General features: G+C 39.9%; 10 protein-coding genes across 10 annotated transcripts in view; 4 read left to right on the top strand and 6 right to left on the bottom strand.

The window, feature by feature from the left end:
* The window catches only part of LOC116206676, a 1,613-nt gene extending 1,103 nt beyond the window's left edge, over window positions 1-510 (top strand). The window contains exon 1 of the mRNA XM_031539472.1: window positions 1-510. This exon is cut by the window's left edge and continues 1,103 nt beyond it. Within this exon, the coding sequence (XP_031395332.1) occupies window positions 1-326 (326 nt within the window). The 3' untranslated portion in view covers window positions 327-510.
* A 3,420-nt stretch (window positions 511-3,930) lies between these two features.
* LOC116208886 (fructose-bisphosphate aldolase 6, cytosolic-like) lies at window positions 3,931-6,082 on the top strand. Its single transcript, XM_031542451.1, has 3 exons — window positions 3,931-4,165; window positions 4,759-4,986; window positions 5,072-6,082. The coding sequence occupies exons 1-3, from the start codon at window positions 4,138-4,140 to the stop codon at window positions 5,890-5,892; spliced, it is 1,077 nt and encodes a 358-aa protein (XP_031398311.1). The 5' UTR covers window positions 3,931-4,137; the 3' UTR covers window positions 5,893-6,082.
* Window positions 6,083-8,314: 2,232 nt separating this feature from the next.
* LOC116208887 (ethylene-responsive transcription factor ERF024-like) lies at window positions 8,315-9,564 on the top strand. The gene has a single exon (XM_031542453.1). The coding sequence runs from the start codon at window positions 8,674-8,676 to the stop codon at window positions 9,226-9,228; it is 555 nt and encodes a 184-aa protein (XP_031398313.1). The 5' UTR covers window positions 8,315-8,673; the 3' UTR covers window positions 9,229-9,564.
* Window positions 9,565-10,943: 1,379 nt separating this feature from the next.
* Window positions 10,944-15,116, bottom strand: LOC116207848. The gene is made up of 4 exons (XM_031540954.1): window positions 14,975-15,116; window positions 14,676-14,741; window positions 12,785-14,078; window positions 10,944-11,223 (listed from the first exon to the last, which is right to left on the bottom strand). The coding sequence occupies exons 1-3, from the start codon at window positions 15,114-15,116 to the stop codon at window positions 13,123-13,125; spliced, it is 1,164 nt and encodes a 387-aa protein (XP_031396814.1). The 3' UTR covers window positions 10,944-11,223; window positions 12,785-13,122.
* Window positions 15,117-16,396: 1,280 nt separating this feature from the next.
* Window positions 16,397-20,844, bottom strand: LOC116209205. The gene is made up of 3 exons (XM_031542784.1): window positions 19,870-20,844; window positions 18,321-18,522; window positions 16,397-17,306 (listed from the first exon to the last, which is right to left on the bottom strand). The coding sequence occupies exons 1-3, from the start codon at window positions 20,620-20,622 to the stop codon at window positions 16,825-16,827; spliced, it is 1,437 nt and encodes a 478-aa protein (XP_031398644.1). The 5' UTR covers window positions 20,623-20,844; the 3' UTR covers window positions 16,397-16,824.
* Window positions 20,845-28,072: 7,228 nt separating this feature from the next.
* On the bottom strand, window positions 28,073-29,934 carry LOC116209429. Its single transcript, XM_031543061.1, has 4 exons — window positions 29,429-29,934; window positions 28,800-28,910; window positions 28,598-28,678; window positions 28,073-28,480 (listed from the first exon to the last, which is right to left on the bottom strand). The coding sequence occupies exons 1-4, from the start codon at window positions 29,711-29,713 to the stop codon at window positions 28,406-28,408; spliced, it is 552 nt and encodes a 183-aa protein (XP_031398921.1). The 5' UTR covers window positions 29,714-29,934; the 3' UTR covers window positions 28,073-28,405.
* Window positions 29,935-45,545: 15,611 nt separating this feature from the next.
* Window positions 45,546-48,123, top strand: LOC116208340 (growth-regulating factor 3). Its single transcript, XM_031541719.1, has 4 exons — window positions 45,546-46,046; window positions 46,172-46,381; window positions 46,762-47,110; window positions 47,547-48,123. Exons 1-4 carry the CDS (start codon window positions 45,647-45,649, stop codon window positions 47,968-47,970), a joined length of 1,383 nt encoding a protein of 460 aa, XP_031397579.1. The 5' UTR covers window positions 45,546-45,646; the 3' UTR covers window positions 47,971-48,123.
* Window positions 48,124-48,186: 63 nt separating this feature from the next.
* LOC116208339 (1,4-alpha-glucan-branching enzyme 2-2, chloroplastic/amyloplastic-like) lies at window positions 48,187-61,824 on the bottom strand. Its single transcript, XM_031541718.1, is given in 24 exon segments — window positions 48,187-48,743; window positions 48,831-48,905; window positions 49,030-49,185; window positions 49,288-49,365; window positions 49,631-49,731; window positions 49,849-49,996; window positions 50,242-50,386; window positions 51,045-51,148; window positions 51,708-51,836; window positions 52,281-52,391; window positions 52,534-52,663; window positions 52,924-53,043; window positions 53,202-53,323; window positions 53,901-53,984; window positions 54,314-54,430; window positions 55,090-55,170; window positions 55,490-55,549; window positions 55,840-55,882; window positions 56,126-56,224; window positions 56,515-56,756; window positions 57,097-57,254; window positions 60,596-60,760; window positions 61,163-61,315; window positions 61,318-61,824. Coding segments are annotated over 24 exon segments (3,198 nt in total). The 5' UTR covers window positions 61,673-61,824; the 3' UTR covers window positions 48,187-48,521.
* An 838-nt stretch (window positions 61,825-62,662) lies between these two features.
* LOC116208341 (tyrosine-protein phosphatase RLPH2-like) lies at window positions 62,663-64,762 on the bottom strand. The gene is made up of 4 exons (XM_031541720.1): window positions 64,190-64,762; window positions 63,687-63,754; window positions 63,416-63,595; window positions 62,663-63,236 (listed from the first exon to the last, which is right to left on the bottom strand). The coding sequence occupies exons 1-4, from the start codon at window positions 64,701-64,703 to the stop codon at window positions 63,063-63,065; spliced, it is 936 nt and encodes a 311-aa protein (XP_031397580.1). The 5' UTR covers window positions 64,704-64,762; the 3' UTR covers window positions 62,663-63,062.
* Window positions 64,763-65,561: 799 nt separating this feature from the next.
* On the bottom strand, window positions 65,562-67,361 carry LOC116206687 (protein BUD31 homolog 2-like). The gene is made up of 4 exons (XM_031539485.1): window positions 67,213-67,361; window positions 66,472-66,573; window positions 66,159-66,346; window positions 65,562-66,050 (listed from the first exon to the last, which is right to left on the bottom strand). The coding sequence occupies exons 2-4, from the start codon at window positions 66,563-66,565 to the stop codon at window positions 65,895-65,897; spliced, it is 438 nt and encodes a 145-aa protein (XP_031395345.1). The 5' UTR covers window positions 66,566-66,573; window positions 67,213-67,361; the 3' UTR covers window positions 65,562-65,894.
* Window positions 67,362-68,992: the final 1,631 nt, after the last annotated feature.

The following is a 68,992-nucleotide window of genomic DNA, read 5'->3' as shown; positions in this document are numbered from 1 at the left end:
AGGAAGAGGTGGACGGCGCCCCCGCGACTCCCGTCCTGTCAGTGTTTGTGGATGGTAAAAGGATGTTCCGTGTCCAAAGACTGAGATGGAATTTCCGTGGGAACCAGACCATCTTCGTGGACGGGCTGCTGGTCGATATGATGTGGGACGTGCATGACTGGCTCTTTGGGCCGAGGTTCGGGTATGCCGTGTTCATGCTCCGGACGAGGAGCGGGCTCGACAGTAGGCTGTGGCTAGAGGAGAAGAACCTGCAGGGGAATGAATTGGAGAAGGTTGAGTTCTCTCTTCTAATCTGTGCCTGTAATTCCAGTCCTTCCCCTAATTGATGATCATCAATTTTCATCTTCATTTCTTTTCGGAATTATTGTTAGTGTTTTTTTTTCTTTTATTTGACTGAATGAAAACATACAGATAATTTGTTTGATCAATGGAATTGTAAATCGGGGCTTGTCTTTCAATCTGTAAATGAAATTACATATATGTGAAAATGCATTGGGTTGGGTTTGCCTATCTTTTGAAGTCTTATATGGAAAAAGAGAGAGCAGAAACAAAAGGGAAGAAAGGAATAAGGGAAGGTGTCTTTAATCATGTTCTCGATGGCTTTGGCATACGGCCAAAGTTCTTTAATTAGGTGCTTTGTAGTTAGAGATTCTTCAGTTTCAGATGAGATCATGCTAACTTTTGTACATATTAAAACAACTAAACATAGCAATCCAAAAATCAGAGATCAGTCGGGTTTCATTTTCAGAAAATTCACGTTCTTGTCAATTCTTAGCTAAATTTTGGCTTGCCTACTATCAAAACTATGCTCGTGTTAATGGATATATGTATCATTTACACCTCTTGTCTTGCCATTCTCTTGATCAAAACGCGAACCATCTCCAAGTGGAAAAGGGCAAATTGATCTTCCCCTCTCTTCTTCCCTCTAATGGACAAAACATTCTATTGTAATCCTAAAACGGAGCATTTGCTTTTCCTTTGGTGGAAATTCAAAAGGAACAAAAGCATGCTCTATGTCATATACATGCACACAATATAAGTACTGAGGTGGGGCAGCCTAATTAGGTCACTTGACAATTGACTGATATATATATATATATATACATGTCAAATGGGAAGCCATTTTCAGCTGACAAAGAGGAGAGCCAGGGGAGAGTTAGAAAGAGACATCCAAGGAGAATGAAAAATAGTTGCCGAGACCACCAAAGATAGTCATCTAGTGATTAACAAGTTTATTCCTATGTGATTTGGTAATTTTAAGTCCCAAATTCAAATAACAATTGCTAGTTGTGTATTCTTTGACTTGGGTTTGAGAGACACTGATTTCTGTAAATTATATTAGGCCTTTGGTGGTATTACGTTGATAAAGTCAGTGCTTGCGTTGACTGTTTAGTTTTCCTGATATGTTCGAAGTTGAATACGAGAGTCCGGATATTGCATAGGGAGATGTGAAAGTCGCCATTACTCTCCTCACCATTTATAACTATATAAAAAAGAAATCGCTGTCGATTGTTGTCAATCACTTTTCACAATACCTATTCAAGTAAAACAATGTTGGATGGTTTTAGTGAGGCTCAAAAACTTACCTCAGTTATTAGTAGACTGTTATGTTAGGATGGACCGAGGAAACTGAGCAATAGTGACCATTCTAAAATTTTGACGTTCTTAAGGAAATTTATATATTTTCCCTCAATTTTTTTATGAAATTTATTGTATTAGCCTCTCAATCCAAATATATATATATATATATATATATATTTTCTGTTTGTTCCTTCAAAGATCTCGTCCCTGTTCCGTTCACATCTTGTGTCCGTCCAGGTAGAATTTCTCGGGGAAATTTGCATTCTTCCGCAGTCGAAGCTAATCTTCGTAAAATTGAAGCTAATCTTTGACAGAATATGGTTCCTTCATGAAAGTTCTTGTTTGGTTAAAGGATATATATATATTTAAAAAAAAGCTGAAAAGATTCTCAAAGCAAACAGTAGCAGATTATGGGCTGAGACCAAAGGCCGAAAAGGCCATATAAAGAAACTCAGCGAAAGTGTCTTTTTTCATTCTCTCAGGCTCAGCTTCAATCCATGAGTCTTTAAAAAAGAAAAAGAAAAAGAAAAAAGGCACAAGATGAAAAATAAAGAGAACATATTACTGCACCAAACCTTCTCTTTCTTAATCACAACCATCGTCACAGGGCGAGTCGACTATTATACCGCAAGAGGGGCCAGTCATATGTATGCTGCCCCCTTAATTATAATTATAGGTGTGAGGGTCTGCGTATCCTATTTTTTCACGATAGGATCCGACTTTATAAGGGACATATTTTAAAATTTTGAAATCAGACTCTACCTTGTTGAGTATTGAAATCAGAACTTTTTCGAAACTTGTATTATACAACAAGTTCTGAATACCATGTTGGAACCTATACATTTTTTGTCTCGCTAAATAAAACCGAAAATGTCTCATCCATAATCAGTAATCACACAAAACAAAATGTCGATATAGATTTATATATATATTTTAAATTAGTAATTATATTTTTTAAACATAGAAATATCTTAATATAATTATATATATATATATATAATGGGAGAAATTATTATCCGAATCTGGGTGTCGATTTCGATTTCGGTTCTAGGTACTTTATATGCAAGAATCGAAGCCGCAATCGGTTTTTACCGGTTCATTATTTTAATACTTCGACTCTACTCTATTTTCAATATGAGCTACCCGAACCCTATCCTGACAAGTACGTTCTGACCAATTCCGGTTATACTCGATATCCGTGTACACCCCTACCTTTAATGTCGAAGTTTTTGCACCCTTAAAAGACACCGAACATATATGATAGGGCTTACAAATTTGCGAAACATAGTCTCTTGGCTTGCCCGAAAATCTGAAGATCATGTGCATCTGGAATAGGATTACAGCACATCTTAATTTCCCAGACAAGATTTGAAGAGGCTCGACGAAGACCAGGTTCTGGATTTTAAATTGATCCGTTTCCTTAATCAAAAGATACTGTCGTAATTAACTTGTATCTCGTGTTGTTTGGAATCTTTTGTTTTCTGAATGTCCGCTCGCTCCCGGAATTGGATTAAACAGTTTTGGGTTCCCACTGGAATTGGATCAAATGGTTTTTACCTTCTTAACAAAACGTAAAACAATCACAGCCCCATGTTTTTGACTCTCTTTCAAGGAGCTTTTTGAAGCCCAATGTTTTTATATCATCGGCCGGATTTACATCTTCCATTTCCAATTCTAACCCTCTGAACACGACCGTGGCTTGAGCCCAAAGTCAACGACCCCCTCCAGGCCCAATCCGTAATTGGTCATAGTTGACTTTGACTCCATCATCTTATATTCTTCTTCTTTTACCATAGGACGATTGATGTACAAACTCATGCTGTTTTTTTTTTTCTCTCCTTTTTATTTATTTATTTAGTCATTTCTTACATCTCCATTCACTGTCTGGTGACCGTAGGGAGAGACACCAGAACTACTTGAGCTTGACCTGTAGTGATGTAAAGCAAGAACTTTTCTCTTCGATTATTAAGTGGTTGATTACAATATGATATCATGTAGTTGAATGCAAAAATGCAATAATGTAGTTTGATCTATAAAAAAGAAATGCAATAATTTCAATAAAGGCGATCGAGGTCAAAGGTTCCCCGATCCATGGTCGCCCTAATCAGTAGACCAGAGGCAGAAACCATCATCCAAGGCCAAGTATGCCATAACTAATGTACTATGGCAACGATCATTTCGAATGGCGAGATTTCCAGTGGAGCGTGTTATCAAATCGAATGCTTGCTCAAAGTTGAGGGACACAATTGGACGAAAAACGAAGTGGGGGGGGGGGGGGGGGGGGGGGGGGGGGGGGGGGCAAAACAGTCAAAACGGCATTCCCTGCGGCGAGCGCCAGTTTACCAATTACGTGCCGGAGAGGATAGGTGGGGCCTCGAGAGTCTTGCTTGGATTTCCAGTTTTCTCGTCACCTTCTCCTTCTGCTCTTCTAAATATAAAAGGAAATCAAATCTCCCCCGTATCCTCACTCACTCGTATCTCCATCCATCCCTCTGTATCTAACCCCTTCGTTTGGAAACTCCTTTTCTCAGTCAGTGTGCATCCGCAGTCAGTAAGATGTCTTGCTTCAAGGGCAAATACCATGGTATTCAATTCAATAGCTATTCTTGTCCGATCTCCTCTCCTCTAATGTTCCTTTTCTCTTCTGGGTATCGGTCAAGTTCTGTTCTTTCTAGGATATGGTGTTTGGCTCTGTCTCCCTTTGATTCGTTCTGCTTCCTCGGTGGCTTTAAGCTTAGATCTGTGCCCATGTTGTTTGTCCCTGAGCTCAGCATCTCAAAGTATTGTTTCTCTGTTTTTCCTTCACTACCGCTCCCTGTGGTCGTTCAATTTGTTTGGGTGGGCGTAATGCTATCTCATCTGTTCCATGCCTGTCATTAGTAAAGTTTGGATTTTGTTGCATTTGATACTGCGGGGTTATTGTTTGCTGGACAAAGTTTAGATTTTTCCACAGTTTACTGATTGCCCCGGAATTAGATACCCCTTTTGATTCAGTTGTTCTGCCTCGTACCCTTTGGGCAGAATGCCTTGCCGAGTTGTTGGTTTCTTTTCAATCCTGATTATGGTTGACAATCTTTACTTCTTATGCCCCCTTGCAAATGGATCCTAGCAGGAACTACCTTCTATTCGACATTTCTTTGCATATATTCTGATTTGTGACCTTCAAATAATTTGTAGACGAGCTCATTACCAATGCAGCTCACATTGGCACTCCTGGAAAGGGAATTCTCGCAGCTGATGAGTCCACCGGCACCATTGGCAAGCGTCTGTCGAGCATCAATGTTGAAAATGTCGAGACAAACAGGCGGGCCCTCCGTGAACTCCTCTTCACCACTCCTGGCGCCCTCCAGTACCTCAGCGGAGTGATACTCTTCGAGGAAACCCTCTACCAGAAGACCGCTGGTGGTCGGTTTTTCTTCCTGCATTTTAATTAGCTGCAATCTCTTGACAATCAGTTGCCTTAACCTTGATTGGATGCGTTTAAATACAGGCAAGCCCTTTGTTGAGGTTTTGAAGGAAGGTGGGGTCCTCCCCGGTATTAAGGTTGACAAGGGCACGGTTGAGCTCCCGGGGACCAACGGTGAGACTACTACTCAGGGTCTTGATGGTCTTGCCCAGCGTTGCCAGAAGTACTATGAGGCAGGGGCCCGGTTTGCCAAGTGGCGAGCTGTGCTCAAGATTGGGCCAACTGAGCCTTCCCAACTGGCCATCAATGACAACGCCAATGGGCTAGCCCGATACGCAGTCATATGCCAGGAGAACGGGCTCGTCCCTATTGTTGAGCCCGAGATCCTTGTGGATGGTCCTCACAGCATTGAGAAGTGCGCGGACGTCACTGAGCGGGTCCTTGAAGCATGCTACAAGGCCCTGAACGACCACCACGTCCTCCTTGAGGGTACCCTCTTGAAGCCCAACATGGTGACCCCTGGCTCAGATGCCCCCAAGGTTGCACCCGAGGTGATCGCTGAGCACACCGTGCGGGCCCTGCAGCGCACTGTTCCAGCAGCTGTTCCTGCAATCGTGTTTTTGTCGGGAGGGCAGAGCGAGGAGCAGGCAACCATCAACCTCAACGCCATGAACAAGCTCAAGGGGAAGAAGCCGTGGAGTCTCTCCTTCTCGTTCGGGCGGGCCCTCCAGCAGAGCACCCTTAAGGCCTGGTCGGGGAAGGCAGAGAACGTGCCCAAGGCCCAGGCAGCCTTCCTCACGAGGTGCAAGGCTAACTCGGAGGCCACCCTGGGGACCTACAAGGGTGATGCCCAGCTCGGGGAGGGAGCTGCTGAGAGCCTCCATGTCAAGGACTACAAGTACTGATTGAGCATAGCTTGTTCTTAAATCTTAAGCATGAGGGCGGCAATATGGACACAAATAAGCTTGAGTTTTTGGCATTTTGTTTAAGAATGGTTTGTTGTTTGACATTTTGGGGGAACTTTTTGATTAGTTCGGAAATCGACTGTTGCTGTTAGCAAGGCATATCAATATTTGGCGATGATCTTTTGATGCACGTCTAATTCTTGATCATATAACTTAAAAACTGCAGAATGAACAGATCTCAGGTCTCCGCTACTGAAGCTTAACCCGGGTTTATCATGTATACCAAGATTATGGAGGATCTCAAAAACTTGTACTAATGCCTTGTGCATGCTACTCCTCATGCTATGGGAGCTGGCCATATCCAAAGTCATTACCTTAGTCACAAGGAGGGTCATACCGAGAGCAGTGCTAGCGGCTGAAGTGAAGTCGTAACGAGGTAGCCGTATTGGAAGGTGCGGCTGGGTGTTCATATCCAACGTGCGAGTCTGAAGCTATACAAAACCAAAAGGAATTAAAGGAACAAATTTACAGAGAAAGAGAACAGTAGATAGGATGCAGGAGCAGAGCAGGAGGAGGGCAGTAAAAATACTGTGCTAATCATGGCAATAGTCCACTACCAGTCACTAGATGCAAATTGGTCTTTACCTGTAGACAGGAACGGAAGCAGGATTTTCTTAGGCAAAATAATGACTAAATGCAATGCATTTCTTTTCAGTGAGGGCAAACTTAGCTTTCGTTTTGTGGAGCAAAATCTTGAAACTTACCCATTAACCGATCAAGCAATACGAGAGTTTCGATTTCAAGTATTCGGTCAATGTAACAACAGATACACGTCGTTTCACAAAATATGTGAAATCATAAGAGCATGTTCTTTTCATGACAGTATCTTTGATTCTGATGATGCATATCGAAGTCATCACCTTAACCACGAGGAGGGTCATAACGAAAGCAGGCTGAAGTGAAGTACTAAAACAAGGTAGCCGTATGGGAATGAAGTGAAGTCGTAATAAGGTAGTGGTATTGGAAGGTGCGGCCGGATAGTCATATCCGATGTGGTGCGAGTCTGAAGCTATACAATACCAAAAGGAATTAAACTTAAGGAGGGATGCTAATCATGCCAATAAATCCTCTTACCAGTCACGCAGCAACACTAATATGCTAATCATGGAAATAATCCACTATCAGTCACTAGATGCAAATTGGTCTTTACATGTCATACAGGAACGGAGGCAGGATTTTCTTCCGCAAAATAATGACTAAAGCAATACATACTTCTCTCGGCGAGGGCAAAATAATAACTTAGCATTCGTTTCGTGGAGCAAAATCTTAAAATCTTTTTGGGTGAAAAATATTAAACACGCCACCCCCCAAGTATAAATGTGATCCTTTGCTGCATGTATATATATCAAAAAGATGGAAGGGTGTGTAGACTGGACATGACCTGGACGTTAACCGATCAAGCTATATGAGAGAGTTTCGAGATTCGAAGTATTCGATCAATTTAACAAGCAGATATGCATCGTTTTACAAACTATTCAATCTTCGCCGTCCTCTCGAATCATAAGAACGAGTTCTTTTCAAGACAATGTCTTCATTCTGGTAATGCATATCAGCTGGTTACAATACGCCGTTACTACCTCCATAGTTGTCTGCTGCTCTGCTCCATGTATATGTCTGATGATCCCCTTCTCAATCTTCTTTCAGTCAAAGGAGCAATTATAAGCACATGGTAAAACTTTTCAACCCGATTCAGAGGATTGCTGCGTGCGGGTAGGTGCGGGATGGGGACAGCCATGGTCCGGAGGCGACACTTGTAACTCAAGCTCCCCTGTCCATAAGCACACCTTATTCCATTCATAGAAACCGAAAAAATGTGCATAAATATCGCAATCTACCCTTTTAGAGAAAATTTTTTATTCCGAAAATCCAAAAACTCAATCTTATTTTAAGAGCAAAAATCATCCTGAACTCTAAACTGGTATTTTCGTACCCACTGTCATAAGAAAGTCTGTTATGCATCCATCATTGTATATATTTATTATACAGAAGTTATTTTGTCAATAAATAATGGGTTAAATCATGACATCTATCGACATTCTCTGACTTTTCCCCCATATTCATCGTATCAAAAATTACACCCGAATATGAATTGGTTCAAACCGTTAATTGGTACTTGTTTTTCTTAATTAAAGTTTCAGTTTCGAGTATTCTTAAACTAAAAAATTAACGTTGGGAGAACATTCTCTCTTAATGGATCAATTCGACTCGAAAAATCAGAACTCATTGGATTTCTAATCATCAGATCCAGGCTGAAAAAATTACATCCAAATACACCTCACTTTTCCAATCAAATCAAATCTCCTTCCAATCGAAGGAGGGACATCATGGCATGGTAATGTGAAGTTAGTGCAGTCCAAAGTGGAGCCGATGGCTCTTTATCCTCACTTAATTTTCTCCTTATTACGTACTACCACACATATATATGTTATAATATTATTTTTAGTTGCAAAATTAACAAATAAATAAATTAAATAAGTCCAAAAATCTTTCATATTCCAACCCATACATCCAAAACACAGGGGAGGGAAGCTGGGTTACACCACATGCCATCCTCAAGCTCTCTCTTCTTCATCCCCAGCCTGGTCTGCACTTGCCTGAGTTGCCTCCCGCCGATCTTCATCCCCATAAAAACAATGGCTTCTCCGATCACCACCACCACCACCACTACCAACACTATCCACCGCAACAATTTCACTGCCTTGTCAACTCCAATACACCATAATGTACTACTCAAACTCGAGCAGAAATGACAGTACTGGTGGAAGCAGCACTGGCCGCCATCCTGTGTACCGTGGGATACGCCGCCGGAGCACTGGGAAGTGGGTTTCCGAGATCCGGGAGCCCCGGACACCCAACAGGATATGGCTTGGGACGTTCCCCACACCTGAGATGGCGGCTGTGGCATACGACGTGGCAGCCCTAGCCCTGCGTGGGCGTGACGCAGAGCTCAACTTCCCTGGCTGGGCTGCCACTTTGCCTATTCCGGCCTCCACCTCCGCCCATGACATCCAGGTGGCGGCAACGAGCGCAGCTGCTGCCATTGGGGCTGCCGGAGATGCTTTGCTGTCGCAGCCACCACGGAGGGTGGCGGGACCAGAGAGAAGTACCCCAGCGTCAGGGCAGGAGTTCATGGACGAGGAGATGATATTCAACACTCCCAGCATGCTCGCGAACATGGCCGAAGGGATGCTCCTGAGCCCTCCTCGATTGGACGGTGCCAACCCTGACTTCGCACCCGATGCTGCAGGAGATCCGAACCTTTGGAAATTCCCTTAATTGAATCGTTAATCAATCAATCAACCTAATTAATGATACCTAATTTACCACATATATAATTAAGGACTAAGAACACGTTGTTAAAATAAGGTTAAGCCAAGGATAATAAAATCCGACCAGGATGCGGTGACCGAGGCCGAAGTATATTTGTCCCTGGCGTTGTAAATAATCTGCTTGTGTCGTATGATTTCCATTGCATGCATATACAGTATCATATGGAGTCGTACTTTGAGCCTGCCTCGTATCATGTAAGATATCTGTAAAAATGGTTTGTCTATGTATATATATATATACAGTGTGTATAACAAGCAGCATGCACATTATCCAAATCTAGAATATATAGTTGAGTAGGATTGATACGAACCATCCGCACGTAAATTTTCTAGGTACATAAGAATGTATTAGAAAATAACCTCACCGATATGTACTGTAATCATTATCGGTTGACAATGAGCTCGTGAAAATAGTAAGCTCCGGAATTCTCTTTCGAGCCTATAGGCTTATTGCTCTTAGTTGACACGTCGTTTTCAGCACGAGAATTGTCGTTTGAAGCACATACCTGTTGGCTAATGTCAAGAAGGGATAGTGACACTTCACCCTATAGACAGACACACCCGTATACATGTGGGCGTGTTCTAATTGGAATTTCACTGAGGGTTATTTGGTATTTGCCCGAGTAAACAACACAATCAAATTTATTTGTAAACATTTCCTTGTAAGAAAATTATATTAATTCATTATTTAAAAACTTTAGTAATATAAGGAAAAAAAAAAGTAAACCTTTTTATTAGAAAAATTAATGTTGACTTAGTTCCACGCGTGCTTGTACGACGCCGTCGTTACAACTGATAAAAGGACATCACATTCTCTAGAACAGTCAATTTGGATTGCTTGTCAAAGGCCAAGCCTTCCGGTTTGAACTTTGACCGGTCAACTCACCCTATGCAAGATCTATATAAGCACCTTACATAGGCGCAATGCATATATTCTATCTTAAAGCAAGTCTCGTTAATTCCCAACCTCGCTGATCTTATCATTTTCCACTTCCATTGTAATACTCGGATCAAAGAAATTGGATTTGTAGCTGAGCCTGAAGACTATCAAGCATGAGTTCTCGTCATCAATTCGCTGCAACTGGACATCAAGATAGGCTACAGATCGACCAGTTCCCTCAACCCACCAGACCTATTCAGAGTTATGATATGTACTGCACGGGTCCGTACTCGTCTAGTTGCTCTCACGAGGATGATGGTGGCCGAGAAAGAAGCAGCAGACTGGAGGCCGCTGAGGAGCTAATAGTTAGCGCCATCTCGGAGTTGATTGAAAAGATTCCTGAGAAGATAAATCAGCAACAAATGAAGTTTAGAGAAAGTATGATGACTAATGATCATAATCAAGACACTTCTAGAGGAGTAGAGACCGATTATTCGGCGCCGCCGGTGGTTCAATCTCGTGGGTTATCGGAAGAAGACATGTCCGAGGAGCTCAAGCTCGAGAGGTTTAAGATACGGACAGTAGATTTGGGAGAAGGGGTCGTCGCAACGGGTGGCGAAGATAATAAGAAGGGCGGGAAGAAATAATAAGTTCCGATCCGAACTGTAAAAATTCACAGTTGGCTTTATAATGTTCTTTCATATGGCTGGTTAACAAAACTGTAATTCAAATGTAGAATTTCATTTTTTTTTGGGCATTATTTTGAGAACTCACTCGACTGATAAAACAAATATGCACAATCAACATTGATTGATTCGGGCAGTTTAACATCTTTTTCCCTTAACAAGATTGTGGATTTATTTTTTCTGATAACTAAAGAGTTCATTAAAGCAAATCAAAGAGAGTCCGCTGAAAAATCAGCTCCAATACGTGGGAAATAAGTCAAAAACTACTAAACGTGCATCTTGATCTCTCCCCATCTTAGCTAGAACATCAGCGCATCCATTTATCTCCCTGTTAATGTGTGTGGGTCGAACCTCACTCATTTGTGCGCACAACTTCCTGCAATCATCGATGATAGGTTGAAGTAGAGTATTAGTAACATCACCCAACACCCAATCAACGATTAATTGAGCATCAACTTGAATACATAGGCTCCTAACATCACATGAAAGGGCTAACTGTAGCCCCTGACGGAGTGCAGCAAGCTCTACCATCGGGATAGAAGCACGCCCCAGGTTCATGCTAAAGCCTTTCAACCAATTCCCACAGTGATTCCGAAGCAAGCCCCTATAAATAGCCCTTCCCGAGTCCCCCCTTGATAGACCCGTCAATGTTGAGGGTGAAGAAACCTTCAGGTGGGGCTTCCCATTTCAGTAGAATTTGTTTGGTAGGCTTAAGGGTACTTCTAACAAAGAAACTCCAATACTCAACAGCAAGCTCATTGGTGTGGGTGTATAGGTCACTATGGAGAGGTTTGCAGGAGAATATTAGAATGTTTCGATTCTTTCATAAATTCCAAATGGCTATCGGGAAGAAGGTTCCCCATGGAATTCCCATAGAAGAAGGTCGAGAGGAGGATCAATTAAATCTGATCCAATCCCCCAACGGGATAGAGAAAATGGCTCGTTTAGATGACGGGATACAAACACTATCCCAGAAATTACGGGCGATGGGATACTCCCTAAGAATATGCAGGATTGATTCCTCTTGGAAGCTGCAGAAGGAGCATTGTGGGTCCATAGGAAGACCTCTGTTGGCCAAGTGAGATATGGTTGCCAACTTTCCATGAGACCAAAGCCAAATAAAAAGTCGAATCTTGGGGATGGCGTTGCTCTTCCAAATCCAAGACCAGTCCGCTTTAGGTGACAAATTGGGACGGTTGAGGAGAGCAGAGTAGGCGGTCTTTGTTGAAAAATACCCATTGTTGATGAGGCCTCATACCAAACGATCTTCATGATCGGTTGAGGAGCTGAGAGGGATGCCGAGAATGGCTTTCCTGATGTCGGGGCCAGGGGGGGGAAGAAAGGGGATGGCTGAGGTCCCATGATCTAGAGCTCAAAATAATCGTGCCAACAGTCCTTGAAGTCCCAGCTTGAGGTAAAGGGCCCTGGATGCAATCACGTAATGGACGATTACCAACCCAAGAGTCGATCCGGAGGTTCACCTTGGATCCATTACCAATGACCCATTTGGATCCTCTATCCCACGCAAGCAATCCCGCTCTAAGAGCTTTCCAGTTAGCTGATCCTTTCCATAATAAATCCGGTCTTCGATTCTCCAAATTTTGTTTAATGAGGCGAGCCCAATGGGTATCTTCTAGGACAACCCTCTCAACAAGCTTCCCAAGGCACGCTTTGTTCCTGAGATCAAATCTCGGAATACCCAAAATCGCCGTGTCCCAGTTTACCGAATGCAGTTTATTCATTCTGGAAGTGGAGGCGATATTGCCCCCTAATTTTTCACTATGGGAGGAGATATCATTAAAATTTCCTAATAAAACCCAAGGTAATGAATTGGAGGAGGCTACAGCTCTCAAAATATTTCACAAGATGACAGGTTTATTATATCGAGGACTGGCATAAATGGCAGAGAGCATCCACTAAAAGGACGAGTTACGTACCTTAACAATGGCATGAATCTCCTGCTCCGTAATTCTCATGAGATCTAACTAGACACATTCGTTGCGCTATAGTATCCAAATCCCTCCAAAGAAACCCCTGGTAGGAGAGGAGCAGAATCCATCAAAAGGCAGAGTGGCTGCGATCTGATTTGCTCTTTCACCGGAAAGGCGAGTCTCCATAAGAATCACTATATCAAGCTGATGATTGTGCGGCACCTCGACAATTCCACACAAGTATGTTCATATGGAATGTCGTAGGATCTGAGATATTAATAGCTTGATTGTCCCTCCAATCCTTAAATTGTTGATCAGTAGGAGGGAGGCTGTTTGCCGAGTGGCTAGGGAATGGGATTATTTGGATGGTTATATCCACCTCGTCCTCTCGCATCTGCCAAGATGTGGCGAACACATGGATACGATCCACCTCGATTTTTGTGAGGAGCAGTGTCAAGTTGTCCTCCGAGTTGAGAGTGTACATTGAGATGGGATTCCACATGAGACTGCTCGTTGTTAGTTGCAGGCCTCGATTCGTGGCTTAATGGTAGGCTTGCAAGATGGTCCTCGCTAGGCTCCTTCTTTGGAGAGCTGTCCCTCTGATGATCTGGTTCGTGATTTCTGGTCCCCAAATGTTCGGTGCATTCCAGTGCATAAGAGTGTCCACCGAAGTAGTTATTTGGACCAGGAGCTCCCCTATTGGAGGCTAGCGATCTGCTACGTTCTCTTCGGGGAGGAGGTGATGAATTGTAATGCGAGACTCCTCTTCGGAACCCGGTTGAAGAGTACTCGCCGAGGGGGAGGGGGGGCTTTCGATCCACCAATGTTGAATCATGTTGTTCAGTGCTCTTTCCCAAAAGTTCACGCTTGTCTGCTCTCTTCTCCCCATCTTGGCTTGGCGACGAGGAAATGACCAAGGTGGTAGCTTTTGGGTTGGAATCAGAGGTGACTGAGAGGGGGCTAGTAGTAGGGTTTATGTGGGGGTGATCTGCATTATGTCTGTTTCCGCTAAGGGTGACGCATTCAGAGAGGGTACGGGAGGAGCGTGAGAGGCCAAAGATGTGTCTGAATATGGGAGGAGGGACGTAGCCTACATGGCGGGAATTTTGGGAATATTTTCCTGAGGGGGGAGGCAAGGTCCCACCTCGAAGCTTATCCTTAAATGATAATCCCCCCAGAGCTGGAGGTCCCCTTACGATTCTCTTTGGCAGCTGTCCCTTTTGAAATGCTTTTGACACTTGTCCCAACGTTAACCGTCCTTTGCTGGCACAGAGCCGTTGTTTGGTTTTGAGGGCCCTTTCTGGTTATGGAATCTTTTTTGGATGACGACCCCATATGGTACGTTGATCCTGAGGTCGCCACCACCGCCGTTGGTCCGACTTTGGGATTGTCAGCTGCTCTTCTGGGGTGGTGGTTTCTTTTCCGGCGACTCGGGACAAGGGTCCAAGGACCATAGGATTCCTGATTATCGGTATCATTTCGAATATCTTGTTGGGCTCCATCCTTATCGGACTCCGACAGAGTATCTATCGGTTCTTTCAGGGGACATAGCTCCTTCCTCAATGTGGCCGACAACACCACAGGAGAAACAAAGGCGGTCTATTCCCTCATATTGAATGGCCTACTTGTGTTCGCCGATCCATACAACCTTTAGTTGGGGCTTGGTGAGGTTAACGTGGACACAAAAACGAGCAAAGTGGCCCCTTTAGCCGAGAAAGGTTCTGCTGTCAATCCGCAAAGCTGGCCCAATCTGGTTGCCCACTTTGTGGAGGATTCTTTCAGAGTAAAACTCTAAGGGAAGTTCTGGTAGCCGTACCCACAAGGCAACGGCCGAGAAAATTGCCTTCGAGGGCTTGAAGCGGGGCTCCCCACAATCTCATAGTAAGAAAGTGCTTACCTACGAACCACGGCCCACCTTGAATAACTTGCTGGAGGTCCTCTCTAAGGCTGAAGGTCTGACCCTCTGCCAAAGAGTTTCATGATGAGGGAAGAACGCCAAAGAACTCGAATGGCCTCTCTCGCAAGGATTTGGGTGCTTTGTTATCTTTTGCTACGATGCTAAACCTTCGAGTATATACTGGGGGATTAGCACATCGTTGGAAGGGGAATAAAAAAACTAGTATTTCTCAACTCTCATGAGGAGAACTCACAGCTCGTTGTCAGACTCATTCTCCATATCCTCAGCTACATCGTCACCTGAATCGAGTTCACCTAGAGCTCGCTCCAGCCCTAAGAACTCTTCAAAGGCCCTAGGGATGTGACCGACAAGCTTTGAGCCGTAGGACTGATCCGGGGAGGGAGGGGATTTGACAGGAAGGTCAAACAGTGCGGGATCCATTAGGGCAGGAGGAAAGTTTGAGGGAGAAGATTGATCCATAAGGTCGAGAAACCCAGGCCTTAGTGGAGGAAGGCGAGGGATAGGGGAAGGGTGGAGAGAGAACAGGGAGAGAGCAATTTTATTTTTTTTATATTGAAATCTTGTGAGTAGAAAAAAATTTATAATTTGGAAAATTTAATCCCTTACTGGATCGAATCGGCTCAAGCTTGGATTAATCAGTCCACTTTTGAATATACATCTGCACATACTTGAGATAATGAAGGAAAAAGGAGAGAGAGAAAGGCCTATACAACTCTCCCAAGTGATGGTTTTGTTTTTTCCGGGTAAATGTCTTGATAAATTTTTACAAATATACCATTTCTTAAAGTGACCACTTTATGTATTTAAGTTTCTAATATCAACAAAGTGTTAATTGAGTGGTAAACATGATCAAGTTGGAAAAGTGGACTTGTTGGAGGGGGATAATGTTTAATACTTGATCTCTCGAAATTACCATAGCAATATTCCTCAGTTTTTAAAAAAAAATTCAAAATGAAAAAAGAAGTTCCTAATAGTGATAATATGATTAAGTCATCCATTTTAACCGAAAAAGTCAATCTCAATAAGTATAAATTGTGCTTTTATCGAAAAAAATTCATATAAATCGTACATTTACATAAAGTCTTCATCAGGATCAACCTCATATTAATCCAAACCCCCTCCTAAAAAAGATTAAAAAATGTCTCCATTTTTGTCAATTTTCGTGGTCAAAGCCAAAGGCGTGGAACTGTGACTGTGAGGCTGCTTCAGCCTATAGAAAGGGCAAAAAACGAGTAACAGCTATGCACGCTCGGAAGTTTGACCAGTCGCGGATGGACCCCTCCTGACATGTCCTCCTATATAAACTACCACCCCCTCTCAGGACCGAGGGCATGATTCAAACAATTATACCTGCATAGACATAGAGATGTCAACACCAGATTGCTGCAGATTGTTTCATGATTTTCTCAGAAGATAGAATTATATCCCCTCTGCATGGCGTTGATCAGTTCGAATGTCGCCATTGGCTAGCTATACTCCTGGACAGCAACGAGGTGCTGCAGTATTACTGGTGAAGGAGCTAACGAGAAAGCTTGGGCACCTTAAAGTTCGAATAGTGGACATCGAAGGAGTCCTCATTGAAGAAATTAAACGATAACGTTGAAGGAAGACCAAATAAGTAATTAAAGACGGATTCAGTTTTCGTTACTTAGATGTCGCCCCCTGTTCGTGTTGTACAATTTCATGTAATGGAGAGATCATTTTTCTTCACTCGCATAAACTGTGCTAACTTTTATAAATTAACAGATTACACAATCTGAGGAAATCAACAGAGGAAAAGGAAAAGAATATATATGTTAATTACTACGGATTTCGTCTTAGTTTGCTTAGTCCAATTTTTCATAACCTCTCTAACTTATCAATGCGTAGGGGATACAAGTTAGACCGTGAGGCTCTAAATAGACTTATAATATCCCCCATCCATGTCCATGATCGTTGCGAAGGAATGAAATGGGAAGGAATGGAGCCGCCACATAGAATTACTCTGGTTTTGTATAGACTCCTTCCTGCCTCGCTTTCCATTTCTTCGTAACGAACATGGCATGAAACCCGGTGGTACATATTAGTAGGGAGTCGAACCAAAAATTTACATTGGCGAGATACTTCAGAGACTTTTTCCAGATCACAGTCACGGGAGACTGAGTAGCTCTTCAGCCAACTCCCCTAGCATCAACCCGAAGATGGCGATTTCAATCTCCCTTGCAGCCTCTCCAACCTGTTCTTGATCTCTGTTCATCCAACCATCGAGATCTCCCCTCAGATCTCGTTCCACCATCATATCAATCTTATTGAAATCTGCCTCCCTCCACAGCAGCAACCTCTTGCAGAACCCCCTTGTCACAGACTCACGGTCCTCGGAGCAATACTGTTTCCGATCTTCCTCTGCTAAGACACACTTGACCAATTCAGTCGCACCATCTGGGATTTTCTCTTGCTCTTGAGTGCTCTTCCCAAGCACTTCTTCAAGAGAAAAAACAGCAGATTCCATCTCATTAGTTCCATCATCTTCTTCACTGTCTTGTTCCAGCAGCCTTTTCTCGAGTTCGACTGGTTCCAGCTCCGCGAGCTTCTCGAACCTGTAGAGCTTGCGCAGGAGCTGCTGTTTTGCCCCTGAAACCACAAAGCCGGTAAAAGATCAATACCTCGTTTCGCTGGTTTATAGATTACAAGAAACATTATATTGCAAGAAAAGTTGCAACAGCCGCTTTAACTATCATGTGCTGCTAATGCCGCTCGGAGAGGTTAGTCGGGCATAAGGTGTCATAACCCTGCTCTAAATTTGGTCTGCTGACAAGATAATCAAACAATATCCATCAAAGGAAAATATATATCAATTAAGTGCACACTGCACAGTCCCACATCCCTGAAATTTTGAATATGAGAGAGAAATGATTGCTGTGGCCTGCAATCAATTCAGAGGAACTGAAGCAGCAACAACAGACCCACTAAGTTGTGACAGTCAATGTCAACCAAGCAATCTTCTGCTAAGTAAAGGTTATTTTTTCATTAGAATACTGCTGGCAGCGTCCCGTGGTCCTGTTCTCGGATTATCCCGAATCGAGAAGTCCTCCACGTATATGTATAATCTTTCTAAGTGATCCTAACCCGTGTCAACAAGAGAAAATCTTCTAAAAAATCTCGGTTAGGAAAATTTATGAACAGTCATTGCCAAAAACACGAATAATAATCTGCAGAATGGCTGGGGGCCCGGGGGGGACAACGACTGCAAGAGAATTCAGTACCGTATCTCCTAAACGGAAAGATGTCTGCAATGTTTTACAATCATAAAAGCGTCCACTGATATTTGTATCAATCTCCGTATGGAACCCACATCAAGATTTGCTGATTTTGAAATATCAGCACAATCATATGATAATGAACTTCCAACTTGTTTCCAAACAAAGCATTCTGGTTAAAAACAAAAAAAGAGCTCCTTTTTCAATATTATTAAGAAAATAAATAAAATAATTAGGTACTTGATGAAGACTAGACAACAAACTCAGAAACATACAAGATGGCATTCGCAGGACATATCAAGAAAACCCGAAAACGATAACACACGTGAACAAACCCAATCATGGCATCCTCATTAATCTGGGTTTTGGTTTCTTGGTTTCTACTTACTCTGTACAACGGCGAAGCTTCTCTCGTAATCGAAACTGTTAATACCACCGTCCACGTGTCCATGTGCATCTTCATCATCGTTGTCGTCCTCGAATGGAGGGTCGAGTACGCACACAGGACTGCACTGCTCTTTCTCTTCTTCGTCCTCTTCATGGTCCCCCATCAATTTTTTTAAGCTGTCCGGGTCAGAGCTACCTTTGTCCTGTTTCATCAATAGATGACAAACGGATTAATTAAGGGGTGATTTGTTCGTTTGTGCAAAAGAGAGAAAAACCAAATTACGTGGTCGTTGACCAATTACCGGGGGATTATTAAAAAATTTAAAAGCTGGACAGCCATTGGTGTAATGGTATTAAGAAAATATTTTTGGATTGATAACCAAAAAAAAAAAATTTCAAAACATTTAACATTTTAACAATTTTGGTACAAACTTTTTTCTTTAATAAACTAAATCACAAACTATCGATTTAATAACAATATTAGCACACTGTTAATATCTCTGTTAATTTTAACTAGAATTGCTGACTTGTATGTGACGGTATCACGTAGCTCATGGTGATTGGCCGAGTGGATCGCCACATTTAAAAAAAAATTAAAAAATTCTGAAAATTTAGAAAAAAAAAAAAAAAAAAGAGGCCGAAAGTGAGGAGGAGGGGAGGTGGCCGGTGGTGGGGGCCTTGACGCCATCCCGCACCCTCCAAATTGGGGGTCGTTGGTGACATATGCTGTCTCCAGTGACCCCAACTAGGGGGGGTGGTCGAAGCCCGCACCGGTTGGAATCGAAAAGAAAAAAAAGAAGAAAAGGTAGTTGACGGCGGGGTTTTTCGATTCCGATTGGTGGAGGCCTCAACGTCGGTCACCTCCCTCTTCACTTCGGGCTTTTTTTTTTCTTTTTCTTTTTAAATTTTCAATTTTTTTTTTAAAAAATTTGGGACTTACTTGACCAATCATCGTGAGCCATGTTACGCCCGTTATGTACACGTAAGCAATTTCAGTTAAAATTAGAGAAGAAATTGAAGGCGTACTAACATTGTTATCAACGATAGTTTGTGATTTAATTGGTTAAAGAAAAAAATTTCGTATTAAAATCTTTAAAATATGAAAAGTTTAATATTTTTTTTGGTTATTAGCCAAATATTTTTTCCTAAAAGGTGTTGTCGGCTTTTCATTGGCGAACAAGAGCAGAAAGAACAAACAAAATCTTTGTCGGTTTCTTGTGATTATATGCATTTTGCTTATATTCTCGAAGATGCGTTACGTGCAAAGACATGCTCAACGTTTGATGGGAAATCACAATCACAAATGTGACAAAAAGAAAAAGGTTAAAACTTTTCCAGGCCATCGAAATCGAGAATTAAATTTCTTTGTGAATTTTGGAACCGTGATACGATTTTTTTTGGCTGACAATGGCCTCGCGGTGAGTCACGAGAGGCCTATATCGATTATTACGTATGAAGAAAATTAATGAATATTAAATTATGTCATCAACCAATAATAGTCTTATAATTACGTTGTTGTTGGTTAAAACAATAAAATGAAGTTGGCGGACCTTTGAGAGATGGCGGATCGAAGACGACTTCGCTGATGATGTGATTTCCGGCGTATGATGACTGAAGTGAGGGCTTCCTTGGAGCACAAACCTGAAGGGGCTCTCGCAGAACTTCTCATCACGGCAAACACAAACCTCTTTACTGTCTCTTGCCAGTGGCTCAAACCCGACATTCCCGTCATATTCTTGAAAGCCACTGCCCCACTCTGCCTCAATCCCTGAAGAAGAACATTGCCTCTCACCATCACCATCACTACCACTGCAAGCGCAGCAACTCGGTTCTTCGCAGCTGCTCCTCTGCTTCACTTTCCCAGTCCAACTACGGTGCGTCAGCCTCTTCAGCAACGACCTGAATAGTCGGAATCCCGGGATCCCACTCGATGGCCTAGGAGGCGTAGTCGGAGCAAAGTTCTTCTGTATCCTGAGAGCTGCTTCAAGCAGCAGGGCAGCTGTTTCCCCGGGCACATGGAGGGAGGTGGAGCCGGGGCTCTTAGGAGACCGGAGTTCGAAGCGTATCGGGGATCGTCTAGGTTTGGGAGAGTCGAGGAATGCGGTAAAGCAGGAGACCTTACTGAGGTTTCCAGAGAATATCAAGTTCCGCGAAGCGGGCCTCTGTTTCTTAAGCTGTAGTTGGGATTCAACGGGCTGTCTCCTAACAATGCGGAAGCTCCTGTCGTCGACGAAGGAGTTGAGAAGGAAGGGTTCTTGGTCTTCTCCCAGCAGCTCGTGTAAATGCTTCTGGCCCATCTTCATCACTGATGAGGAAGAAAGAGATGGGGATGTGTTTAGGTTTGTGGGATTCAGCACCTAAGGCATAAGGAGGATATATGAATTTGGTGAAAAGGAAGTGTTTTTTTGAATGTGAAAGATGGAAACTTTGGTATAAGAGAGGAGAGAGACAGGGGAAGGAGAAGGAAGGAATGAAGGGATGGGAGAGCTGGTGGATTTAAAATCATGGAGGTTAGAGGAACGGGGCAGAAAAAAAATATTAATTGCTGTTGAATGGGAATAATTATTGGTGTAATTATTATTAAATTATTATGAACATATAGGCCTCTAGCTAGGCAGTGTACAATAGGGACAGCTCTAGGGAAGAGGAGAGGATGTGGCGTCTAGGATGGTCTTTTCCTTTTTAGCATTTCTACTGGATATCCTAGGAGAGATCTTGTCCCTTTTTATTCGATTAGACCAATAGGAAAAAGAATAGAAGAAATAATAATAATAATTAAAAAAAGGCATGGCACTATTGGAAATGGAGATAAATTACATAAGATGCAACAAGATATATGAATAAAAATGTGTATATATTCAATGAATATGAATAACATGATAGAGCAAAAACTCTTTCATGTATAATTAATTTGTTTCTCTTGTCTCTACGAGGTTGATGTGTTTAGAACTGATTACTTGGTCTATTGGGGCAATGAAGTTGCAGTTTGAGCAGGACTTGGAGGTGGTTGGACATGGTTTGTTCTTCCAAGCATTTATAACACGAGGCTAGCGGTTAAGAAAAGACTTTTATATTTTATTTAGTTCACTCTAATGGAATTAGTCATGAATAGTTAGTAGTTGGATATATATATATATATATCACATGTTTTCATGGTTGCATTAGAAAGATGGTGGGATAGAGATCAGAAAGATGGTTCTACAGTACCGGTTATTATATTATGCAACCTCTATATAAAAACACAAAGATATATGTATATATATTGATAATCAAATAAGGAGCACAGTATACTCATATATATATATAAAATTTTGGTATATTTCTATTATTGGGGGGGGGGGGGGGGGCTCGACAGGACAAAAGTGCAGTCACAGTAATTTACTTATACTATGCTACGCTTTCTGTCAATCGAAACTTACCTCTTTATATCTTTTCACGTACTGCAACCCTGCTGCATGCTCCTCTCTTAATTTCATTTGCTTTACAGCTGGGAGACCTGCAGGAGAGGACAGTAAATATATATATATACATTTAAATTATAACAAAAATTAATAAATCTAGTACAATAAAATATAAATTTTTAACAATTAATAAAAGAGTATGAAATCTCAATTCGATAATATTAGGTGATAGAGTGGCACACTGCACTACAATCTCACACCAATATGATTCACGAGTTATTGTTATTTTTAGATGGTTTTTCAAAAAATTTGACATCATAATTAATTTTTCATTAAGTTATATATATATATATTCTTAAATTGAAAACATTCAAATATTAATATATACAATAATAAATTCATAATAATTAAAGATTAATTATAATATCAAATATGGATGAAGAAAATGATATTATTACTTAGAAAACATATTTTAATTTCTTAAATATCATATTCTAAAAACAATTGTAATAAATGACCTCCATATATTTCGTAAAAAAAGAAGTGCAAATCATCCTTTTTTAATAATTTTTAAATAGATTTATCTATTATTAACATTTCAAAAGTGTTCAATATTTCACGTACTTACTGCATATATATAGTATATTTTATTTTAGTTACTAATTATGTCAAAAAAAATTTATAAATATTTTTTAAGAAATTGTATTTTTATAAATAAATTTTGAGATTATATATTTTAAATAAAAAATATGCTTGTATAATAAAATTATTAAGTATCTAATAATTTACATGCATTTACTAATTTAGTCGAATTGTATGTACATTTATAATTATTTATTTAAACATTCACCTTTATGACCGTATATCATATATAAAATTACTTTTTTAACTCTATTTATTACGGGAGATATAACTTTTTATATATATATATATATAGATGCACGGTTTAGCTTAGCCCCATGATCTTCAACTTGGTAGTTTTTCCTTTAAAAAAAAAAAAAAACCTTTTCTGTAGGATTTTTCTAGCAATTAGTGCCTGGCATACTTAGTTAAGAGAATCATCTTTCGCCTGCCGAAAAAAAAAAAAGAATCATCTTTCATTTCAGCACTAAGAAAATAGTTATTCTCGCTCAGAAATAACATGTATAATAGGTCAATAGGAAAGCCACAGATCAGTCATTAATGTAGCTATTAGATGTTTCTACATATTAAAATAGTAAATTCTTCTTATGTAAACCACCGAAAAATAAAAAAGTTCTTCTAATGTATAGTCTCTGAAATAAGCCTAGCTATAGCTAGGTCCTTTCGAGTTCAGATCCCCTCTATCGTACCCCAAGTCTCTGAGACCTAAACCTAAAGCTAAGAAGTTTTTTTTTTTTTAATTTCTGAATAAAATAGTTAAGAAGTCCATTTGAGTTCGATCGTCCCCTATTATAGCCCCAAAAATATTCTTGCGATGTATGCCAACATTTTAAGCTTTTTTCCATTTAGGCCCTGGGAAGTTTTCCACTATAGATAATAACGAACAAAAATGCAAAATAAAACTAACACTTGTGCTGTGATATGCAGCTCTCTATTTAAAATTTGATAAATTATCCGGTGAAGTCCACGATACTTATTCAAGCGTCCGCACCAGTGCTGGACGGTCGTAGAAAACGACAAAAGCAGGGGCGAGCACGGGTGACCGGTGAATCATAGTTATAGCGAACCGACAGGATTACTAGCATTCTTTCTATCTTTCGTCTCAGCCGTTGATTTCGATGACTGTCGCTTGACTTTTACTCACCCGGTATTTTCCTTCCTGCCCCCAGTGAAATGGGTTAAAAAAAGAAGGGGGGGGGGGGGGGGGGGGGGGGCAATCATGGTTTCATGCACTTGCGCACTTCCACGTAGCCAGTGGCTGTATATACATATGGGCGTGGGTGGACGATTCAGATGTTCGTACCCCCTCGTTTCGCTCTGTACAGTCCATTTCATCCATCGCCTTTAATTCAAAACTTTATCCTATATATTGAGCTATATATATTCATAGTAATATAATTCATCAAAAAAAATATTAATAGTAATATACTATCACTTAAAACGACTAATTTCATTCATGCATATATCGATCCATATATATTCATAGTAATATAATTCATCAAAAAAAATATTAACATTAATATACTACCACTTAAAATGACTAATTTCATTCACGCACTTGATCCTTTGGTCATCTAGTAAAAAAAACAAACGAGAGTTGTTGAGATCATGTGGTATTCAGTGATCATTCTTAAATCGTATAATTCACATGATTATTACATGAATGACACATATTATTCGATTATACGAAGAGGGATAGAAACATGGGCGAAGCAGGCAACGGTTTCCATAGCTTGCCCTTTTTCTTTTTTGCATTTTTTTTTGGCTGAATTCTATAGCTTTAGGGTTTCTATAGCTTGCCTCAAAATCTATATGCCAAAATTTATACATTGGTACTACCAAAAAGATCAATAACAATTTACTGGTGAGAAAAACATGTAATCTGTTTTGTAAGGAAATATATGAAACAATCATGCTATAAGAAAATGGACTTATGCTATCAATGTGGATTGATTCATGTAATTCGAATCTTGCGCATGGAAAATATTTGCGATTGAAAAAAAATTTATATTTCAGTAAATCGATCCAGTTTGAATTTAGATTAGTATTGAACTTCAAAATATATATCAGATGATGCGTGGACTTGTGCTACTATTTAGTATAAAGGGGAAAATGAAAAAAAAAAAATTGGGGGGGTAAGTAGCACCGTCGAGTCGAGGACGAGGACAAGGGGGTACAACATTCACTTAAGTTTGCACCAGAGAGGTCGTCCCATTGACCGAATTCTGCACGTGCTGGGGAGGGATCAGTATCCACGTGTCAGAGGCTGTCGGATTCTTTTGTACGCCTCCATTCTTGGACTCTTGCATGTAGCTCTCAACTCATGAATGGTCTCTCTCCTCCAGGTCCCTCCGGTCCTTCTCTTCTTATTTCTACATAGGATTCTATTTCGTATGACAAAATTCATTGAATTTGCATGATATATATTCATATTGATTTTCTTCTTTCAGTTATAAGAAAAGTCCATAAGTCTAATATAATAAAATAAAAAATTCTAATAAATTTATAAATAGTCTCACAACGAGTATCGAATTTGAAACGTCTAAGATTAACAGAAAAAAAAAACATGCGTCATAGCGCTACGTTCTATTTAATATTTTTATACTGATTGATTTGGTTGCTTATGATGACAAAAATCATAATTATAAGGGGAAAAGGGAATGGAAATGTTAATTCTACCGAACAAAAATGGGAATAATAGGAGACAGGAATTGACAACGGAAGGCGCATTATTACTCTTCGGCTCGACAGGCCTCGTCTCCTCTCTACCCTAACCAAAAAGGCGAAAAGCCTCGAATGAGATCTTTGGTATTTTCCTTCCATTCATAATGGGTTTTGGTAACTTTTGGGAGTGGCTAGTGAGGCCTCCTTGTTCGTTTAGATCGCATACACCGTACCAAATCTTTCGAGAGAATATACGTGGCTTAATAACGTGAAATCTCGTCGATTTATTTCAGAAAAATGCTCCTTTCTCTAACTATACGCTTCCCGACAGTCATGCGGGGCGGGTGGTTGATGCGTTCTTCTCAATTTGTCTAAATTCGTGTATCCATTTTCTTTTTTCTGGTTGGAAATATTTATATGCACGACTATACAAATTCATGCATGCATGTCAGTCTTGGAGGAGACAAATATAGGTGTAGTAATCGTTGCTAATAAGAATCGATTAATTAATAACAATTCGGAGCATATAATATATCTTCCAAAATCCACATATGTCGTGAAATGTCTCACTATCCAGCAAACATGTAATAGATTCCATTTTGCACAAAAACAATATAATATATACATGCGGCCTTCAACCATTGGTTCTTATTATTATTATTATTATTATTTCCACAATATATATGAGTTTTGTTTTATCAGGGAGGTCAGAGTTAGACGTCGCCTGTCTGTCTGCATCTTCATGCAGACATGCACCCACGAACGACGCCGCAACGCCAGCTAGCAGTCTTCTTGCATGGTCTGCCAATGGATCGTTCTAGGATTCCTCTATTCTTTGCCTAATGGTGGCCCAATAGAGCTCAATATCAGAGCCCATATAATATATAAGCCCATGGCTAGCCATTTGATCAAAAGGAAAAGTAAAGTTGCTTGGAAATTGAATTAAGCTTGCCACAATATGGTAGCTTGCCTGCCTAATCTAAGTCTATTTTCTATTATTGCTTGTGTAATCGATACAACAATTTATTTTTCGTTCCCTTTTTTCAATTGAATATTTGAGAAGTTATAGATAGCTTGATTAGGGATATAAATAGCATCCTTTTGTAGATTGAACGACGATGGGTTCGGCAACTTAATTAATTATAGCTAGCTAGAGCCCCTCAAATCGATTACATTACAGACTCCAAATCTCATGAGTTTATAGGATAGATACATATATTAAGCATCCATCGTCGAAAAAAGACTTGGTGGAGCGAGCCATTAATTAATGGATACTCTTGGCTGCCACGATGGACCGTGCTTGGGAGTTTGGCTGACCTCATTAACATTCCAAGTGAATTTATGTACTCTATATTATTCATGAGTAGTTTCCTTGCGCGCGCACACACACACACACATATATATATATCATAAGTTCATGTTTCATAATATATATATATATATATACACTTCAGGCAGAGGCTGGGAGGATAGAGATTCGGTTTGGTTCACTTTCCCGGAGAAATTTCCTCTCCAACTTTTCACAGTAATGAACAAGTGGAATTTTATGCTTAGAGTATTCATGAAGAAAAGTGAAATATGTAGTGTCCACTCGTCGGATAAGATGCTGCTTTGGCCTGCTTTGTCCTTCCATATTGTGCAAAGACGGCTGTAAAACTTTTCACTTTATGCGTTACCTTTTACCTCCCTTTATTTTTCTTTTGAGACTTTTATATAATGATAAAAAATTGTTGCTGGAAAAGGATTATAAAAGAAGCCCTTCTATGTCTTCATCTGGAAGGAGCAGCCAGAAAATGATCATGGCAAATTTATTTGTTCCTGATTTTCCAAATCCCGGAGATAATCTTGCCCTTTTTTACTGATCGGCTAAATAAAGAATTACCCTTCCATCTAAAAAAAAAGAAGGTAAATATACCCTCTATTTATATGTACCGTGTACATTTATTTACCTTTCATCTTGCACATCTACTTGGTTAGTACTGTGTACAAATCCAACACCAGTCCCTCTATGATCGTATGCCGAGTCGAGCAAGTCGAAGAAGAGACATCTGTATGTGTGGTTCGGTCCACTTATTTAACCAATTGGCCGATCCACCTACATGGTTTAATTAAGCACCCGTTTTAGTTTTGCCCTTTTATAATACAAAGACCAGAAAGTTAACCTCGTCAGTCTAATCCAAGCAATTAATTATTTTGAATCTTTTCTTGTTATGTTAATAGGGATTACCTCATGCATGGTAACTCTGAAGAATGGGAAATGTGAACAATGATTAAGCTTTTCATTGCAATCAGCCTTCAAGTTTGACCTTAAAAACAGCACAACACACACACACACACACACACACACATATATATAATCATAAAGTAATCTCCTCTACTAACTAGACAATTCCCAATGGTCCAATTTGTTTATCTGAAATCATTCAGTACTGTATGTTTGATTTAGTTTCCAGGTACAAAGCATCCAGGAAAGAACAAATTCCATCCCTCGAGATAATAATAACGTTGGAACTTAAATTGACCGTCTTTAGTTGTAAAAACTTGTCGTATATCAAGGTTGCTCTCTTAATCTCTTCTTGTTCTTAAGTCAATCCATTATATTTTATTTACTTTGGAATATTTCTTAATTGTTTCTATGGTCTTCCTATCTTACTTATTTTCTCTACATTGACCAGTCCACATAAATCAACGCAATCTCGTCATTGGAATTGCGCCAGTCTTTCACGGATTATGTACAGTACAATAATCCCATAGTAAACCCCCCCCCCCCCCCCCCCCCCCCCCCCCCCCCCCCCCAAAACCAAAAAAAAAACAAGAAAAAAAAAAGTAATCTCTTCCTAAAGAGAACCCAAACTTTGTCTCGTCACCAATTAATTCATTTCTTGCAACCAGAAAATACAAGAAGAAATTCCATGCCAACCAAAACCCATTAAATTTTTTTTTGATATAATATTTTTTTTTTCAATTTTCAGCACAGAAAGGCGCATTCATGAAGATTGAAGACAGATGAAGGAGAGGGAGGAAGAAGAAGCAGCAGAGTGGAGAGTTGAGAGTGTGACCCAATTATCAGTTTTACAAATCCTGTGTTCTTTTTGGGAACATGTCCCCATCCTAAACTTTAGTTAATGTTCCATTGACACATCAAAATGCTAAGTTGAAACGAAACCAAAGAGGACACTACAAATTAACACCAAACCCATGAAAACCAAAATAGGAAAAATCACAAAAAGAAGAAAGGAGAAAACACCCCATCAAATTATGAAGATTAAGCAGACAATTTCAACAAATTTTACATACAATCACACCAGAACCTAATTTTTATCTGTCATCATCAGCCATGGATGGAGATTTCCTTCTCCGAGCTAAGATTGCCGGCCCCTCATTGCAGAGACTCTACGCTCTTGCTCAGCTCCTCCAGCTTCTTCAGCCTCATCTTCTCGCTCTCGCTCACCAGCTGCAACCACCCAAATTCAATTAAGTATCCAGTATCTAGAGTAATTATGTCCAAGAGAGTCACAGCAGTGATTGATGGTTCAGAGGAATTTGCATTGATCAATCAATATATACAAACCTCCATCAACTTGTTGATGAGCTGTACTTTCTCCTTGTTCTTCTCATTGAAAGCCTCGAGTGCCTCCTTGTACTCTCTCTCCTGAGAAGCACAGCACATTCATGTATATACAATCAAGTTCTGCAATTGTACCTAAATCTTCGATGAAGAGATATAAATTATAATCTTTCAGTACTGACTAACAAGTGTATTAGTCCATCACCTTCTTCTGGCAAATGTGCCCCAATGGTTTCAATTCCTTGTTTACCACATCGATCTTCTTGCGAACCACCCCGACTTCCTTCCTCATAGGATCAGACAAGGTTTCAAGCTCCTGCAGAAAATTTCCCATTTTCAGTAAGAATACCCTTTGCCGGGACATATATTAGATCAATCACAGCTTCAAACAGAGCAAACTATGCCCAAAACTAGGAAATTCCCATCCTTTCACCAGCCGGAAGGCATCTAGCAAGTTTCTTCATTAACATTAGAGCGGAAACCCATGATTTCTTTTGTGTGCTCAAATTGTATAAATCTGTTCCAACCCTCATTTGATTTGTATATGATACCTTCTCAAAAATTAGGGAGAAATCCAAAATCCTCTCGAAACAGAGTACCTCAGATCACACTCTTGCAGCAAGAAGGTATCTTTTAGAAGGTTCTAGAAATCTGAGCTTAAGCCATGAATTTCGGACATTCTAGTTGGTCTAACAGGAATTTCTCCGAACAAAATCGACGAAATTAACACCAGAAATCCCAAATCTACAAGCTCGAACACCTCATTGGCTCAGAAATCCGACGAGATACCAAGATTTTCAGCTGATTCAAGCATCAACTCCTGAGTAAGCTTACCTCTCTGATCAAGGCCAAGCGTTTGGTCTCCTCCTCGACCCGACCCAGCTGGGACAAGACCCGCTCCCGGACCTCCAGCTTCTTCTTCTCGATCTCCTCCTCCTTGGCCCTGAAGGTGGACAGGGCAGACCTCGACATGTCCTCGTCGTCGGTCGAGAGGTGGCTGCTGAAGCTGAGGCTGCCGGAGAGGTGCTGGCTCAGCTGCTGCCTCGGCGGCTGCGACTGAGGGTGCGGCGGCGGGAGCGACGGCGGCGGCTGCGGTAGCGGCTGCTCGCTGGTCTCCATTATTCCCCCTTTGCAGCAACCCAGGGTTTCACTGCTTTCCCTTCCTTAAAAAACTCCACTACCTCTCTGTGCCTCGGCCTCTGTATCTCTCTGGGTCGATCTTGCTCTTCCTTTTTCCTTCTCAAAATCCGAGGCTTTTGCTTTGAGAATGGGGAAGGAGGAGGAGGAGGAGAAGTAGAAAGAGGAAAATGCTTGAAAAACCAGGCTGGCTCTAAAAAGAAAGAGGAGGGCATAAAGCGAAGACGAAGCCACCTTATCTTTATTTATTTATTTAATTATTTATTTACTTATTCATTTTCAATTTCATCATTTTCCATTCCAAGAAATGGAAATAATGGAGTGCTGAAGGACAAAAAACGCAGCTGAAATGACCCAACTGCCACCAACTACTTTGAGATTCTTATGGTTCTTTTTTTCTTTTTCTCGTCAATCGGTTTTATTTTCGGACCTCAGGTCTTTCGTCTACCTACTCGTGATCCAAAGATAGTTGGCGACCAGCGCTTCATCTTTCGAATCAGATCTCGAATAGGGGTCTCGAGTTCATCAGTAGAGCGGAACATTCCATTTTGCTCGAATTATTCAAAAAATATGGAAAGGCAAATAGTGAATTATTGATGGAAAAAATCATTCCTTATGCTTTTTTTACTTTTTTTTTTTTTTTGTAAATTTTGATATCCGAAAATTCAATTGAGTTGCGACTAATTCAATTGAATTAGATCAGTCTACTAAGGAGTAAAACTCTCTCAGCAAGAATTTTCTGCACCACAACGACTCGAACCCGAGATCTTACTTAAACGGGAAACAAGCGTCGAACCGCTTGAGCCGACTCACGTTAATACTATTTATCTATATTTAAAGTGCTTTGATATATTTTTTGATGTACACTACTTGATATCCAAAAAGGTCAATGAACCTTGACTTAATATCCGAGCCATATTGAAAAGGAGTAGAATTCTCTCAGTTGTAGATCTATTATTTTTCTATTCACAAGAATCTCCTCTTAAGATCTTATTTAAAGAAAAATAAGTACGATCGAATCAGTTGAACCAGCTCACGGATAGAATAGTACTTCGGTATTTCTGATCAAATTGAAAATATAGGAAAGGGAAAGAAAAACAAAATAAAATTAAATTAGTAGTAGGAAGGGCAGTATCTACACAAAAGAGTCTTTTCATCGGGACTTTGTGGGGACCTTGGAGGGGAGCCAACAGGACAGGCAGGAGTGAGTGTCTCTGAAAGTCTTGCAACCTGTCTCTGCAATCATGGAGACCCCTTAAAATTTGATGAACATCCTTGGAATGTCAGACATTCCAATATTGTGTTTTAAAAAAAATAATCCTAAAAGCTTCAATCGGTAGGTTGTTAGGTTAACATCAAAGCATGTAAACATATACCCACACATACATTTTCTATCGGTTTGAATTCGAAGGGCATAACATTATATCTTCTCCCACCTGAAATATCTTAGTAAAATATGCGTATTTTTCGCACGGGAAGTCCGATGGCCGGTGTTAAATACTATAAAACATAAAAAATTTCTAACTGATTGTACCTCTCTTATTCATCCTTTTACTTTGATGGTTTGCTAAATGCCAATGAAACTATCCGTTGAGATGTTCGCATCTCTTTTTTTTCTTTTGTTTATGCTTTTATTTCCTTTTTTTTTTTTTTTTTGGTCTTCGGTTTCTATTTTGCAAATGGAAGATTTCTGCATTTGGTTGAGGGGGGCACAACCTCCACCAACTCTGCCCCAAACCTCACTCACATGGGTGACCTGACAGATGTACCTATTATCATTTTCTTTTATTAATCTTAATTTCTGCAGTAAAATTTTCGGGAATATAATCATCAGAATCTGAAGATAATTATTTGGAATCGTGACGCATATAATCCAAAAAAGAAATAAATTTGACTTTTTAATGTATTTCTTTTGTATTTTATTTTTGGTATATTAATTTAGGATGGAGATGCTCCTCCAGAGAAGTAGTACCTATGGCCGCAACAAATTCAGCTTTTTGCAGAATATGACACCTTTGTAGTCCGAGTTTAATACCATTTGTGACGAGAAGAGACTCCATCAGTAGTTTAATGGAGATCCTCTTATTAGCCTAAGTCGAGGTAATTAACAATTTTGATTGATACGAGATCCACAGTAACAAACATTCATTGTTACTTATATACTATAATTACAGTTACCGTAAACCAGCAGCTGTAAATCAATACGAGTCTAAAATTCTGAACTAGTGAAAACAAGATTGTAACGTTAATACAAATCAAAAATCCATTGTAACTCAATCATTTTTTAGTATTAGAAACATCGTTGGGCACATATTAAGATCTAAGAAGTGAAAATCTTGTTAAATTCATAGATGCATTATTAAGTATAATCTCGTCTCAATAATCTGTTGTTGTTTATTGGATCACCATGGTGTAATTTTGGACCAATCTCGATGATTATGAGCTCTGACGGACCACATCCGATTGAATAATTGTCAAGAGTAGCCAGAAACAAGACCCCAATCCAAATTACATACTTAAGTCTCACGTTTGGGGTGATTGAATTGCACAGTAAGGCTCACTTCCACTTCACTGCACACAATTTAATCACATAACCCCGAATAAAAATTTACATATCAACAGAGATAATAAAGTGACAGGAACAAGCAAAAAAAAAAAAAACAGAGAGAGAAGGGAAAAAGGAAAGGAATGATAAAGCCGTAGCAGCAAAGGAAATAGTTAACAGAGCACGCCGAGAGCATTGATACAAAGAGACTGAGAGCAGCTTAATCTGACCTTTCTGACAAGATCCTAAGACTGGGCCTTTTTGTCCCTTTTCTTCCTTAATTCCTCAAATAATTTTAAGCATAGTATTCATTTTATTTAATTACAAGGCGAGACTCTGGCAAACTTTGTTCGATGCGGGAAAGTGATCTACACTGCTGGGATTCGAAACTTAACAGAAGAAAAAGATCACTAGGTCAGGGTCAACTGATATAATGTTCGAACAAGAATTGATCTCATTCAATAAGCTAAAAATACATCGTTATTTGAGGTAAAAAAAAAAGAGTTTTTTTATTTTATTTTCTTACCTTCCCTTTTCCATTCATCAATTATATCATATCATAATTTCTATTTTCATTTTCTATGAACCCTTTTTGTTTTATTCTAAAATTGATATTGGTAAGTCAATGGGGCGTGCATATAAAATCCTAATAATGACACAATCAGCTCTATAATTGTGAATTAATACCTTTTCTTTTTTTTTTTCATCCTTTTCCCAGGCAACATCAGCTGATTTGGGGACCACCCCACCCCCTTGCCCCACTCGACACGTCTGTGAAGGGCAAAAGACGCAGAAAACTGCCAAAGAAATCAACGGCTGTGATCATGACAAGGATCCATCTCGGCCCTAGGAATCTAACCCCGGCGGGACCCTCTCTGCGGGGGGTGGGGATTCAGTGGTACGCATCAGCACCGCTGGCGTACTCCACATCGGGCCCACTTCCCTTTGCCCTTTTCTCTTCTTTTTTTTTTTTTAAATAAATTTTTTCCTTCTTTTATTATATGATGATGATGATGATGATATTTATGGGCAATATATGGACCAACGGGCATAGAGAGATAGCAACATTTACCAACTTCCAGCTTCAGCGTTAATTAGGAAATTTAGAAGTTTAGGGTGTGGTTCTCCAAATTAATATCAACTCTCACAGGAGAAGAATATAACGTTCAAATTTTGAAAAACACACTTGAGAAGAAGAATGGCATGTTAATGTTTTATTATCCTTACTCAAATTAATCGTGCGCGTGCCCGCCGAGGATGATGACTGAACCGGCCGGTCTAGGGAGCCAGCCAGTACACTGTCACTATCGAGGAGTTGTTTTCTTTGGAATCTTCTTGATATTATATGAATTTATGGATGGGCAGTTATCTTATGCTCAACTAATTTCTTAAGATTCCAAGTCTATTCGACTGCAGGATTGATTTCCAACCTGCTTTGTCATGTTTTTGCGCTCGATAAATTTTTTATTCCATTGTTTCCCTTATAATATCCGCAACATAATTATAATATTCAGCATGATATTTTGTCTATAATAATCGCACCGCAAGCCCTTCAAATTATAGAATTAATGTATGACTTTATTTAAATTTTACAGTGCATATTTTGAGTTTTTTTATATCATACATAATTAATTTAGACTCTCAGATCTCTTTCAATCTAATTTGGACCGCCAATTTTTATAAGTTTTAAAATTTTAATGACACTCATGAAAAATCACGATTTGACCCCTTTATTATATAAATATGATTGATGAATTTGTAACACACATATATGATTTTTTTTTTGTGCCAAGAATTAGTTTATCAATTCTTACTGCAGTAGCACGTTTGGCCGTTCATGCTGCAGTAGCCATAATCCCTTCCCGCGCTTAAGCAGCGGTCCTTGCATGGCTTAGACTTACACTCGCCCGGCATAGTAATAGGAAGCCTGAGATGGGGACATCTCTTTGTAATTACAGCTCTTATTGCCCCTTATTAACATATATACATATAAGCATTTATATATATTTTTTCTTTCAGCGACATACGTATGATAAATTGATGAACCGAATATATACAATGTAATATATGAGATATATTATATATTGGAGAGAATTACCACAGGAAAGAACCGATAAGAGGATGATTAGTAGAAAAACGGAGGAAAGACATGTCCTACAAGCATGTGAGCTTTTGTTACTCCTCTCGAGCACTTGCGAGCACTCTTGACGAAGATGAACTAGCCGATCTGAAGGATCAGTTTGATGCTATTAATGTGGATAAAAATATATCAGTCTCGAGGAAATGAAACGGGTGAATTTTTACTCTAAACTTGCAATGTTGATTCTTTCTCATTAAAGCTTCTTCTTGGTGGCATACTTTGATAGTTTTAGTGTGGACCTTGTTAAGGATCTTCCCTGGAAGTCGAAAGAATCCTTTGTCTTATAAATTCTCTAAGCGGCAAGCTTCCTCTTCACTTTTTATTCTAAATCATTATTGTTATGATTGAGGAAAATATTTTCAAGACATTATGGTTTATATCTTTCGGAATGGAATGACGCCATTTGATGTTTTGGTACAGATCGATACAAACAAATACATGTTGATGGATTTCAATAACATTTTTGAAAGTTTGTGGGAGGAAAATAGAAAATTAAAGAATGAAAGTGCTTAAAAAATAATGTACACAAACGATCCATATTATATTAGGGAGCGTTTGATTTCAGAGTTAAACTAAGTTTGATTTTGATTTTGATTTTGATTATGGAAAAAAGACAAATGAAATAGTATTATAAATTTGACTTGGGAAACGTGTGTTTTTGTTGTGTATTGAGTAGAGTTAAAATCAAAATCATGATTCTAAAATCACATCATGAAATCAAACGAGCCATTAAGGATTTAAGTGCTCATATTGATTTTATACCGTATGAAAAATTTAAAAATTCGCAGTGAAGAATCGGTCAGAATTTTATGACTCAATAGCCATTCATGTTACATATGTTATCTGAAATGATATAAGATATTGTTTCCTTATATTCATTATGAATTCCTCCTGAAGAAGTCTTTCTTTTCGTAAGGGGCGTTCTTATATAATCGTCCAGAATAATTCCCGCCCGAAAAAGCTCTGCAAGATAAATATAGGAAACCAATAGCCGGTTTATTCTACCGAAAGGAAAAATACCATAGCCGACTCGGAGGAGACTGGGACGTAGAGTTGACCGCAATCATATGACATTAACTCATTTTGCAAAGTTTTCAGTGATAAATATTCCTAATATATATATATATATATATATAACATTATAAAAAAGAGAATGAAATCCTGAACCAGAGGATTAACTTATGCCCTTGAAAGACGGCGATAACTTTAATTTTATTTTTTCTTTTTTTTAACGTTTAAATCTTGTAAAAAGTCCTTTCGGCTGATATATGTAGCATACATTTTATTATGGGTTATTTCAAGTATTGTGGTTTAATATCATTCTAGCTCAAATACGATTTTTTTATTTATATATAAGTGCGATATATCATTCCATTCTAAAAGACGACATCATATTGTACTCGTACATTGTAATATTTATAGTATATCCTAATAGTTTGTATTATATACTTTATTGTGCATTTAGTTCTTTACCATCATATGTTCAAATTTCTTTTTGCTAGCTTCATGAGAATAATATGACATTTTGTGGCCAAAAGACTACTAGATTAAACAGTATATATATTTCTTTACTAAAAAAGATTAACGAAGATCTTTTTTTTTTTTTTGCCAAGACGAGAGAAAGGGAAAAGGAGACGTAGGACCGGCAATATTTAACACGACACGATAACATGACATAAATACGACACGAAGTTAAACGGGTTCGGGTTGAGGTTTTTTGATATTCGGTCTAAACGGGTTCAACCCGTTTAGACACGGTTAATAAACGTGTCGTAATAGATTGAACCCGCATAATCCAATTAGACACGATTAAACCTGTTTATTTAGATGTGTTTAATCGTGTTATTTAATCGTGTAATCCGTTAACCCGTTTATCTAATTGAATTTACTATTATACCCTTCCACTAACCCTAATTTTGAAATTCCTCCTAAACTGCACCCGATGCTTGTGCTTGTGCTTGCCTTTCCATTCCTGTTCCTAAAGGTTGTAAGTTTGTAACCTTAACCCGTAATCCTTCTTCGTGACTTCATCCCTTCGACCTCATCCTTTAGTTCCACCTCCACCTCTATCAGCAGAAGAAGCCTCCATCGCTCTACCGTCCACGATCCGCTCGACCCTGCGACCTCAGACGCCCGCGACCGCGACCCCCCGAACCTCGACTCGAGCCCTCTCTCCGACCTCAGAGTCTCAGACGAAGCGACATTGGCTTGGTCTTCGACCTCAGACCCCACGACCGCGACCACTACCCCACGACCCTCGATCCGTCAACCGTTGAGCCCTCGACCTCAAGCCCTCTCTGACTGTTCAGACATTGCGACATCACCAAGACCTCAGACGAAGTCGACCTCGACCCCGGCTCAACCGCACGACTTCGACCTCAGGTATCCTTGCCGGCTGCTCTGCAGACGCCGCCCGCCGCACTCCCCTTCCCTGCTATGCTTTGCTGCATCTCCAATTGCATCAAATTGTTCACTTTGCTTTGCTACATCAAATTAATTGATAAGTTCCACAAATAGCTGACTGCCTAACACTAATGCATCCTATCCGGGACGTAGCATTTTCTTATTATGGTAATTCCGGCTTTGATTTCTCATGCACTTGTTCGTCAAATTAATGCTGCTTGTTGATTGTGATTTGTGAAATTCAGTTACTTGTTGAATACTTGCAATTGATTAGCTAAGCATCCTATGCTGACTTGAATTAATTATATGCAGCAGATTAAAGATTAATGATTCTATATATGCAGCAAATTAAAGATTCTATAGAATTAATTAAAGTGGAAGGATACTGAGTTGAATACTTGCAATTGATTAGCTAAGAAACTTTGCTGCTTGCTGCTTGTCTGATCCCAGTTGGTTTGTCTGTCTGTTTTATGAATCTGTTCATAAACACTAGGGAGAATTGTTGAAGCTGAAGTTTTTGTTTTGTGGTACTTTGTCCTGTCTGTGTTTCAGTTCTTTCCATTTGACATCAAGGACCAGTTCGATGATCATGATTCGTGACGGTAACTTGTTGATTAGTACTCTAAAATTGATCTGTCTAGTCAATGATTCGATATTCGTCGATAGCTACATTTTGGAATGATTGTCTTGTTATGGCCTTCTCTTGTGAAGATCGATTAGTTTGAGACGAGTTTGAGTTCTCTGATTCCTATGCCGTTCGGTGTTTGACTTCATATATGTTATGCAGCTGGGTAATTACTCCTCCTATGAAGGAGTATTATACTTCAAGCCCCATTTCGATAAGCTCTTCAAGATGATTGGACGATTAGATAAAAGTTTTGAAGGTGATTGTAGTCATATATATTTATATGTGTTTATGTTCCTTCTGATGAGTGATGATGAATACCTACTTTGGAAGCATAAATGATATGATACTATCACAAGTTATTGTAATATATTTTATGACTAGATTTATATCTCATGATTTTTGTACTTTCTAGATTATGATCCATTTCTATGAATGAAATGAGCATGGTTAAGTTTCTAGAAATTTCTATTCTGAATAAACAGGTTGTAATTGTGTTAATGTGTCAAATAAACGGATCGTGTTAACGTGTCCGTGTAATCGGGTTAATCGGATAAACGGATCGTGTTAACGTGTCCGTGTAATCGGGTTAATCGGCTAAACGGATCGTGTTAACGTGTCCATGTAACCGGACTAATCGAATAAACGGGTCGTGTTAACGTATCGGGTAACCTGTTATAATTATGTCGTGTACGGACACGTGTACCTATTATGACACGTTTCGATAAACAGGTTTAAACGTGTCGTGTCCGGATTGACACTGATATAAACAGGTCGTGTTCATGTTTTCAAAACCTGACCGGTTTAATAATCGTGTCGTGTACGAATTATGAGTTTGATGACACGAACCCATTTGACACGACACGACACGAATTGCTAGCTCTAAGGAGATGGATCAATTAAAATGGAGAAGTGCGAACTGAACGACGAGGACAATCTTGGAAAGTGTTCTATTTGGGGCCGAAATCTCTTCGGAATTGGATCACCCTGTCGTCTTTTTCCGGCCGTCCCAATTTTCGCTCAAATGAATCCAAATGCATATACTCTCGCGATTGTGTTAACTTAGTCCGTACACTATCATAAATGATTTTATAATTGTATTAAAGATATTCTCTTGAGGTGTAGATATTTTTTGGAGGGCAGTTGATATGTATCTTTTTTTTTATTAACTGCGTAGTGGGATTTTAACGACATGTAGAATTTTGTCCGACACTAGTCGAATATCTTATTATATTACAGCATGTATTCTAGATTAGAAGTAGAAGGCAGACGGGGTCTCGGGTCTTCGGCTCATGGGTATCCGTCCTAACTCCACCATCCAGATTTCCGAATTCACAGCGGAGAAGGGGAATTTGATGGCCTAAAACCAAAGGATAACGGTAAAGATAAGATGAGGAAGAATTGGCACCACAGCCACATGGCGGCCGTGAAGTAAAAGACAAGACATCTACAGTGAGTCCCATCAGTGTTTGATTTCAAGCCCATTGAGTTTCCGTCATTGGGTCTGGCAAGGAAAAAATGGGCCTGTCCAAATGAAATGAAGCTTTAGCCATTTGCAGTGTGGATGGTAAAGTAAACCTTCATCGATACATGTCCAGTGGTCACCTAATGGAACTCGGCAAATTTTGTCTGAACCGAGTTTGAAAGAGATCACTTTGCTACTCGCATTAAAAATAAAAATAAAAATAAAAATGGTCAATTGTTGTAGGTCCCATATCGAGTTCGATGGGGTTCGACCATCAAGTTGCCGTGGGATTACCGAGCTTGAGCTCGGGCTGAGCAGAAGTTAATTCGTCACCATCCTATTCATAGGCCGAAGGAGGAATCAGGAGAAAATGATCCTGTTAGTTGAAGCCCAATACATACCTTCATATTCCATGGACAGGGTTTTCATTCAAATGTGGGCTTCCTAATGCAGTAATCGGTGCTGTTTTCGGCATTACATTGCCGGAGGAGGCACACTCGTGGACCGCTTTCTAAAAAGAGGTCCGGGCCATCAGTGAGATACCGCTCTAACAGTGACTTCTAAGTTTATCGTCGAGATCCGCTTTGCATACGTCACATGTAATCGTATCCTACGATACTTGGAAGAATTTAATATTCAACAATGTAGCCTTCGGGTTAGGATATTTGGCGAGACTGGAGCACATTAATTGCTCGAGTTCACTGGGACAAAAATTGAACATAGAAAATACTTGTTATTTTAATTACGTCCCATGTATTTTCAATTTAGTGAGCGCTGAGCGGTCAATAATATAATCATAAGTTGGGAAGTGAACCCATTTAATATTTCTTTTCGGTTTCGAATCCATTTAGTATTAACTATCAAGAAATTACTGAATAAAGGTAGACTTATTGAAATCAAAATACGACTAGTTTGATTTTACAATCTAATTTTAAAATTTTAATTATAACTTTATCTTTATTCACTATACAATAAAAATCAATAACACAATTATTTCTTTTTTATTTTTCTTTAATTTTTTTAACCATTCAATTTAATTTTTAATAATAAATTCTCTCAACTATTCATTATTTTTTCTACTATTGAACAATACAATCATTACCTTCTTTTTTTTCAAACTATTCATTATTTTTTTTCATAATTCAATATTACAATTATTATAAACCAATTAAAAATCAAAATTCAACTTAACTCTAAAATCAAACACATTATAAAAGGTCTCGTCTTGCTAGCTCTTTCAAACATAATTTGAAGCGGAAGGACAACGATACGATAAGGATAAAGCAAAGGAGACGTGTAAACGTTAGGAATTTTGGTCCAGTAACAAGAGTACGACATCTCCGCACGTGATATTGAATCTAAAAGAGATAGGCACGTGAAAAGGAATACAAATATGAACCTCTTGTCTTCATAAAACTAATTTTGAACGGTTATAAAATTAAAAAGAATTATGGTGAAAATAAAAGAGAAAGAAATCTTGGAGGACAGGGAAGGAGAGGGGATGTAAAATCCTCGAGAAGAGAAATTCGGTCATGTGAAGGCACGTGAGGTTAGCCATAGGGCTCGCGTGCCGGCGTGCCGCTAAACAAATTACTTTTTTTAGTGTAAATTATAGTATTTAAAGATTTAATTAAATTTCAATTAATTTAGTCGAGCTGGTTAGGCTCTAATAAAGGGTAAAATTTTCACAACGTAAATTTTCTGTATTTTTAAAAACTTGAATGCGAGATCTTATTAATGCGAAACAAACCTCGAACTGTTTGAATTAATTTATAAAAATTAAATTAAATGAGAAAAGAAAAAAAATGATAAAAAGCACAAAATGTTAAAATGGGAAGTGGGATCCACGTGAGCGGCTGTCCCTTCTGACTCCCATTTCTGACATTGTGTCAGTTTGACGTGTTCGGTCCTCAGACATGTGAAGCCCCTCTTCCTTTATCTCTATTTTGCTTTCTTCTGTTTACTCATTCTTATTTTTGTTCTCAACGCGTATCATAATATCTAGAATCAATAAATTATGACTAATTCAATTTGAATTGAGTCGATTTTAAGTGGTAATATTATTCTAGTCATGAATTTTCTTCGTTCATTAATTGAATCTGAAATTTTATTGGAAGGAAACCGCATAGAAACACCTTAATCAATTTGCCCCATACGTTGGTTCAGTTTTTGCTAGCCACAAATCAATTAATTTACTATGAATGAGGACGAATTAGATGACGTATTAGAGTTTTGGTTTGGGGGGGGGTGTGGGACCCGTTGGAGTCCGTACGAGAGCATTTGATCCGAGATTCATGCTCTTGGGCTTCTTGTTGGGGTTTTGTGCCCCTCGGCTAATTTTTTGGCATCATAGAGTTTTGTCCTTTTCCCTATATATATATATATATATATTTTTTTTTTCTTTTTCAAAATAAACTTATAATCTTTTTCTGATGGGCAAGTAGAAGTTATAGTGGATGATGTTCGTAGATTTCTTCTAGTATTTATTTGAGATGACTAAACATTATCGCGATCTCGTCCACATTGCTTGGTTTAAAAGATTTTTCGCCTTGACGAAAAAAGAATTAGTCGTTTTCCTTAAATAATCAAATCATGTGAATAAAAAAAATTCATTAATTGAGAGAGTTTTACTTCATAATAAATCGATTTAAATTATTCAGTATCGGTTGAACTTTTGAAAATCAAGGTACACACCGAAAAATGAACATTTCGAGAAGTTGAGTTTTAGCATTGTAAATTGCTGTACGTCTCTCTCCTGAACTTAATACTGCAAACTGAGGACGAGATGTTTTTTCATAAATTGAAAAATTGACAAAAATCATGCTTATCTGTATGCCTTTCTCAGTTTTTCTAATAAAGACCACGACTCAATATGAATACGAGATAATCCACTTTAGCATTGTTTTGAGACGAGATATCATATCAGATTAGATCTTTCAAAGAAATTGCATGCCATTTTATAAGTCATATTTGTGCCTCCTAGATGTTATAGAATTTCTTTTCATTAAATAGCTTTAATTAGATGTATTTTTATTGATTGATGGAGGCATATAAAGTTGGAAAGACAGTCCATAAAAAGGATCAACAAACATGTAATAGTTGGCAAAGATTGGACCTAATATTGAGAGGGGAGACTAGCTAGCTACTAGCTAGGGAGTGTAGTGTCAAGTCATCTCAAACCAAAAAGGCAAGGCTAGATATAGTTTGTGTTGTCAATCCTTCTCTTTTTTTTGTCCCCTGCAACAATGATAAGGAGACTGGCAATTGACATACTTATAATGCATTATATTATTATTTTTTTATTAATAAAAAGTTTTTTTTTCTAGAATTTATTTTACAGAGTTAAGCAATATTAAGGTGTTTTTAATTGAGGATTAATTTGATGAACGAAATGATTTTTGAAAGACTATATTGATTGTAAATTTTTTAAAGAATCAAATTGATGGTAAAAATCTTTAAATGACCAAATTGATAATAATAAGATTTCAGAAAGATTGACGATAAAAATCTTTGACGGACCAAATTAATAACAATATGATATCTGAAATACTATATTGATTTTCTCAACAATATATTATATAAATGAGCAGTTATGGAATAATAAACCCTCTATTTATTTATTTTTAAATTTAAATTATAGTAAATAATAAAATTTTATATCAAGCTATATAAGAAATAATTTAGAAAAGAGAGGGAAAAAAAAGAATTTTTCTCTGTGAAAAAGGAGTTGTAATGCACTTCCCTGTGAGTCCAAGCAGTTGTTGGGTCGGATCTGACAGCTTCAGCTTGCCTCTGTCAACTTGTCAGATGTCTGATCCCTTTGCCTTCAGCGTCTTTTATTGCTTCCCCTCCGATTTTACATTCTTGCCCCCTGTATTTGTATTCACCTCCGCAAGGGGCAAAGGGTGAAATTGTCAAAGGAGTTACTGGCTTGCCCCACCATAATTTGACGCACTTTAACCTCGGAACCCCCAACTCACTGCTCCCACGCACGGGCGAAGCTCCACGTAAGGGCGCGTTTGGCTCGCACACTGGCCAGCTGTGCGGCAGCTATTCGGACTTCGCCTCTTGCTTATGCTTTTGGTAACAAAATAAAGAAAAAAACTACCACAGTTATCCTTTTACTTTAAAATTTTGCGACCAATTCAGTCCTAACATTGGGGTTATGTCCATTATTTTGAGCCTCCTACTCAACGCCTCTTAACGAAAATTTGATGGGACAACAAACAAATCAAAAAAATATTATTCATATTTATCTAAATGTTCTTTGTTTTTTTTTGACGTTACAATCTTAACTAAGGGGACAGATCAACTGAGGCTTCCTCGATCGGCTACCGCCACCTCTGTCAAGGTCGTCGAAAGTTCCTCTTTCCTCCGGTGACATAGCCCGAGGGGGTTGCAATCTGCTAGGGAGGCCCCTACCGGTCTGCCCCCCATTCCCCTCTCCCCCTGTCTTGAAATTGAGGGAGAGGGGGCAGACCGGCTGGGGGCTCCCCAGTCAGCCGACGCCCCTTTAGTTGATGTCTTGGAAAATCCCCTTGACTCCGACGACTTAGCCCTAAGGGGCTGCAGGGGAGCCCCTAGTGATATGCAACCCTTTCCCCTCTTCCTATGTTTTAAAGTCGTAAATTCCTCATGCCTCTAGCGACCTCGTTTGAGGGGGTAGGGCGCATCCAAGGAGCCCCCAATCGATCTGTGCCCCCTCTCCTTCTATTTTTACGAATAGAAACATGGGAAGGGGTAGATAGGTTGGCGCTTCCCGACCGGCCCCTGCCCTGTTAGGTGAGGTCACTGGAGGTTCCTCCAGCGACATCGCTTGAGGGGGTGGCTACTGGCCCAATAGCCCCCACCGGTTTGCCCCTCCTTCCTCTCTCTCTAAAAAAGATATAGAAAATTCCATAAACGATGCCGTTTTCACTCATATGATTAAAATAATATTTTTTTGACGCCGTTTGTCTGCAACGTTAGACTTCCATTCATGTTATTGACAGCAAGGATCAAATTGATGGATTGAATACCAACTTTTGGGCTAATTTGGTGGCAAAATAAGTTCAAGGACTAAAGTGGTGGCTCGGTGAAAGTTTAATTGAGATAACAGTGATAGTTTTTCTTCAGAATAAAGTGATAGTTTTTCTTTATAATAAAGTATACGTGTACGTAATGTCACAGTTCATGAGAATTGAGAAATGTGTAATTGTGCATGTCATCATTGATAATAAGGTGACTCCATACCGTTTACATATCCTTTTGCTGCATATCTATATGGTTATGCCTGAAATAACATCCAAAGTTCAAATACGTAAATGATAATGTTTAGTTTTTGTCGGATTTTTGGGTTGGAGCTGCCATTTTCATAGTTGTCATTTGGTTTCGATTTGCATGCAGCAACGTTGGGATAGTAGCAATAGTAATATGAACAAGATGTGCATCATTCGTTTTCATGCCACGATAATGCATTAGTTGTATGCGGCAATGTAAAGTTTCAGTTTGGAAGCGCTTCGACTACAATACGGAGCTGACCGAAGGACAAATTGTCAAAATAGAATCTGATGGATCGTGCTATCAGAAATAGTGAGCTGAGATATATTATGGTTCAGGATAAATTAGGAAAATCATCTTGGTGGGAGAGCCATCCATTCTCTCCATGCGTACGTACAGTATATGCATACATATATACATAAGTATATATATATATATATATATATATAAGTATGTTCTGTGTGCCCTAATATCGAGAATTCCAAAAGAAAACAGAATCATAGAAAAAAGCCTGTGGACTTCATCGGGTGAAGAATGGAACTGTATTTGTCAGCTCCCCACTCTGCAATCTTCATTACAACACAGACCTATAAAAGCGGAGACAAATGAAAGAAAGGTTATATATGTTAATGGAAAATGATTTTTTATATATATGTATGTATATTTTTTTGTCAGTGAAGATCCTGCAGATATAATTGAAGTTGATTATCTTAACATGTGCCCTGATGCCAACATTTGAAAACTGCTAATTTAGCTTATCACATATTTGCAGAACTAAATCGATATGTTTATCCCAGCTGCTTTATTTTGTTTCTTTTATCACATTCCCAAAGCAAAATATATGTAATTTTGTATTTTCCTAATAAATTACCGAAAGCTAGCTAGAGGGACAGATACACTGCAGGTTGTTCTCTGCAGCTGCAGCTCTATACGGAATTCTTTCTCTATTTTATTTTATTTTGATGTAATTATAAATAATATATGGGTGAGTCTAATTTGTGTTTTGTTTTGGATTTTTCTTTTTCTTTGTGTTTTTATTTTGGTGGGCATCAACTGTCTTGTCTTAAGAGTGTCTTCACCTCAAGTGCCCAGGCTTCCCCCACTGGCCATAAACAAATTTGTCAGGCTTTCATGTCAGTCACTGCCAAAAGCAAAAAATAAAAACAAAAAAAATACTCACACATAGTGTGAAAACATAAATAAAAAATAAAATAGAAGAAGGAAAGGAAGCCCTCCTCTGAAGTCCTCAGACAACCCCCCCAACCCCATATCATTATCACTGCTCAGAGTTCAGTGAAACTTACTGCAGCATAAAAAAGGAAAAGGGAAAAAAGGTGATAAGAGAAGGCAAATTTTTTTTTTTCTGAGTTATTTGTTTTAAAGAATTTTCAGTCGGAAACTTTCTCACTTCTCATAACCCAACACACACACACAACCCACCAAACCAAACAAAATTTTCCTTTCCTGTCTCTCTTTCTATGGACTTTCATCTGAAGCAATGGAGAGGCCAGCAGCAGCAGGGGAAGTCAGATGTTACAGAACCAAACCACCAACAGCAGCAATCCTCTGCTGTTTCCTCTACTTGTGCTGCTGCTAAAGCTCCCAAGATACCAAAACTCGTCTTTGAATCATCCTATCCATATTCTCAGTCTTCTTTCTCTAATTCCACTTCTGCTGCTGGGTCTGCTACAACCACACTGCCCCTGTTTGTACCTGAAGAAGAAGGAAGGAGAGGAGGAGGAGGAGGAGGCCAGCAGCAAGAAGAAGAACAAGAACAAGAACAAGGCGGAGCTGGTCATCATCCTTTCACCAAACTCACCAACCTGTCATCAGCATTCCCTTCTTCAGATCATCACTCAGCTCCGTCCAGGCTTCCCAGTACTACTACTACTTGAGCTCTTCAACCCAATCACGGCTTTCTTTCTCCATCACTCTGCCTGATTAAATCTGTCCATCCAGCAGACAATCTCATCTCACTGTCCTTTCATGGATTTTGTTGGTAGGGGACAACAGCAGCAACATGGGGAGTTATTTCAGCTGGGCACAGTGGCAGGAGCTGGAGCTGCAGGCGTTGATATACAGGTACATGATGGCAGGGGCCACCGTGCCTCCCGAGCTGCTTCAGCCCATCAAGAAGAGCCTCCTCCTCCATTCTTCCCCTTACTTCCTTCACTCCCACTTCCCTCCTCCTCAGTACCCTCCTTCTGCTGCCTGTAAGCCCCTTCAACTCTTTCATCATCATCATCCCTCCTTCATTTATCCATTCATTCATTTGCTTGTTCCTTAATTCTTGCAAAGAATTCCTTTATGTCGATCCACTTTGTCATAATATAGGAACAGTAGGCTTGGCTCTTGTCTAGGATTACCTTACTTAATTAGTGCCGCTTGACACACTACAAAAGGTTAGTCGGCCGGCTTGCGCTCATAACGATGAAGCCGATGATAAGTTCATGAATTCCTGCAGGTTGGAAAGTGTCTTGGTATCAAGCAATTTACTTCTGCCTCCTATTTCTAGGATTTTTTTTTAATATGGAATATCGACCACCTACATGAGTTTGTAATGGTTTTTGTTGAATGTTATTTGTTATGGAAGTGTTGCACTCAGGGTACTGGGGAAGAGCGGCCATGGATCCGGAACCGGGCCGGTGCCGGAGGACTGACGGTAAGAAGTGGCGGTGCTCGAGAGACGTGGTGGCCGGTCAGAAGTACTGCGAGCGCCACATGCACCGCGGCCGCAACCGTTCAAGAAAGCCTGTGGAAATCCCCACCACTGCCACCTCCGCCACGGCCAACTCCACCGGTGACATTTTCAAGACCACCTGCCCCATCACGTCAGCAGGCGGCACCACTCTCTCGGCCATGACCGGCGGCGGAGGGAGCCATTTCTCTCTATCAGGGTTTTCACCCTCATCATCCATTGATATCTTCCACCTGAATCAGAGGTTGGATCACATTTCACTCTCTTTGCTTGGTGTTACATTATTTGTCACATGCTTGGCTTAGAAGGGCAAGCATGAGGATGCCGACTTCCAAAATCCTGATGTTACACGAGGATGCTGACTTCCTTATAGATGGTACGGCCCACAGTAATGAGAGATTCTGTGTGAGCTGACCCCAACCATTCCTTTTATCAACAGCTTCCCAATCACAATTATCAGAGATGGAATTTCACAAGAAAAAGGCTTCCCCCATGTTGAAAAATGCCACCCTGAAAAAGGAAAAAAAAGTGGCAGACAGAGAATAATTGCATGCTATACATCTGCCAGAGGAACATGTTTGCAAAAGAACCTATGATGATGCCTCTGATTCAATACTCTTTTATCTTGTGGTTAGGGTGTTTTCTCTCAAACAGTGTCGGCAACTTTTGTTTTCTTGTAGTTACTCGTCGGAGGTGAAGCCTGAGAGCAGAGGTGGAGGGTTGTTTGGAGCCGAGAACCCGGCGGACAGCAGACCCGACGGGCACGTCCTGCGCCACTTCTTTGATGACTGGCCCCGGTCACTCCAGGAGTCCGATAATACTGGTGGGACTGATAACTCGTCCACTTGCCTATCGATATCCGATGTGTCCCTGAAGCTTTCCACCGGCAATGGTGATGAACCTAGTAGGAATCCCGACCGTGATCATCATCCGCCTATGAGTACCTGGGCTGCAGGGTGGGGCTCGAATCATGTGGCGCCCATGGGCGGGCCACTCGCTGAGGCACTGAGATCGTCATTGAATGCTACCCACTCCTCCCCTACGAGCGTCCTACACCACTTGCCCCGAGGGTCGGCCTCAGAGGCCAGCTTTGTTAGTACCTGACGATATTGCCGTGCCTGGTTGACTGATCCACAACCTGCTTTCTATTTTCATTTTATAAAACCGCGGCGTCCTGTTTGTGCAAGCTGTCAATTTAAATTTCTGTGATGATATTTTGTATAAATTCTGCCTGGTCGCATCTCCGGTTATTTTAATCTCTCGATGATCATGTTTTACCGTTGAGAGCTGAGTAAAAAGCTCGAGATAAACTTCCAACCGTCAGCCAAACGATTTTCACTGAACTGCTCGCAAACTTATTAGAAATGTAAATTTCGTGGTAATGTTACAAATAAGCCATCCAACTATACAAAGCAAACTATCTATCCGATATACAAAGCTACTATGAATTAAGGCCTTCATACTAAGCAGAGTCGGTTACTCCTAACGAGCTCAAGAAATTGCTGCCTTTGTTCATCGGTCTCGTCCAGTCCCAACCGTATGCTGACGGAGGTGGCGAAAAGCTTTTACCTTTATAGCTCAGAACCCCAGATCCGCCTAACTTCTAGTTGAACTCGCATATCCTCTTTCATTCTGGTTTGAGCAGAACAATCCCCTCAAGGTAACTCCGAAATTGGATCTTCTTCAGCCTCGCCCCCGAGTTCGACTTTGTCCTCCACTTTTTCCTTGACTCCGATCTCGACTTCGTCCTCGACTTTTTCCTTGATTCCGACCTCGACTTCGTCCTCAATTTCATCCTCAACTAAGGCATAGACCACAGCAGTTCTGCAGGGTGCGTACACTAGGAATGATCGAGGCCGTTCATCATACCACCCTTCCTGCATTCAAAGACGAGAGACTTCAGAACTCCACTCAAGTTTTTGGGGAGCTTCAAAAAGACGATGAGTTTTCGAAAGTAATCTTACAAAGGTGAAGAATTCTGCTGTATGACTGACTCTACCGTGACCTCCAAACAAAAGAGCATCTGAATCCAAGGCAACCTGAAAGGTTGAATGTGACGGCAAGTGTACCAGTTAAAGTACACATAACAACTTTCCAACAATAAAATGACAAATTGGGATGATTAACTGAAAGACACTAATTAGGCAACAGTTGTGACCACACCTTATACTTTCCGGGCTTCAAGCAGCCAACACGGTAATCGGTGTAGCTATTGTTCCAGTGGAAATTAAAGACAAAGACGAGGTTCCCTCTCTCAAACACGACAATCCTATCACCTTCATCTTTCCTTGATATATATTGGTGCTCAGAAGTCATGAACTGCATCACATCAATAATCAGATCACCAAAAGATAAAATGGAATTAAAACAGAACGAATTGCAAATAGCATTTGAGAAGCCGAGAATTGCAACGGAACTTACACCATATGCTTCTTCAACGTGCTGCATAGCCTGATCAAATTCTTGCATTCCGCTGTATCTCAAGTAATCGGCATCGCCCTAAGTATACATAAATACATTTCCAAAAATAAAAAAAGTTAAAAAAAAAAATTAAACAAATAAAGAGAAGAAGAAAAAGTTCTCCTGATAATGTCCATGACTTCAGATACCAAGCTTCAATTACAGATGTTACCGCAGAACTCAATTTCAAATAAAGAATATGCACAGTTAAGATGATGTAGATCAAAGAAAAAATTTCTTCGGGTTCTGTTTATCATTGAATTTCACTATTCATCAGAATATGATAAATAAGTTAGGAACTCACTAGATCAAATCTACGCCGGCATTTATCGTAACTGAAATTGTTCCCAGGAATCACTCTGCCATCTGGAAGATGTTGACTGCCCCTCGGAAAGTCTATCCATTCTATGAAATCAAACAGCAAGAAAATCCATCTCATCATTTTATCACCGAATTAATAGCACTAGATCATATTGCGAGGAGTCAGAATTTGGAATAGAAATTTGGGTGGAGAAACCTCACCCGGATGCCCAAATTCATTCCCCATGAAATTCAAGTACCCCTCTCCACCCAAACCCATAGTAATAAGCCTGATCATCTTGTGCAAAGCAATTCCACGGTCTATAACCGGAGTTGAAGGTCTATCCAAAGCCATGAAATCATACATATCCTGAAAAACACAGCAAATATGGCAAGGAATTCAGATACTGATTTTCCAAAGTTCCGGAACCTACTTATCCAAGAAAACAAAAAAATCTGGAACCCTTAGTATACACTTCTATTTAAACGAAAAACAAGTGATGGATATATTTTGTTATAGAAGGGGCAAGAAAATTCTGTCTCCTTGAAATTATCATATCAACAACGCATTGATTTCCAGGATCTTTGATGTCTTAAAGGAACGTTTCTTTCTACCTTGTCCATCAACCAGAATGCAATAGTTTTGTCGCCGACTAGGGCTTGGTCATGACTCTCAGCATACACAACACACTTCTCCAACCACCTTCTGTTGGTGAGGGAATTTATAATGTCCCCCATTCTCCAATCTTCATCTCGTTTTCTGTGGCAAATTCATCAATCAGAATAATTGCAGGTACTTACATACGGAACAAAAAACTCCAAATTCCACAGAACTCATCCAAAACTGCTTTCAGGAAATCCAAATCTCAGCTAAGAAAGAAACAACATGCAGAATACATATACATAATTATTAAGAAAAAAAAAACTGAATAATGGAATGGTTACAGGTGAGTTCTTATAAGTTCTGTACACGGAACCCATATTGTTCTGTCTATGATCTTTTCTGCTCCTGATTCCTGATGAAGTCAGGAGATGTTGCCACAGGACAAAGACCACTTCCATTCAGGTGAAATGCTTACCGGAAACAGCTACAGACTGGCATGTAAGCATCTTGTATGCAGCCATTTATCTGTCTTCTACTGGGTGAGAAGTGGGCAGGAAGGAGCATATTTAAAAACCACCTTTATTGATCTACTTAGCATCACTTACTCTGTTGCACTAAGTATCTCTATCTTTTCATACAACGATAGTTCTAGATTCAAAAGAAAATTGTGCTATGATTCAGAGTCTGTACACCATGACTGGAAAAAGGTGCAAGCAGGATCCTAACATGGAAGATTTACTCTCTTGAATAGGATAATATGATGATGATAAATCAACCAATCAGCTTATCTGATGCAGGAAAGTCAGTGACATACTTGAGAATTTCAATCCATTTATCAGCTACTGCCATATGCAGACGGTAATCAAATCCCACTCCGCCATCTCGGACAGGAATGCAAACGGTTGGCATTCCACTAACCTGCAAAGATATTGATACAACTGAATCAGATCATATATTCAGGGGTTCACCTATCCTTCAAGAGTTTCATCTTATATTGAGGTTTGCTACCACTCCTTATCACTTCTAGTCTTCTTCAACAGAATTTCTGGGCGAATGGGATCTCATAGAGCATCGCATAAATGAGAACGAATTGGCATGTTAACTGAAGTTCTTCCACCATACTATACTTTAGAGGACGGTCTTTTCTTTCATGTCATGCAATATTCACCAGCTTGATCATAATGAAACTGCTTCAACACAGAATTCAGCTGATCATCTCTTCCCTTCTGAGTTCACAGAGAAAATTCGAAGGCACTCTACACTCTCCAATTGATTGATAATGAAACCCTCTACACACAGAAATCAGCTTTTCGTCTCTTCCCTTGTCATTTCACATATCAACTATATTCATACAAGAATGGGGCACACAAGACACCTTAGGACCTTTACCTCTCAGACTGGCAGCGTTAGTATAATGTGTGGATTCAGAAACTCTAAGGATTGAATAGAAACTAAAAATGAAAACGATAGCACTTACATCTTCACCAACTGTAATAGCCTCAGGGAAGAGCCCATGAATCATATCATTGACCAACATCAGATACACCATGGCATCCACATCAGTTGCATATCCAAAGTACTCATTGTAATTTCCTGTAAATGCCACCTACAGAATCACAATTTTGTCAGACAGTCCAGTGAAACTGTTAAGTAAATACTGATTGCTACACCTATGCATTCCATGAATGCAGAAATGAAGACAGGAATACATTTTTCTCCCTTGATTAACATGTAACCTTTACCATTCTCCCAACCAAAAAAAAAACTCGTTTTCAAGTGAAAAGAAGATGTATGAGTATACACAGGCTAATAAGTACTATGCTAAGCTTCTGCAGCCTCATAAATGAAACTTTCAAACTCTCTAAAGAAGAAGCATGGGCCCTTCAAGATATTCAAGTTGCAGATAAGACCAGAAATCAAAACTATCATTTTGTCGCTGGGCCCAATCTGCCAATGCTTTCTTTAATCTAGCAAGGTAAATGTTCAGCAACAAAAGCCACTAACTGCAGGTATACCACCAAAAGATTCATAGAAGAATGAGACACCATACCTGCAGCCCATGGTGGGTATACATCATTGAAGTTACACCATCAAATCTGAAACCATCAAATCTGTATTCTTCAAGCCACCATCTTGCATTGGACAGAAGATACCTTAATACCTAGATCAGCAAAATTTCATAGAATTACAACAAAATCTTTCCTTGGTCCTTTCACTTTTATCTATGAAGTTATGAGAGAGAATTGACATGAAAAAAAGATTACAACTATACAAATCCTAAAAAAGGTCCAAGAAAGACTTACTTCCCAACTTCCATAGTTGAAAAGACGAGAATCCCACATCCAATGATAACCTCGCGATCCTGAGTGGAAGTAGTGACCATCTGTTCCATCAAACATGTTCAGACCATCTAATACATTGTTTGATGCATGGCTGCAGAGATTACAAATCAGTCATCAGATGGACCAAAACTGATATTGTAAATAAGAAAATTGATAAAAGATGCACCAATTGTATAAAGGCCCAAATTAGATTGCTGCAATAATCAAGGAATATATGCTTCACTATCATGAGTAAGGAGAATTGTCTAATAAATGAACACGTTAACATGGTGGTTCCTTCAGAATTTTTATACCAATTGAAGCCAAAAATTACTTCGTGCATTGAGAAAAGCTGTAAAATTCAATAAGTACCTATGAACTATGTCCATGAGAACCACCAGACCCAGCTCATGTGCTCTGTCTATCATAGACTTCAGATCATCAGGAGTTCCAAAACGGCTGCTAGGAGCGAAGAAGTTTGTGACATGATACCTAGACCAAAAGGTTTTTATTCAAATGTCATTAGAACACAGCAGTGCATTACCAACACCTAGAACTCATCGTATATTTAAACATCATTTTATGGAGTCATTGCAAACAAGAATGTTTTCTTAATGAAAGAGGTTAACACCAGTCGGAAAAAGAATTACCCAAAACTTGCATAATAAGAATGTTCTTGAATTGCCATGATCTGGACAGCATTATAACCCAGTCTTTTAATACGAGGAAGAACATCATCTCTGAAGTTCGCATAGGTATTAATCTTTGGCTCCTGCAACAGTATCAATAGATTAATGAAAAAGGAACATAGAAAGAAAAAGCATGAAAACCAGACAGCGGAAGACACACAAAAGGGCATTAATCTGATCATGCACTGAACTTTTAACTATACATTTTATAGGAGGAAGTCATGGCCAACTGAAAAGATGATATATTTCCTTTCCCACATAAACCAGACTTAAAAGACTACGTCACTGTGTAAACATATGTACTAAGCTCCAACATGGGTTCATAAAAAAGGATTTATGTAAAAGAGTGACTCATGTGACCGGAGGCAGAAATAATATTAAACCTTTCAGTGCATCATTTTGATAGAAAAACGAACACATGGATATGGTTTCAAGAGGCAAAGTATACAATTCCAGAACTGTTCATTCACTGAACCAAAAGAAAAAAGAAAAAGGTTAGCATTCTTGCTCTAGAAGTACCTCTGAAGACAATAATGGTGAAGCATTAATTAAACATGACAACGAAAATAAAGGGGGACACAAATACGTGCAGCATGTCTAGAGACATAAGGAAGAAAGGAAAAGAAAATATATACGAAAGATAAAACACGTGATCCATACCGGGCTACTCATTCCTACATGCGACTCATATATCCGAAGTGATTTGGGTTTCTTTGGTCGAGGATGTCTGAAAACATACTTCTCCTGCAAAGACAACAAGGGGCCAACAAAGGTCATGAAACTGAACAGATCCAGTACATGCATAACACAATTCCTCGTCAGTACACATGGATACTCAGCTTCATATGAGCAAACTCAACAGTCAACAATTTTAGAGAGTTCTGGGAAGACAAACATAGTAGATCTAGTAGCCAACCATTTCAGCAAGGATACCAAATTCTGAGATCCTTAATAATTCGAGTCCTCGAGCAATTCTAACTTTGTAATAATGCCTATCTTAACATTGAATTTTACCTTTGACTTGTCAATTTCCACAAGAATCCTAGCCAAAAACATAAAAGACTAGAATGTACCTCTTCTGGAGGATCATAGTATATCCCATTGTATGGGATTTCACCAGGAGGTTGTACAGAAAACTTGATCCAAGCAGGAATTGAATCTTTAATACCAGAAGGTGTATCCATTCGGATCTGCAGATCCAAGAAATAGTAAAATAATCACCAGAAAAGACCTCTAAGCACTGCCTCGTGGAAGATATCAGTCTTCTAAATGCTTGTAAACGCAGAATACACCATTAGCGTCCAAAGCAGCTAGGACCAAAAGAAGCAGAAATGCAGTCACCCTATTCATCTAAATGGTACATAAAATCTGAACAGGAGCCCCATATGTCATTGATTGACTGCACTCTCTATGCTATCAACTTTTCCACTTGTATCATTGCCTTGTCAAGTCATGCATAATCAGTCGTTTTACCATTTACCCCAAGTCCTATGCAAGATCCAGTAAAAATGTAGAATATTATTATTCGTACATGCATAATAGGCAAGCTAATTGTTCTACCTTTGCCTAATCCAATGTTAACTGCAGCCCTCACAAAAGTTACCTCACCCAAGAAACCCATTGGTTCATATAGAGTCGATTTTGTTAGTTATGAGATACTTACGTTTGCCAGTCAACAGGATCCTTTGTTAAATTAAACTTTAGCTAAAGAAAATAAGCAAGGAGGAAAGCACCGCCAACTTAGCAACTACTTTGGCTGCTTGTTGACTACTCGTAATGCGCCTATCCTACATCAGGATGGCAGTCTATTCTAAACATTGGTAGATAGATGGGCCATGCAAGACTATACCTTCACTCGTGAACCATGTGGAATTGCTGGAGAACCATCTGCATTATTTGGCAAAAATATCTCCCAGACCCCAAATTCATTCTGTTGCAAGAAGTTATATCACATAAGCAGCATTTTGGACTAAGCAAAGGTATGATTACCAAAGCATGATAAAGATTAAATTGGTGCCAAAGCAAAGTTGAGAGGATGGGTTTGAAGTAGTAAATATGTCGCCACTCTTGCTGGCTGAGATCATCTTTGATTCATTGGTTCTACTAAGAGAAAGAAAGTTTCAAAAAACGAAAACTTCAATTTTTCAAGGCAACTCTCTACAAAGTCCATCAACACTGATTTACTTAGGAAGAATAGGATTTGGCAGAATATTTATCACAACAAAACAGAGGTAAATAGTAACACATACCCGGCTCATAGTATCTGCATTAGGATTCCAATTGTTAAAATCTCCAATCAATGCTGCCGACTGAAAATGAATAAGGAGTCAATTGCTAGTCAGAAGAAGGTTACAGCATACTTCGACAACTATCCCCACCAAAAAGCAGGACATTCTTTTTCTAACAGAAAAAAATAAAATAAAATAAAAAGAACAATTGAAATGCATGCTTTTGATTATTGAGACAGCAACGGGAATGTGTTTGGGAGATGTGGTGGCGACCCTTGCCTTGGACCTCAAAGGTCCTCAGTGCAACAGCAACCCCATTATCCCTATTTGGCAATAGAAAAGGAAGGATGTGGTTTCTAGATGCAACACACCTTTGCTCCAGGGGCCCACTCCCTGTAAGTTATGCCTTCAGCACTGAAAAACAGAAGATGACATTTAGCAATTGAATTGTGGATTTATAAAGGCTATCCATAAATGATGTCCTGTCAGAATTTAGAACATGGTATGCATTATGGGAACATGTATTCTGTTACTGCTTCAGCACAGTGTTCACCTGTAAACTTGTTTGCTATACAATAGTTTTGCACATAGAAGCGAATAATAAGAGCTAAAAAGTAGAATAATAAATGTACAGAGGCAAAAATATACCAAAGCTACCTGCGAGAAAAGCCAAGTTTTTCATATCCCCGAGAAAATGCCTCCAATCCACCCTCGTATTTATCAATTGCTTCACGAATTCTTCTGTACTGTCCAAACCTGTAGTTTGAAAAATTGCAGGAAACAGAATTAGAAAATTTCATTTACTCCACTTACCACACGCCACCCCAAAATTATATCTTTTCTTTGTTTGATGTGGTATAGGGGGATGACAAAATTATATCTTTTCTTTGATGTGGTATAGGGGGATGACTCTGCTATCAAGAATTTGATGAAGGATAATGAATACCACAGTCCTGTAATTGCAATTTTCAAGTCCTGGCACTCTGTTCTTTAACTGTTCATGAGTATTATTAATATATGATCATAAGTCTTCATGAGAATCTCACCGGTAATCAAGATGCTCACGGAAGCCCAGCAACATTGGATCTATTTCATAAATTCTCTGCCCAGGACCGGGTGGGGGAATGGTTGTTTTTCTTAATTCCTCTTTTTCAACACTCGAAACATCCATTAGTGGAGTAGATTTATCTGCAACTTCAGATGCATCATCATCTTCTAGAGAATCTTGCTTTTCTTGCTCAATCTCCTCTTCAACTTCCATTGTTAGATCGGTGGAGTCACTAATCACCTAGAGGGACAATGACAAAGTACGATGGTTAAATATATAATTTAGTATCTTCTGTTTGAATTTGGAAGAATTAATTCATCTGTTCAGGAATTTAAAAAAAAAAAAAATTGGAAGAATGAAAGGCCATTCAATAGAAGGCACTCTGCCAAGAATAAGCAACTCCACTAGGAGGATTAACAGGGAAACGATTAGAGGGATTCTCCATAGATGTCATATAAGATATCAGATAGCAGGAAAAGAATTACTCTGCACAAATTTTGAAGTTTATGCTAGACATATATATTCTCAAAGTGCGTTAACAAAGAAATCCGGTCAAACCATCTCAATAAGTCCTTTTTACCTCTGGATCTTCTGAATCTGTTGGTGATGTCTTCGACAGATCAGCAGAGGAAGAAGGATCATCACCCTGACTTCCAGGAACGAGGACTCTCCCAGATGCAGCCGCCATTAGATAAGAAGAGTCGGAATCATATGAAGACTTCCCCGCAAAAACCTTCCCTACAAATAGGCATCAATTTAGCTACAAATGTACAATAAATCGAGAGGAGAGCTGGACAAAAAGAACCAGTAGAAATGGTCCAGACTATACATACAAACAATGACTTGTTAAGAGAAAATGAGACTATTCATCATGTAACTATTTGAAACATAGGATTTTCACAGTAGGTAGGCACATTAGCACAGAATCACCTGTCCTTGTACTTCATCTCAGAACCTTCTATAAATAATCTATATAAACTATGGTAGAATATGTTCTAAATCAAGAAGTTAATTGCATCAGAATAGACAACAAAAATGAATTTTTGAAGATTATGGTAATGCAGAGACACTTATAGTGACGGTGCACGACTGCTCTTGGCTGATACGGAAAGAAGATCCCAGCAGGAAACATCTTCCCATTTTTCAAACAACTTAGAAAAACCAAGGACAAATTTTTAAAGAACATCATTGATGCCACAGGAGACAACCATCAGTTGAGATTGCTGTTCAGCTGACATGTCTTTTCCTCTTCACCACTTCCAATCGCTCACTCTTTAGAGAGTCCCTGACTCTGTTTTCTCAATTCCGCCCGACCACCCTCACATTGATTCGATTAAAGCTTGTACGATAGAGCTATGGATCCTTGCGGAAGGCTTGGTTAAAGGGGTCAGATTCCCATCACCCGGGCCGTAAAGCACCATCTTTTCACTATCTTCGTCTTCAATAGACAAAAAAAAAAAAAAGGCGTTCATTGATCTAACGAACGCCATTAACGCTGGCCATTACCCAAGAAGCAGCAATTTGCACCCAGTACTCCGACATCAGCAATCCATTCATTCATCTAAAATCAAAGAATCCGAGCAAACCAGAGCTCCCGGGCTGAAAACTTGATAAGAGGGGGAGAAGGGGAGAGTACGTGGAAGGTGGTACTGCTTCCTCAGCAAGAGGGAGACGGGGCTGGTGCTGCTGCTCCTGCGATCGCCATGGAAGAGGCCCGGCGGATAAGACGACGACGGCGACTTGCGGACCGACGGCAAACACGGGAACCGTAGCCCGGACACCGTGTGGACCATCTCCGGTAAGCTCTTCTCCCCACTCTTCAGTCAGAGTCCACGAGTCACTATTCTACCCTTCCTTCTCCTTCGGCAGAGACGGAGAGAAGCAGAGACTGAGTAGCTTCGAGTGAACGGATCCCAGCGGTGAGAGAGGGAGAGAAAAGGGGGGCGGGTGGGGCTGGGGGTGACGATAATGGCAAGCGGCCAAGGCAGCTGCACAAGGCGGGGGATACGCGTGGAGCAGTGGAGTTTCATGGGGATGGGAGTGTGGGACCCACTGTCTCCCACCCAACTCTCCATCTCCACCGTCCATTTAGTCGGAGGATGTCATGATCTCTTGATCAACGCTCGTTTTGGGGGGGCGGGCCCGGCACGTGAAGGAGCGGATCAGAAAGGAGAGGGCCTCAGCTGTCGCTCCGATTTCTCGCCTGCCGAGTGCTGTCAAGTATTGATACGATATAATAATAACAATAATAATTAAACCGATGACGAAAAAGGGTTTTGAGGTTGCTTTCGCAATGAGGTCACTCGGGTCAGGATGTCATATCCCTTGACATTCAACTTTCGATTAATTTTTGCACTTTATATAGTGCGCAGACCCCCCCCCCCCCCCCCCATTTACATTCTTTTAGATTATTAAAAAGGAACATTTTTCTTAAAAGAACCATTAAAAAATTATCTTCCGTATGTCCGTTAATGTCCAGTTTGATGCTTTTTATTTTTCTCTATATTAAATATTATAATAATATAATAACCATATTCTAAATATCAATCAATCATTTGTTCCTCCATTGCCACCTGGGTTGGTCCCATCGGCTCCATTTGCCCTCTTTTGATCTTGGAAAGCAACATCTGCGATGATGCTAGTGGACGATTAACAGCTTACGAAGGGGAACCGATAACCGCCCACCTTCTCAGAATAGATTGCATGGTGAATAATATACTGAGTTTCCATTTCGAGCAAAAACTGGCAACAGGAAAATAATAATAATAAATAAATGCATGGATCATGGTGATGAAGTAAGAGGAGAGGATCAGTCTTACATTCCATCATAACCATGTGTTTCCATCCATGCCATTGCAGGTGGAATGGAGGTAAATTAAAGGACTATAATTTCTAGCAATGTGACTTGATTTAAGATCGAGTCTTATAAATAAATAAATAAATAAAAATTATGCTAAAAGAATTTTACTTTTGAATGAAATAATTTGATTTAAACTGCATTAATTGAAACCTATGGATTTTTCTTTCGAACATCATAGTCATATTGAAAAGAAAAAATATCATTTATGGGGAAAGATCTTAACTGAGATCATTTTTTATTTGGAGAGCGATGTGATTGTTCATTGCATATCGCCCGACCACGTGAGGTCATGGAAGCGAGCTGGACCCAACATATTCCCAAATTGTCCACTCAATGATACTGTACGGGCATCAGCATATGATGAAAGGTATATACCGCTCTTGAGATGGTAAGCATCTCCGACAACGAAGTTTAGCAGTCTCAAAAATATCTAGAGTGAAACCTCTTGGACCAGCAGTAGAAGGTAGATAGCACAAGACATGTTAACCTTCGGACAGTCGATGCGCGTAGGAGTCGCAGACGACCAGTCACGTAAAGCTAAAAACATCTCTAAGACTACATCAATCACGACTATTGATTTCAGACGGTACAAAGAAATTGGTCGCTATAAAACCATATCGATAAGCCATTGTACTTGGTTTGTGCAGTCAATGTCATCATACCGGAGAGGCTGCAACCAGATCTTTTGCAACCGAGCAGACCGGAAGACCAAGACTCAGCTCCGATAATAGAAGCAATAAGCAACACATTTTGCAACAAATTTTTTTTTAATTATCATTTGAAATATTAAGTACTATCATACACATACTTGCAGCACAGGTTTACGTCTTTACTTGCAGCTCGGTTGGTTATAACTCGAGCGATGTTAACTAATTACTGTTTTACTAAATCATCAGTGTTGCGCACTATCATGAACGGGGGTAGAACAACCGCAGCCACTGGGTTGTTCTCCAGTCCACCTCCTTCATCAATTATCAGGCCTAAGGCCATCCATGTGAAAAGCTTCCCATGGTGACCACTTATCAGAATGGTTGGAGGGTCAGTTAGTTCCCGCCAAAGATCGAACAATGTTAGCAGCCATTTCATTACCCCAGAAAAAGAAAAGAAAATTAAAAAAAGGACGCTCAATCTCGCAAAAGAAAGGCATATTGTTTCCAATGAATCCCAGTAAAGACGTGGATATATAAGGTGCAAGAAGCAATGAGAGTGAATTCGTCACCTCGGGTATATCCCAGACAGTCTTCCTCCCACTGAGAGCTTCCACTTCTGGTATTCCAGTATCCTTTGCCTTCATAGGAGAATGTTCGCTTGACTGACCTCCTCATGAACCCAAACCAGGTCAGCAAGAAACTTCTCATGTTCCTCAGGCACAGCCGAACCAAATCTGACCAAGGAAACAACTGCTTCTGCTTCATATCTAATAACTGAACTGATGTGAGTCTAATACAGTAGCATGGCAATAGAGATATTGATGATCCAAGCATAGCAAGCACGGAATTAGTCGGCAATTCGCAATACTAGAATTATATACAAACAATTTAACCTCTCATATGAAAATTTCACAATTTTCTCCATCAAGAATCAAGCAATCAGAAACCAAATATAATCAATCATCAATTCCCACAGTTTGCCGAATTACCGTTGGTTTCACGAATAGATTTGATTGAGCTGCTAACTCTTCTATAGTGATTTTAATAGTTGAAATCTATGAGCTGCCAAGCTAATCCAAACCGGGATTCTCAAATTCAAGCTCGAAATGAAACTGAAGAAAACATGTTTTCCGTACCGGCAGACCCGTGAGGAACACCATAGGCCTCGAACGTCGGTGTGGCATCATAAACCGACCCCTTGAACTCCATCCCCTTGTGGTCAAACTTCACTGTCATCTTCCCTGCCCACATCCGCCCCTGAAGGTGCATCCTTTTGTATCCCACGCCCTGTACCACCCTTCCCTCTCCTCATTCACTTCATACTCCTTCCAACCATCCCGGAAGCCGCTCCTGTCTGGAGGCGGCGGGATGGCCCCAATGAAAGCTGCCAAGGCGAAGTCGCGGTTCCCGGCGAGGAAGATGTGCTTCTGTCGAGGGTACCGGGAGGGCAGGGAGATGAGGAAGTCAATAACGCGGTGGGTGTCAGGGCCGCGGTCACAGTAGTCACTGAGGAAGATTATCATCGCGGAGTCGAAGTAAGATCGGGGGATCCAAGCTTCAAGGTTCGACCAGAGAGACTGGAGCCTGGAGATGTAGCCATGGATTTCACCGATACAGCACACTGTCTGGGGCTTCCCGCCGTCCATTGTAGCCAGTCGTTCAAAGGAAGAGAAGTCTGATCATGGCTTATTGACTGCTAAAACTGTTAGGACCCATGACTGCTAAAACTGTTAGGACCCATGAGGGATTACAAGGGCAAAAAACGGGAAAGACCTCTCTTCACATTCAAATTTCCTCACCCCCCCCCCCCCCCCCCCCCCCCCCCCCCCGGCAACAGCAGAATATTGACATTCAACTATTGATTATAAAAATGGAACATTTTCCTTAAAAGAATGTGAGTATTAAAAAAGATAACTTCCCTATGTTTATTAATGTTTACTGACGATGCTTTTATTTTTCTTAAACATATATATAATATATTATAAATATAAATTGTTTCTCTGTTCATGATTTGTTGTCTGTTCTAATGGAATTGAATCCAAAAGAAAAATTCCTGGCACCTGTGTGGCTCTATTGTCCTCTTTTGATCTCGAAAAGAAACCTGGCGATGCTAGTGGACAATTAATTGACAGATTATATAAGGGAAATGACATGTAACACCTTCTCAGAATAGATTGCATGGTGGATATTGAGTTTCCATTATGACTGCAGGTAGAGTGGAGATTAATAAAGGATTATAACAACTGCAAAAAGGATATATATATATATATATATGTATTACCGATCAACGAAAGACTACACAGGAACTCGGAAGCTGGGGCATATTCAACTACTTATATCCGACAATGAAGTGAAGCAGAGTCCAAAATATCTACAGTTCATGATCGTGAACCATGAAGTCTCTTGGACCAGCAATAGAACGTATAAAGTACAAGACATGTTAACTTTCAGATAGTTGATATGCCGGACAGTTGCAAGGAACGATGCATAACATAGCAGCAAAGGAATTATACTCAGGATGGGATATAGGTCAATGCCAAAAACATCTCTATAACTACATCAATCACAACTGTTGATTCATGTGAATTTCAAGACACTTAGTCACTAGTACCCATATCGATAAGCCATTGTACTGGTTTAAGTGTTTTTTTTTTTTGGTGGCCCAGGGTGGGGGTGCGGTGCGGCTGGGGGGCTTTGTTGGGGTGAGGGACAGAGAATGAATGCAGGACAGGAAGGACTTTGATTAGAGATTGACAAATAGCTGGTTTATGTGGTCAAAACACCGGAGAGGCTGGAACCTGATCTGTTGCAGCGGTAGCATTAAACCAAAACACAGTTTCCATTATGGAGACAATGAGCCATAACCATTGGGACATTCTAGATTATCATTTGAACCGTGGAGTATTATCCCAAAGAAACTTATTTGCAGCACAGATATGCTCTAACCTCCGTCAGAAAAAATCAAATGGATCAGTCCATCAACTTACTATGGCAAGATATAGGACTATTTGCAATAACTGAAGTGATGCTAATCTATTACTGTTTTACCAAGTCATCAGTATCGCGTACTATCGTCAATGAGGGTAGAATAATTGCAGCCACAGGGTTGTTCTCTAGCCCCCCTCCTTCATCAATGATCAGCCTAAGGCCATCTATGTGAAGCTTCCCATGGTGACCACTCACCACAATAGTCGGAGGGTTAGTGAGCTCCTGCCGAAGATCAAATAGATCATCAACAGCCATAATCCATTCCATTACCCCCAAAAAGAAAAGAAAAAGGACGCTCAATCTTGTAAAAGAAATGCATGTTTCCAATGAATCCCAGTAAACAGGTAAAGGCATGAGCATATAATGTGCAAGAAGCAATGAGAGAGTGAGTGAATCATCACCTCAGGCATATCCCAGACGGTTTTCCTGCCACTGAGAGCTTCCACTTTTGGTATTTGAGTATCCTTTGCCTTCAATGACCTAAGCTGCTCTTCGACTTTCTTCTCTTTCAGTAAACCTGCATGAACAGCAATCAATCTACAGCTTTTTATACCATCAGGAGTCTTGATGCAGACATTGTCCTGCAAGATAGATGGACAAACTAATGCTTCAGGACCTATCCAAGGTAGCATCAAGAACAAAACCTCAGAGTAGAAAGTTCACTCGACTGACCTCTTCATGAACCCAAACCAGGTCAGCCAGAAACTTCTTGTGTTCCTCAGGCACAGCACGAACCAAATCTGATCAAGGAAACAACTGCTTCTGCTTTATATCTAATTAACTGAACTAATGTGAGCTTAAGACAGTAGCATGGCAATAGAGATGACGGCGATCCAAGCACGGCAAGCACGGGATTAGTTGACAATTCACAATACTTGAATCCTATATGAACAAATCTACCGCTCAAATGAAAAGCTCACGCTTTTCCCCATTAATAATTAAGCAATTACAAACCAAATATCATTACACATAACACAAGATTAGATTTTTCTGCATCATCAGTTCCCACGGTTTGCCGAGTTATTGTTCGTTTCACGAGTAATCGATTCGATCGAGCTGCTGACTTCGCCACAGTGGTTTTTTACAGTTCAAATCCATGAGCCGCAAAGCTAATCACAACCAAAATTCCAAACTCAAGCTTGAAATCAAAATGAAGAAAGCATATTTTTCCGCACCGGCAGACCCGTGAGGAACCCCATAGGACTCGAACGTCGGCCCGGCATCGTAAATCGACCCCTTGTACTCCGTCCCCTTCACAGTGTTAAACCTCACCGTTATCTTCCCTGCCCACCTACGCCCCTGAAGGTGCATCCTCTCGTATCCCTCGCCTCTGTACCAACCCTCTCTCTCCTCGCTCATTTCGTACTCCTTCCAACCATCCCGGAAGTCGCTACCGTCCGGAGGCGGCGGGATGGCCCCGACGAAAGCTGCGAAGGCGAAGTCGTGGTTCCCGGCGAGGAAGACGTGCTTTTGCCGGGGGTACCGGGTGGGCAGGGAGATGAGGAAGTCGATGACGCGACGGGTGTCGGGGCCGCGGTCGCAGTAGTCGCCGAGGAAGATTATCAGGGCGGAGTCGAAGTCGGATGGGGGGATCCGAGCTTCGAGGTTCGACCAGAGGGACTGGAGCTTGGAGATGTAGCCATGGACGTCGCCGATGCAGCACACTGTCCGGGGCTTCCCGCCGTCCATCGTAGCCAGTCGTTCAAAGGAAAGACAAGTCTAATCGTAGCTTTATCCACTGTTTTAAATCTGTAGGGACGCAATATGGATTACACGTTGAGGAAAAAAACAAAAATACAAAAATGTAAAATTTCGAATTATAGTTTTGAAATGATAAGTGACATCCTCTTTTATACCTCTCATTTTGCTGACGGATATCGAGAAAACATTCACTTTGCCATGTGAATTTTGTGTCAGTACAAATCGACCCATTATATGATTTCTTTATCTGAATCAAATATAACATGATTTAAGAAAAATGATAAAAATCAATTATAGAAAAGATAATGTGTGACTAATTTTAAAATGAGGAGTTTTCTCTAATCATTTTATAAATTATAGGGAATGTCGTCGAAATTTATCCAAGAGAAAATAGAGAAGGGAAAAATGGACAACTTTGATGTTCTTTTGTTGGCAAACTAAATGATCAATTATTCAAGTAATTCGACACTTGAATATTTCAAATTTAAATATTATGAATGAAGAAAAATTCGAGAAGAATTTTATATTAGTGAATCAACCCAACCCAATATTAAGATTCATTAAATTTCCAAATACCAAGTCATGCATGCTATAAAAAAAAAAACTATCACGTTGAGTATATATCTGGTTGATTTCTTGCTCTTGATGCTATCCGTGCCATGTTGCTCTCGTGCTCGTGCTACCTAAAAGCATCGTTCTGGTGTTTCAATTTGATAAGTGGACGTCGAGCGAATTGGCATGCAAGGCAGAGACATAACATAAGATGGCCCATAGCAGACCAACTTATAATCCCTCGAAATACAATAGAGATCCCAGAAATTAGGTATTATTGTTAACGAGATCACAGAAAAATAATCTCACTTCGGCCTAGAAAAGGTTACAAATTACGATGCATGACTGATTCAAGTCTAGTTTCATAGTACAATAATGATTCAATCAATCACCATTGGCAGTGCCCCTACAACCATAATGAACACATTCTATGACCTTCTCCTCCCTCAAGTGCTTTGGCACCCGACACACGCATGTCGTGGCGGAGTTAAGAATTCACAATCCCTCAAAAACATAATAGAGATATAGGAATTAGGTATTAACAAGGTCAAGACATCAAACGGACTTCAGGGTAGAAAAGATAAGGTTACAAACTATGACTAGTTTCATAGTACAAGAATGATTCAATCAATCACCACTGGCACAGCCCCCACAACCACAATGAACACATTCTATGACCTTCTCCTCCCTCAAGTGCTTTGGCACCCGGCACACGCATGTCGTAGCGAAGTTGTGGTCTCGCGGTTGCATGCACGTTAAGCAGCAAAGCCGCTCATAGCCTGGCTGCAAAGCAAATGAAACTAGAACTCAGAATCGCAAACAAGAATGTCAAGTGTATCTAGGCCATGGATCGGATAATTGAATGCCTAAAAGTATACACGAGCACAATACCTTCTTCCACTTTGCAATCAGATTTCTGTCAGCATAACCCTGATCCAGGCAGAACTCGTACAACTCCTTAGATATTTCCTTCCTCTTATGGTAAAGGTCAAAGATATAGCGGCTTTTCTGGTGTGCAATCTTGAAGATGGGCCAGAAAGCCTCGCATTTCCTTTTACCACCATGGGGATCATTTTCCGCTGCTCACAACACAGGCATTTTCTGAGAGTAAAATAAAAAGGAATAAAGTATATGAAGGAGATATTGAGTCCCAATCCCATCAAGCATTAGAGCAATATATTTGCAAGATGGTGAGAGCACCAACCTTCTCTCATCTTTGCTTGTAACTCCAGCAGGGTAGGCTCGATGAGCTCCCATCCTTCAGGATACTTCAGACAGCTCGTCTTCACTTTGGGCATTTTGATACCTGCTATGCAATCAAAAGGGAGAAGGATGGTGATAAAAAACTCCATAGAACTCGTCTGACTAATTATCCACAAGATCTCCATTCCCATCTAATGTTAACTTCAGACGACGCCATGCCTCACCGATACTTATTGCAGATGAAGCGTTTTTATCCTTTCCCCCTATCTTTGTGGATTCAGGTGGGAGAGTGGAATTGGAATCAGATAACTTCGAACCCTTCAAAGCAACCTAGTATGACTGCCTCGAACATGTCATAAGTCTCTCACAACATCAGGGATTTGACTACTCTATGAGTATGACGCGGAGAACAAGAAATAAAAAAGAATTTCACCCCCATGAAATCCTTGATAAGCTGAGTCAACTGCATCATGGTCAGGACATTCCGACCAATAGGAAACTAAAAAGGTGCAGCCCGGAAAATCCCATGCTGCACAAACGGGTGACTTCGAAGTTCACCAATCGATAGCAAGCATCAATTTTTCTTACACGAGGTCGAATTGAACGAGATGATCTTCAGGCAGACAACCTATTCTGCAAGGGGACTAGATATTCGAACCAATGGGGCACTGAACCAATTGCCGACAATTACCAGCAGGATCGAAATTAGACAAACAGAGAGAGGGCTAGTGGCAAATCCTACCTTAAGAGGGAGACTTAATCGAGGCGATGAGGAAGAGCCTGAACACAGAGCGAGCGACGACCAAGCGGGAGGCCGAGAAAGAGACGGTGTCGAGCTCTGATCATGCACATGCTGCCCTTACTCTGAGAGAGAGAGAGGGAGAGACGGAGATCAATCACGGGGCTTCTAGAAAGAAAGCCCAATAACGGCCCATTAGGGCCCAAATGGATCACCGTCCCTCGCTTGGCCCATATATATTCTCCTTCTCTTCCCCTAAACCTTATACTTTCTAATGGATCCTGGCTAATACAAGCTTAAGCTATGGATGAACCGGTAGCAGCCCCTTCTTGGTTCTGCAGCAGTCAGTAAGCACTCCTCTAAGAGCAGCTTGCGTAAAATTTCACCGGGCATTGGGCTCACTTTTAATCCAAAAGCTCGAGATAATAGGTTGTGAAATTTAATCTTTTATAAATTCAAATTTTTCGTGTGAAATTAACTCTAGATAGCTCGCATAGCAAATTAGAGCTAAGTTCAAGCTATAGTGGAACTGGCTTCTCTGCAAGCTGCTTCTTGATTTTCAGTTGTAAGTGAGCTCCTTTATGAGGAGGGCAGTTATGAGGTATTGAGCCTGATAAGTAATAATTGGATCATCGTAGAATTTAGAATACTGAAATATTATCGTATACACGAAATTATTCGAACTCAAATAATAATGTTTCTACTTTTTTCGCGTGACGCCCTAATGAACGTAAGTGTAGTTACACCTCATGCCATTCCCAACCGCACGTTTAGTAGTTTAGCATTAACTGGGCAGTGGCAGGTACGAATTTTGTACGTAGACAGTTCACCAAACTTCACGAATACTATAAAGAAATCTCAACCCTCAGTTTAACAAAATCCAAGACCATCAAGTATGGGCATGCAATTAATTAACTATAACTTTTTTTTGGGTAGGAAAAAGATAACTTTTTTTTGTAGCCTCCGATCTGTCTCCTATCAGCTAGAAGTTTATCCTAATGTTTCTTTATTTTTGTTATGCAAATAAAATAATAATAATCATATATACAAAAGCAAATGGATTAAAATAAAACTAAGTGCTGACCAAAATTAAATAAATCAATGAAAAGAATGCTGAAAGCGAAAGGCTGGGCCCTCCAACTTGTGCATGTGAAGGACACCTCATATGTAGATATATATATATATATACACACATATTAGGTGATGACCGTGTTATGTACGGTCAATAATGACGTTATTATGGAAATCTTTTATTATAGTATTTAAGCTAATATAGGCTAATTATTGAGGAAAAAACTGTGTGAAATTAATCATTTTTAAATTAATTAGATAATTAATGTTTTATAATGAGAAACAAGAGTAGGGGATTTTGCAGGATCACAGTACAGCTATATCCGTAGATATATGTTTATATATTATGTGTGTTACAATATACGAAGATACATATTCAAGTAATATATACATATATATATATACACATGCACATGTGCATATACGGCACAAACAAATATATAAGTACGGAGAAGACTAGCAAAATGGCCCATATTATATTTTCATGGGGTACACTAACGGTAGAGCTCAGAACATTATCTTAATACAACCATGCACGCAGCGGGCGTGCTTGTTAAGATGATGAAGATATATATATGGACACACATATATATTCAATTCGTCAATATATTATATTATATACATATTTATATAGACGACGAATATCCTTATGAATTAGGAACGCGTTGGAGATCATGCACGCATGCTGAAATTTTGGTCGAATCTTTTCAAA

This window comes from Punica granatum, chromosome 5, assembly GCF_007655135.1.
Source record: "Punica granatum isolate Tunisia-2019 chromosome 5, ASM765513v2, whole genome shotgun sequence".
Lineage (NCBI taxonomy): Eukaryota > Viridiplantae > Streptophyta > Magnoliopsida > Myrtales > Lythraceae > Punica > Punica granatum.
This window is presented reverse-complemented; position numbering and strand designations above follow the sequence as displayed.

What these genes read in the sequence shown, in the direction of transcription:
- LOC116208340 (XM_031541719.1), top strand. Translation starts at nt 45,647, where the DNA reads ATGGACTTTCATCTGAAGCAATGGAGAGGCCAGCAGCAGCAGGGGAAG. An exon ending in AGCTCCGTCCAGGCTTCCCA is followed by an intron (nt 46,047 to 46,171) that starts GTACTACTACTA and finishes TTTTGTTGGTAG; the next exon opens with GGGACAACAGCAGCAACATG. An exon ending in ATCTTCCACCTGAATCAGAG is followed by an intron (nt 47,111 to 47,546) that starts GTTGGATCACAT and finishes GTTTTCTTGTAG; the next exon opens with TTACTCGTCGGAGGTGAAGC.
- LOC116207848 (XM_031540954.1), bottom strand. Translation starts at nt 15,116, where the DNA reads ATGGATCCCGCACTGTTTGACCTTCCTGTCAAATCCCCTCCCTCCCCG. An exon ending in TCTAGGTGAACTCGATTCAG is followed by an intron (nt 14,742 to 14,974) that starts GTGACGATGTAG and finishes ACTCTTTGGCAG; the next exon opens with AGGGTCAGACCTTCAGCCTT. An exon ending in AGGTGGGCCGTGGTTCGTAG is followed by an intron (nt 14,079 to 14,675) that starts GTAAGCACTTTC and finishes TTCCATAACCAG; the next exon opens with AAAGGGCCCTCAAAACCAAA.
- LOC116209429 (XM_031543061.1), bottom strand. Translation starts at nt 29,713, where the DNA reads ATGGAGACCAGCGAGCAGCCGCTACCGCAGCCGCCGCCGTCGCTCCCG. An exon ending in GCTTGGCCTTGATCAGAGAG is followed by an intron (nt 28,911 to 29,428) that starts GTAAGCTTACTC and finishes AATTTTCTGCAG; the next exon opens with GAGCTTGAAACCTTGTCTGA. An exon ending in TCATCAACAAGTTGATGGAG is followed by an intron (nt 28,481 to 28,597) that starts GTTTGTATATAT and finishes GGGTGGTTGCAG; the next exon opens with CTGGTGAGCGAGAGCGAGAA.
- LOC116206687 (XM_031539485.1), bottom strand. Translation starts at nt 66,565, where the DNA reads ATGCCCAAAGTGAAGACGAGCTGTCTGAAGTATCCTGAAGGATGGGAG. An exon ending in ACAAGCAAAGATGAGAGAAG is followed by an intron (nt 66,347 to 66,471) that starts GTTGGTGCTCTC and finishes TGTTGTGAGCAG; the next exon opens with CGGAAAATGATCCCCATGGT. An exon ending in TGATTGCAAAGTGGAAGAAG is followed by an intron (nt 66,051 to 66,158) that starts GTATTGTGCTCG and finishes TTTGCTTTGCAG; the next exon opens with CCAGGCTATGAGCGGCTTTG.
- LOC116208341 (XM_031541720.1), bottom strand. Translation starts at nt 64,703, where the DNA reads ATGGACGGCGGGAAGCCCCGGACAGTGTGCTGCATCGGCGACGTCCAT. An exon ending in GGTTCCTCACGGGTCTGCCG is followed by an intron (nt 63,755 to 64,189) that starts GTGCGGAAAAAT and finishes TTCCTTGATCAG; the next exon opens with ATTTGGTTCGTGCTGTGCCT. An exon ending in CCGTCTGGGATATGCCTGAG is followed by an intron (nt 63,237 to 63,415) that starts GTGATGATTCAC and finishes GATCTTCGGCAG; the next exon opens with GAGCTCACTAACCCTCCGAC.
- LOC116208887 (XM_031542453.1), top strand. Translation starts at nt 8,674, where the DNA reads ATGTACTACTCAAACTCGAGCAGAAATGACAGTACTGGTGGAAGCAGC.
- LOC116209205 (XM_031542784.1), bottom strand. Translation starts at nt 20,622, where the DNA reads ATGAAGATGGGCCAGAAGCATTTACACGAGCTGCTGGGAGAAGACCAA. An exon ending in CGATCCGCCATCTCTCAAAG is followed by an intron (nt 18,523 to 19,869) that starts GTCCGCCAACTT and finishes TTGATGAAACAG; the next exon opens with GACAAAGGTAGCTCTGACCC. An exon ending in AAGCTTCGCCGTTGTACAGA is followed by an intron (nt 17,307 to 18,320) that starts GTAAGTAGAAAC and finishes TTGTGGTTTCAG; the next exon opens with GGGCAAAACAGCAGCTCCTG.
- LOC116208886 (XM_031542451.1), top strand. Translation starts at nt 4,138, where the DNA reads ATGTCTTGCTTCAAGGGCAAATACCATG. An exon ending in CTTCAAGGGCAAATACCATG is followed by an intron (nt 4,166 to 4,758) that starts GTATTCAATTCA and finishes AATAATTTGTAG; the next exon opens with ACGAGCTCATTACCAATGCA. An exon ending in CTACCAGAAGACCGCTGGTG is followed by an intron (nt 4,987 to 5,071) that starts GTCGGTTTTTCT and finishes GTTTAAATACAG; the next exon opens with GCAAGCCCTTTGTTGAGGTT.